Source organism: Protopterus annectens, chromosome 12.part0 (genome assembly GCF_019279795.1).
Source record: "Protopterus annectens isolate FY-2018-M chromosome 12.part0, PAN1.0, whole genome shotgun sequence".
NCBI classification, from domain to species: Eukaryota; Metazoa; Chordata; order Ceratodontiformes; family Protopteridae; genus Protopterus; species Protopterus annectens.
This window is the reverse complement of record NC_056746.1, coordinates 1,026,708,160-1,026,780,248: the sequence shown is the minus strand read 5'-3', so window position 1 is coordinate 1,026,780,248 and position 72,089 is coordinate 1,026,708,160.

The window sequence follows — 72,089 nt, the reverse complement described above, 5'->3', positions numbered from 1 at the left end:
GCTTCCCCGTGGCTCTCTAAAGAAACTAAATCAAAAATCATAGTAAAAAACAAGGCATGGGCAACATGGCGTGCTAGAAAAGACCCTCTATATCATACCAAATTTAGACAACTAAGAAATGAGACAAAACAATCCATTCTGTTAGATAAAAAAACTACTACCTCCATCTCCAACAAGGAAACCAAAATAACCCCCAAAAATTCTGGGCATGGATAAATAAATTACTGCACCCAAGTCAAACCACCACTCCACCTCCCTCAGCCTCTACTGATAAACTACCAGCGGATGTTGCTAACACCTTTAATAATTTCTTTACTGAAACTATCCAAGCCCCTGCTAGCCAATTACCCCTTAACTCCTCTAACCCACTGGATAGCAGTCCCAGCTCCCAGCCCTCCTTTAGCTTCTGATCAGTCTCTACATCTTTCATTCGTTCACTACTTAAAAAATTAAAACCTACTACCCTAGCTGCAGACCTTCTCCCAGCCGAATATTTGCAAAATGCTGCTGATACCATAGCGTACCCTGTTCCCATTCTAATTAATCTGTCTATATCAGAAGCCTCAGTCCCCTCTATCTGGAAAACATCTCTTGTCATACCTCTCCATAAAGGTGGTAACTACTGAATTATTCAATTATAGACCCATAGCCATCTTATCACCTCTGGCAAAAATCATGGAAAAATGCATCCATAAACAACTTCTGTACTTTCTAACCTACTGGATAACTCCTAGCAGGGCTTCAGGCCATATCATAGTACCACCACAGCTCTCCTCACCTTCTCTAATGCAATAAACTATAGCAGGAATAACAACAAGTTATCCTCAGCCCTTTTCTTGGACCTGTCCAAGGCTTTTGATATGGTTAACCACCATCTTCTCATCAACACTCTGGCAACAATGTCTCTAGGCAATCACTCTCTCTGATGGTTTGAATCCTATCTGCACAATAGACAACAATCTGTCTTATGGCAGAACAAACTCTCAAACCTCCTACCCAACAACCGTAGGTGTCCAATAGGGGTCTATCTTGGGACCACTTCTGTTTTCCATTTTTATCAATGACCTCCACACAGTCATCCCTGAAGCCATCTGCATTCAATACGCAGACCTCGCAAACAGAACTGCTAACAATAACTCAGAGTACTTTTAATCTAGTAGAAAACTGACTTGCCGCTCGGTGTCTGATTCTAAATCCTAACAAAACAAAGCTCCTACTTTTTCACCCCATCCAAAGATCCACAGTGCTATCTCTTTCCATTAAGTCTAATAATGGCACCATAATCTCTCCAGATGCCCATACAAAACTCCTAGGAGCTATTATATATAATCTTAAGTTTGATGTGCACATCAACAAAACAATCAAAACCATTACTAGAAAATTATATAGGATAAAGCCATTCCTTAACCCACATGCTAGGACTTCCATTGCCCACTCCCATCTACTCTCTACACTCTACTATGCTTCCCCTTTACTTGCCAACCTAAATAAAACTGATCTTAACAAACTCTCAAGCTGCTATAATAATATAGCTAGATTTCCAACTGGTCTACCCTATAGAAAGCATCATTGTAAAAATCTAAATTATCTCGGATGGCTAGAGCTACCCAGGCAGATTCAGTATAATCAACTCATTGTGGCTCACACAGCACTTAACCAACCAGAAAATACACCTGCACTGAAAAATGTCATCTATGTCCACTCCAACTCCAAATCACTCTGGTCATCTAATAGACTGGCAGTGCAAACCATCAAATCCAACAACTCAGTCGGTGACTCCGTTCGCCAACTCTGCTGGCAAAATTTGGAACTCACTTCCTGCTAGCATTACCCTAGATACCACCCTATCTCAATTCAAAAAAGCTCACAAGGAGTATTTCAAGTCCCAATGGATATGTCCCTGCTCCAAGCCTGACTAAATCTTTATTCCTACTGGTGTACTAATACTATGTCTGTAAATGGAACTCAAATATCTTTTATTTGTTAAGCCAGATTAGAAGTTTGTTAGACTGTATAAATTTAACTGTGACTGTAAATTGTGTTATATTTGTATTACGTTATGATGACTCCTGTTTTATCTGTACATTGTGATGACTGCATATGTAACCACCTTTGGAGCTTTTCTCCCCTGGCCTCTGCTGAAAATGGACATGTGTCCAGTTGGACTATCCCGGTCAACAAATGTAAAGTAAATAAATAAATAAAATGTTAACATTTTGTCTTGATAATTTTTAATTTCTTCATTCACACATTTTTTTCTTTTTTATTTCTCATTATTTCCCAGATGTTTTTTGTATTTGTATTTATATTTAAACATTCTTACTGTTAAATTCTTGTTCTCTTTTTTTAACCCACTTTAATACTCTATATATGCTTAAAGAAGTAGAATACACATCTGCATTTATTAACCCAAATCCCCTTTCATCTTCATTCATATGCACCACATCTCTTTTCACTGGATTTAATATTGGACCCCATATGAAAGAAATCACCAGTTACACAATTAAATATATATATAAATGTATGCGTGTGTGTATGTGTGTGTGTGTGTGTGTGTGTGTGTGTGTGTGTGTGTGTGTGCGTGTGTGTGTGCGTGTGTGTGTGTGTGTGTGTGTGTGTGTGTGTGTGTGTGTGCTATTTTTTTCATTAATACCAAATTCACTAGATAATCATTTTCCCTGAATGCCAATCTATGTGTCCTTTACAGAAAACATATTTCTTTAATTTCTTTTATACTCTTTTCCTATTGTATCATAACTGCATCCTTTTCCCTAAATGTTATTCCTAGCAAAGACACTGCACTCATTGAAAAATACACCATCCCCGATTTTCAACACATAACCCAAACATTACTTTTATCTTTATTCAGGGTCATTTCCATTTCCTTTAAACATCCATTCAGACAAACCAACGTTTCCCTCATCCATATTTCATTTTAATACTATATTGCCTGCAAATGCAAAAATAACCAGTATCACCAGCTCCTATTGCATCACATATCTAGTATCTTTCACTTTTTAAGCTACTTCACTCACTATCATATTCATCACCACTGCAAACAATATTCCACTCGTGGGACACCCTTGTCTTATATCACACTTCATGCATATTTCTTTACTCAATCACCCATTAACTAACACTTTCATCCTATTGTTCTGATATTCTGGCATGCACACTCTCCTACTTCAATTACATATTCCGTACTTTTCCATAACAATCCACAAAGCATCATGCCACACAGTATTAAATGCCTTGCTACTATCTCCTACCATAAGTTTAAAATCCTCCCTTTTACTTATAACATCATCTGCAATTTATCTCACAAGTAATAACAATTCTTGACATTCATTCCCTTTTATACCATATAGACTTTCTTCCATAACATCCTTCATTCTTCCTTCCATTTTTCACTGTATTATTCCCATAAATGTGTTATAATCTATGCTATTGAGCATGATGGGTTTCCAGTTTTTTTATTTTATTCTTTTCATCTTTCTACAATATAAATTTCAATATCTCAATGCATAACCTTTCATAAACAAAACTTTTATTCAACCATTCATTTATTTTATCTACAAAATACCTTCTTTGTCAGTCCATTAATTTCTTATACATTCCACACCCTCCATGGTCTGTATTTGATACTGAATCAATATTCACTTTCTTAAGTCCAATTCACTAATAGTAATGTCTTTTACAAATTCTTCCTTAACTTGTTCTGAAAATGTCTTTACTTTGTATTCTGTCCTATTTTCATCACTAGACTCATAATTTTTTTCTGCATGCTGACTACAATGCTCATAATTTGATCTTGTGTTCTTTTTGCCTCTCCTTTTACATTTTTTATCCTCCTTTACTATTTTACTCAAATATCCAGGCACCTCTTCCCTTATGAATAATATCACTGCCTAAACATCAATGTCTTATTTTTCTCAATTTATTTTATATATTTATTTTTCTATATCATAATATTCTCTTGCACTATTCTCTAAATTCTCTAATACATTTCTATAAATTTCCACATATTATACTTTCTCTTTTTTCTTACATCATCCTGCCACTGCAAAAACAAAACAAACACTTTTTATACTTCTTTTTAAATTCAATTCACCACTCCTTCCAGTTTTTGCAGATGTTCTTTACGATTATATGATCCTTCCATAAGTGCAATAATTCCCAATTTCCAGTTTCACCCTATATTTTTTTCTTTTTATTTCCTTCCCATTTCCTATATAAATATACTCCTTTTCCCCATCACCTCCAACCATATTGCCAAGTAGTCTGAAAAACCTGTCTTAAGCTTATCATTATCTGCTACCCATCAAGCCTACTGATAATACAAACTAATCAGTTTTAGATCCAAGTGTCCACCTTCTACAAGTTCATTGACTTTTGTTCCACACAGATAATGTACCACATTTTATCCCTTCCTGTATTTATTTTTGTAAATCCTGTCCTTTCTTTCTACGTCTTCTCATTAAACCACAAAGTCCCCTGCAATTATAATTTTCATGTTAACCACCTCATAGTCTAAGATTTGATAAAACAGTTTCTCTTTTTCTTTGCTAGTTGCTTATTCATACAATGCTATAATTCAATAAACATGTTCTCTCTATCTCAGTTTCACAACAGTTAATTTTTCCATTCTCACTAGCATTACACTTAGTACTTTTTATGTTGCTTTACACACCACAGCCACTCTAGAACAATTTTCAGTTCCTAGGTTCAATATTACATTTCCACCCCAGAATTTTTCAGTTTGAAGTCATTCTTCACTTGTCAGGAATCTTACATTCTGTACCATAATAAAATCTACATCACATTTAGCATGCCATTCCAGTATCCTATCCTTTATACAGCGTTAATAATTCTGTTCACAATTACTGAAAGTACTTTAAAAATTTTGCTTTCCTTTTTTTTAAGTTTAGGGGATATATTTTTAAATTTTAGTTTGTTTACTTTTACTCTTTCCCCTACTTAAAAACAATTTACAAGCTCCATCTGCCATTCAATAAGTTTCTCTCATATCTAACTTTCACAATCTTATCAATGGTTTCATAGAAGACCAGCATGCATTTTTTTATATGTTCCTCAAGGTCTTTAGTTCTAAACTGTGAAGTAACCTTTTTAACATTTACGTTACCACTAGAAAAAAATAATAGTTCCATAGATAAATGCTCTTCCTTTTGTTACACAGTTCCAGAAATATTATCAGTCCCTCAGATTCAAATGTTAAATCACAAACAGTATATACTCTTATCAATGTAAAAGACAAAATTTCTTGAGTTTATATCTCAGAACAGTTACCAGATTGTCACATAATATCTATTACCATCTCATTTTTTCATTCTTATTCTCAGTTTTACTTACAGTTTATTATTGTTTTCTGTTTTTGCCTACATACATTTTAATTACTGCATTCTCCACTAAAATTTGACTCCTTCTCAGTCTGTTGCTGCTTTTTTTTACTTCTGTCACTGCAGTATAAGTTTTAACTGCTGCATTCTCTGCTGCCACATCCCTTGGCTCCTTCTCCATATCACCGTCCTTGGCACTTCCAAAAAAAGTTCCACTTCATAAAACAGCAGAACTGCCATCTGAATAATCCTGCTTCATTATTTCAAACAGAACACCACCCGCAAGCCCTTCTGAAGCCAGTTCTGTTATCTGTGCCACTCCAATGGACTCACTTCATTTTTCATCGAGACAGCTAAACACTGCTCATTTATATAATTCATCACTCAGGAATCTAAACACTGCTCATTTATATGATTCATAACTCAGGAATCTTTAACTGTATTCTGATTTTCTATATCAAACCTATTTTTCTCCAGATTCTCATTTCCACCTACAGACTCTCCACAGCTTTTCTCCCCTCCTCCATCCTGCTGCTTTTCATAGAATTCTTCCCAGCTGCCGTTGCAGCTTTCTGGTATAGCTGGTCGCTCCAAAAAGAAAAGAGTAAGGGAACTTCCCTTGGACAAACTTCCCCTAGTACTGAAATGCCACTTTGCATGTCCCTTGAGAAGAGGCTACTAGCCTAGTGGGACTAACCTGGTCAGCAAAAGATAAATAAATAAATAAATGTCTGCCAGTTTACACTGATTATTTGACTCAGTCCTCTGAAAACAATGTTTTTTTAAAGGTAAACTCCATACAAAATGAGTTACAGACTGTACCTTTTCAAGTTAAGGATAACATTCAGTTTACTATCAAAATCTAGCAGCACATCTGTGTGAATGATTACTTACCTGAAAAAAAAAACCATTGTAAAATCCAAACATCAAGTGATCAAAACACCAAACATGCTAATGCCAATATATCCAACATTATCAACATTACCCAACTTATCTGGACTTCCGGTGATTTCCTACTAACATTTTGCCGGGGGGCAATCCCCCCTGCACCCCCACACTACCTGCTAATATTATATACAAACTCTGAGATCACACTAATGTGAGAAAAAGGGTAAATTTCCTGATTTTCCATTGTAGTGCAATCTCTATTCAAAATGTTGAATCCACAACAGTGAATGCACACTAGCATTCATTGTAGTGGATTTGAACATTTACGAATCAACGTTACGAAACCTTTGAGCCAAGACATTTGACCATCCAAGGTTTGCATAACTGTTGTACAAGATTGTGATGGTAAACTGTAACATTCCATGGATATTAGAAAGATGGTCTGTTTCTTCTTAGATTGTCTCTTATCCCACTTTTGTAACAATGGTATGAAATGATGGTAGATAAGGAAATTGTTCCTTAAAACTCTATTAAGATAGCTTGAAAAGGTATAGATATTGGAAGAAGTTTGGTAGTTCAGTACTGAAAAATATATCACACCCCCTGACTAGAGAATGCGATTACATTCTTTATTTGGTCTAAGTCTGATGATTCCGGATACAGTGCTATCAAACTACATACAAAGCATAACAGCACTTAATAATATGTAGTTTATATATTGCATGTTAAAAATCTAGTGAACAAACAACTGCAGGAAAAAAGATAATATTCTCCAGTTCTTTTTTAAGTGCAGGCATTTCATTTTTGTTTAGCAGTTATTTGGGAGCAGCCATTTTATGAGTCATGACATTTAGGGCATCATATATCCCCCATAAATAAATATAATAAAGACCAAATGTAGGGAAAGGGGCATTGAGGGGAAGCTGGAAGGAGAGAAAAGGGAATGGAGGAAAGAAGTTAAGACAAGAAGGGAAGAAGAAGAGGAAAAGATATGTTTTTACTAGTGAATTATTATATTTGTTATGCAAAGGAAAAAAGATATCAGTATGCATGAATAAGAAAACCGTAACCATAATTATGGTGTGATTCTCCTCTTGAAATTTCTGTGAAGTTTAAGCTAATGATGGATGTATTAGGCTTTTACAGTTTCTTCTGAGAGTGTGCAATGACTCTATTTAATAGAAATACTTTAACAGGAACTTAACCAGAGTAGTCCAAGCCTGGATTTTATAAGCAGTTTTTACCTCTCATTCATTTTTCTGGAGTAAAGGGTAGGTGATAAAATAAGCATAATGATTTTGTCTCCTAAGACCTCAGGCAGCTAAATAATTACATAGACTTAAACATTTAGGATTTATTAAGTATTCCAAGTGACTCAAAGTATTTTCCAAATAACCTACTCAGTTACTAGTAAAATCCAATACTAGTACAATAAAATCCAATACTTTATGTTTTTGTTTGTACTTACCTGTACTGTTGATCTCTAAGTCTGCTTGCCTGGTTGATGTTTGTCTAGTGTCCAGTTGGTCTGCAGTTGAGATATGTGTGGTGCTCCTGATGTACATTTTCTGCTTTTTTTGTTGAACTGAAACTTCGAAATAGGGTCTTCAGTGGCGAGTTGGCCAGAAGCAGATTCAGAAGTATAGGCCGAAACCTGTCTCTGAAGTGAACATTTTGGATGTACTTTGTTTTTCTAAGGCTGGTGAGACCCAGAATATTTTTTGTGAACTGAGGATGATGTCAGAGACAGAGCTGGTGAAGGAAAATGAAGTGTTGGTGAAGACTGAGGAGAGGATTGTGGCCATTTTGAGTCTGCAGTTGACAGTGGTCAGGAGAACTGCGAGGTCAGAGGTACAGAGTTAACTAAGGATTTTGAATGGGGAGGTTTGTAAGTATATGCCTTCTATGCCTTTAGTTGGACTTGGATGCTTTTGATGCTGGAGAGTGATGCGATGTTTGAAGCTTCTGTGCTTGCAGCTGGTTTGGGACTTGGTTATAGCTATTGCTGTTGTGCGAGTTGTGGAGTTGAAGCTTCTGTGCCTTTGGTGGCTCATTACTGTTCTATTATGTGTATCATTTTTTGCGTTGCTATGTTCGTGTTAATGTTTTATGTTTTATGTTGAGCCTGGAGAAACAAAATTTCATTCAGCTATGCACTTGTGTGTGTGGTTGAATGACAATAAAGTTATTTTTAACTTTTGACTTTTTTTTTTAACTTTTTTAGTAGCTTAGTAATAAACAATATGAAAGAACCATTTCTGCACAAGATTACCCTATTGATTTGCTCTGAGGGGAAGATTTGTTTTTGGGTATAAATATATCATATAAGTTGCTGCATAAAACAATAATTACAATAATTCATAAGATGCCTTGGATTAATACTACTGAAATTGTAGAAACTTTGTTTAATCCATATGAAATAATGAAAAAAAAAACACGTATTTAAAGAAGAAATCATATTGCAGGTTAAAGTTGTAAGGTGTCATCATTTGGTCACTAGCCTGCTTTATTATGCTCTTAGAAACATTTGGAAATGGTTATTCATGATTTAGTTACTAACAGCAAAGAGTGCAAGGAATATGCTGAATCTTATAGATAATGCTTGTTTTGGCAATATCCAGGCCTTTTAAGTTTTATTGTATTGGGGTTCATTTGCCAGGTTTTAAGACACTGATGTGTCTAGGTGGTTAGTAGCTAAGGCATAAGAAGATTATGGATAGGCTATAATTGTACATATGTTCCATTGATAAAAATGGTTTGAATGAAAAGTAAAAGCATATATAAGAATATTAAAGTAATTGATTAATAATAACATAAAAATCAAAAAGTAAAGGGACAAAAATATGAAAAATATAAGATTACTAAACAACTAAAACTACACAAACAATTTGGCTGATACAAAATCAGTGGGAATGACAATTATTTCTTCACAGCATATACACACCACAAAAGTATTTCAAGAAACAAAAATGAGTACCATTCCATAAAAAGAATGGCGTGAACAGATAGCCCTACTTGTGTTACTTTATGTTTTAAAGAGTGTTAACAAGATTTGGACATCTTACTTAACCAGAAATTATTTTTTCTGAGTTATTATAATACTGTTATTGATATATATTACATTGAATGCTTCAATGGTTCCCAATGAAGTTTTAAACCATGGATAAATTAGTAATAATAAACTTAAAAAATAGAACACTGACCAAGTACACAATATACTTATAAACAATAAAATTAATTAACATATTAAGTGCTTTCATCTCTGTAGCTTGCATGAGACTTCATTAGAATCTCTTTAATTAAATCCTATTAGTCACCTTAAATAATAAATATAATGGTCATCTGACCCATTCAAAACAAATAAAATATTCATAAACAATACTGCTATCTTTTATTTGTCCCATTCCAGAACATTAAAATGTAGACTTTTAAAACTGTCTTTATTAATTAAAAAAATATGTTAGTAATATTATAACAATAAAATGCAAAAAAATGAAAAAAAAAATGTTAATAATATCATAATAGTAATACATCAGAGTTGCCTAAAGTTTAGCAGATCTCAATTTAACACACTGGATGTAGAAATATAATCATTTAAACCTGGAAAATGTGTGGTTCATAGTTTTAATTGCACACTGATTACTTATACTCAAGACTGTCTTCCTGTGCTCCTCCTCTAATATTCTTTTCCACTTTTTTGAGGATAAAAATATGAAACTTTTAAAATGATTGTATCTCATACCCCCGGATTCACGAACCCTCCGTGTAAGACTAAATAAGTCTTACTCGGAGGCTGCAGTTGAACGGTATGATGTCAGCGCGCCATGAATATTCATGAGGGCACACTGACCCAATTGCAAGTCTAACACGGACCGTGCAGGAAAGCAGGGGGCATGTCCAACTGCCGAACAGTCTAAATGTCCACGCCCCTGCAAGTGTCCGAAATGCAAAATGTAAACACACAAGAGCGAGTCCGCTCAAATGTCCATGTACCCAACTCCACATTCCCTGACATTGTAAACCCCCAGCACAGTTATAAAAAAGTAAAACATTAATTTTATTTTTTTCTAATTCCCGAAATAGCTGCCCGTATTTGCACGTGTGTGTGCGGGTGTGCCCATTGCTTAGCTGCAGTTAGCAATCCAGGCATGGAAGAGCATAAGAAGGAATGTTTATGCAAACTACGCCAAATAGCAATAGCATAATGGTAGAGTGTTTGCACAAAGAGGAGGCATTCACAGTTCGAGTCCCACCACTCCACTTCCTATTTGTTTCAAATTAGTATATGAAATAATACCCGACATATATGATTCAAATTTTACTAAAAAGCAGTGAAATGGCCTATGTATCAGTGAACAAAATATATATTTATAAAGGATCCTTATATATAATTGCCCGCAGTTAAGCAGCGCTTTACCCAGTGCAATGTAGTTGCCCATAGCTAAATATCGCTTTACCCAGTGCAATGTAGTTGCCCATAGCTAAATAGCACTTTACCCAGTGCAATGTAGTTGCCCATAGCTAAATAGCACAATTGGTTTGCACGGAGGTGCGCATTGTAGGGCAATGCAGAGCAAAGTTGCCTAAACACAGCCACACCCCCGAGCCTGTCTGGACAGTAGGTTTGAACCCAGGACTCTGTGCACCATAATCAAAGTACTGAATCACTAAGCCATGACAGCTTAGGATAAATGGCCACTGTTAACATACATATACTTATAAATGGTAGATTAACCATTACTAAGCAGGTCTGCAGTCAGCTGAGAATTTTCAAAAATGGCCAATCACAAAAAGTGCGGGAAATGCGGCATATTTAAGCCCCATAGGCGGGAATACTCACCATAACTGACTGTAGCTCCCATCTGCAATTAGAATGGCTGGTGCTGGAGAGGGTACATGATTCCGAGTGCAACGTTGGGGCATCGGGGAGTCAAAATACATGGTTTGGCTCCTTGTCCACCATCATGAGTCAAGACTCCTGTAGGGCCAGTTCCAAGGGACGGAGTACAAGGCAGAGGATTGGAACTGGTTAGCTCATGACCTCACCAGTGTCACAGGCATTCCTCGGACTGGTGAGCAGGTCCGTCACCACCATGCAGACCTAAAGAGATGGAAGCAGGACCTACTGAACCAATGGATACAGGAGGCCCGTGGGATGCAAGATGCCCCACAACTGAGTAGGTAGCCATGGAATGCAGTATGTAAGAAATGATAATTGATTCTGTATAATGAATAGGTATGTCTCAATATCCCTTCATTTACTTCACAGCTGCAGGTGACTGTGCTGCGAATCAGCAAGCCTATGCAGATAGGCTGCTAAGGCTGCACCACCAGGCAGGTTAGTGATTATTCTGCATGTATTGTTATATGAAATAGGGGAGAGAGCCTGAAAGAAAGTGTTTTAGTCCAATAATACAGCTATAAAATGCCCTGAATAAGTCCTCTGCATGTACTGTTATATGAAATAAGTCAGAGAGCCAGAAAAAGAGTGTAGTAACCCTTTAAGAAAGGTAAAATATGTCCGGAATAATATCTCTGCAGGTACTGTCATACAAAATAAGTGAACGAGCCTGAAAAAGAGTGTTCTAACCTATTAATAAAGGTATAATATGTCTTGAATATGTCTTCCATATGCACTGTAATATCAAATAAAGGAGCGAGCCTGTGGAAAAGTGTGTAATGTAATTAATAAAGGTATAAAACCTGGAGTGTGTCTGTGTCACTTACTTTGAAATGTTGTTGTACCCTTGCATTATACAAATAGTACTGTTTTAATAAGTGCTGGCAAACCACAGTTGGGCAGTCCCATCTAAAGTGGGTGATGGAAGTGCTAGTAGCTGTGAAGCATATATACAGTCCTCAACAGTCAGTTACTGGCTGGCATGCATAAGTAAATCTGGCACATGAGTAGCTTGTTAATTTGTTCCCCAGAAATGTGAGTGTGCTACAAGAAATGCAGGGTTCTGTACAAATTGAACTGAAAATGTCATGTGAACACATCCACATATGTAGATAAAGAAATATAAATAAAATCAAGAAATATGTAGCAGTAACATCTGCATCTTGGACAATTAGTATGTCAGATATAGGTCGGGTATATAATGAACTAGCTAAACCCATTACACAACCTAATGCATGTTGGCAAGTGTAATAATACATGTAGGGGATATACACGTGCAGTCACTAGGAATGTAACGTAGACTAAAAGTACTTATAAGATGTTAATTGAGGTTTCTTTCTACATCCTACTGTATGTGCATAAACCACACCTCAACGGGTATGTGTAATCTCAAACATTTGTTGGGACATATGTCCTATTGTTCTATAAATATCTGCATTCACTTTGATGCATGTGCCCTGTTCAAACATCATAATCATGGTGGCCTTTTGCTACCAATCATCCCTGCATGCTGTTGGAATGTCCACTGTTGTTCAGTATATACATGTGTTATGCTTGCTATTCAACTGTTGGAACCTTGGTGTGTTGGGTTAATGGGAATATTACTGCATGCTGTTACAACTAATTTGGAATGCTGTTGTTTATGTTGTAATTAAACACACCTAATCACAGAACGTATGTGAAGGCCGGTCCCAGCGGACCCACCTGTCCCTCCTCAACTGGCTAGTGCACCTGGTACGAGCAGGTCCGGTGCCCAGCCCGGGCTCCCCTCCTCTGTTGGTCCTGTGGTGTGCCACCTTCGGGTGGAAGCACTGCAGGGGATGAGGTTCATCACCCCGTGCAAGCGTGGGTGGAGAGGGGCCACCTGTCACCCTTCGAAGGGTCATGTTTGTGGTGCATAGGGAGATCCAGCGTTCAGTCGCTGATCCCCTACGCCAGCTCAAGGTGAAAGTGGCGCATCTCACAGGTGAGCCTGCCTGTCCTACGCAGCCTCCAGCACAGCCACCCTTGGGGCTGTAAAGGTGCAGTGGTGACTGCCCATGGGTGGGGATCTCAGTTTCACTGTTACCATATGTGGGCTCATGGTCTTGCGATTTCCAAACATCCATCCCCATCAATTGTGTTCACCCACCCCATGTGTCATACACTGCCCCTGTATGCGTCTTGTCTGTCTTGTCTGTTTACCTCCCCAACCTACCTCCCCAAATATACCTACTTCCTCAATCTCACTTTCCACTCTCACCTGAAAAAAAAAGGGTAATCTGTACCCACAAAAAAATTACGCCCCATACATAGCTGCCCATTTTGCACACATGTCCGCTGGACATGCAAACTGATAATTATAATTGGCAGTACAACATACTTTGTTGTCCTCACCCCTCTCCCAGGGGTGGAAGGTTTCAAATTTCACTCCAAATTTATTGCATATGCACAGCTATTGCTGGTAAAGAAATGGGCAGCTATGGACCTTCCCTATACCCGTCCTGCACATCCCAAGCTTGTTTTCCTACTGTCTTTCCCTCTTTGTGCCCCCTTTTTCACCACTTTCCTAACTCCCCATTTTCTTTTCTTTCAAAGAAATTAGCGCGTGGGTTAGCGGGAGTAAGCACTTTTAAGCAGTAGTAAGTGTGTTTAAGCAAGTGTGCGCATGTGTCCGCTTAGCTAAGCGTCGCACAAACCCACTTACAACTGCTTAAAAGTGCCTTAGTCACTCTATCTCAGGGCCCTTGTTCTGCTCAGCAGCAAAGGAAAATACCTCTGCTAGTCTCAAACCCCAGACCATTGACACAATAGACTGCATGAATTACCACTAAGCCACAGCAGATATACAGTAGCCTGGTGCTCAAATAAATATATCATGCATTTCAATGACTGAATGTAAAGGAAAAATAGGAAGGCCATAACACAAAGCTTGTTTTGTGGATCTTTACCAGCAATTGTTGTGAAATGCATTACGTGAGTGTGATACGAGAAGCAGCCATTCTAGCAGCAAATAAAGTTACAGAGGCACTTTACAACCCCCACACAGTATCATAGCAGGACAAACAGTGGCAAATCTGATTAGGGCAGAGGCCATACTACCTAACTGTGACTACTTTACAGGGATGTCCCTGATTGTGAAACATATTTAAGCTGCGTCCCTCTGAATCCCTCTGAAAAGTAATGACATCAGTCAGAAAGGTGGGGTATTACACAATGAATACTAACAATAACAGTAGACACCGCTTGTACTTCATAAAAGGAGTACAAATCCATATGCACTGCTTCACACAAGTTTAGACTTTTACTGTCTCTATTATGTGTAAGGTGTACTTCACATTTAACTACCTATCACTGACTCCATGCAAAAATTTATCTGAGTGTTTCATAGGCCTGGCAGAGGCACAAACACACAGGCATATCAGCTATCCTGCTGTTACACACTCTGCAAATAGCTGTGGTAGGACTTCCACAAGCATACCCTTATGTAGGAGTACAACACAGAAATACCAAAGGATGTAGCCATGCACTGGTAGCAACTGACTGTAACAATGCCATTGTACTAGTGATGAAAATACCTGTGGGTTGCACAGACAAAGAATAACAGTGTAACATTTGACTATCATCTGGATAGGTTCACAACTGGGAATTATGCAGACAGACCACCTGCCTTGATAAACCAACAGGTACACACCAATACTTTAAGTCCAGTAATATAACATTCACACAATAATACAAAATGTTCTCTGTATGTCAGCAACCCCCACACACACACACTTTAAATATACTTGTGTGTTTAGGGTCTACCAAGGATGTAGGTAGGCATACACAGTACTGGAATTGTCCAGTTGTCCTGTGAACCCTGTGCTAATGTCAACAATAAAACCACAAACTCTGCAGAAGTGAGTACATTAATATTCACAGTATAACAGTTCACAAACAGTTCATGTGCCAAAAGAATACTTCTCAATAACTACGTTTCTATGGCAGTTAATTATATGAGTAGAAAAGAAACTACATAGTCACATAAATGTTGTGTACGCATTTGTAGGGGTGAGTTAAACTCTACACTGATAGCTCTGTACTGCAAGTGGCAACAGTCAGGCCTGAGTACAACATGTACATCACTGTCTACACCTCTAGCTTCAGATATAAAAAGTATACCAACCTTCTGACTTACATAACAGTGTCCACAGCAAACAAGCATGGGCCCCACTCTGTAAATCTGAAAGGGCTACACCTACATACCTTAGCAATTTATAGCATTGGGTTGCTATGACAGTGAGAACTACAATTACCACACAGCAGGCTGTATGCATTTACCAAATGCTGGGCACCAATTGGTACAGAGGGCATCACATGCACATGCCCAAATACCTATAAAAGCAGATTGTACTTGCTATCCTCACATGCAATCATTACATTGCATGTGTCAGCAACTACTGAAAAACTTTATTACTTAATAAAGAAACCTTATTAAGTAAATATTATATTTACTCCTGTAAAACCAAAATATATTAATTAAGAAAAAAAAAATTAATTAATAACCAATAATAACAAATAAGTAAAAAACTTTACTTAATAAATAAAACAAAACCTTGAAAAGCATACACAGACGGACCTGACAGTGAGTAACAGGTATGTAACAGATTTGTAGTTACAGGCAAGTAGTAGATGCTTATGAATAGTACTGTACATACTCAGAAACATGCATAAGTGGCAGCAGTAGGTATGTATGCAGTGATGCCATGCATAACTACTGCCATGGGCAAATTAGTGTGTAGCTGTGTGCAGTGAGACATAACTGTGACATATGTATCTCAGCATTATATGTCGAACATCTGAACATGTTATCTATGGTCTGTACAGTACTGCATATAATGGCAGTTTTGGGGAGTAGTGCAAACACCTATACAAACTTGGATGTGACAGAGTATGACATGCATGATAGTAACATAATTTGTAGCTTAGCATTGGCAACTGCTGTACCAGGCTAGTATAGTAATGTTAGCATTTGCAGCTCTATATACTCCCTGTACTATTACTGTATGCACACGTGACAACTGTCCATGTTGTAGCAAGGCCCAACAGGTCATCTGTGATGTGTACGAACTTACAACACTGTGGACCCTGTGTGTGTATGGCACACACATATGGAGAGATATGTATGTGTCTGATAAATTAGCATCTGAACATGTGCATAGAGCAAGGAACATACTGCAACTGTTTGTGAAGGGTGGACAATTATATGTTGTTGCAGGTTATGTGCATTTTCATATGTAGGTGGTAGTGTGTGGCAAACAAGACAGCATACAGTGCTGGCGTATGACATGTGGCGTTTAAACGCCATGGGTATGATTCTTCAGGTTTTAGTCTTCCAGATAGGGGGTCCTGCTAAAGGCACATGGGCTGAGAGTACCTTCCATGCATTCTGCACAAGACTGTGCAATATCATTACATAACTGCATCCCCTCTCAACCTTTGCATAATTGATATTCCCACCATAAAAGGTGGACTGTATATGTGCCTATATGTATATCTATGTGTACACCAATGGATGTTCATATGTACGCCTAAGCTCAATGTTGTAAATGTATTTCCATCCCTCTTGTTAAAAACCCTGTACCCATGAACTACCACATAGGTGGTAGTCTACTCAACACCGAAAGTGTGATGAGAGACTACGGGACAAAGGTGGACAGTAGTGTCCCTACTGATAACCACAGTGCCACACTAGTCATGTAAACTGAGTACAGTCCACATGTCATCAGAAAAGGTGTGTCATCCATGGAATACGAGGTCAGTGTTCCACTGTACTCATTAGTCATAACACCCATCATAGAGTACATTGGCCCTGTCAGTATGTACCTCAGAAGACATCCACAGCGACAGTAGACACCAGACACATACCTCACAAAGAGTATTACCAGACTCAAACATATGCCCTATGCAGACTGTCTTACAAAACCACAGCTACACTGTGTCACATACCACCTACCCAGAGGCAACCTCTGCCTAACATACAAAGCTATGCCAAACCCACAGGTGTTGGACATGCTCCATATATACAGATTAAACTCCATACAAGCTACACACTGTACTGATCTAAACCCTGTAATGTGAAAAAGCAGAACATGCTGGAGTGGTACATTATCATCTCAGACACATACCATACTCTGGAACTAACCACCTATCAATAGCAAATGAAGGTCCTCATTAGCAGTTGTCATGAATAATCATGATGAGTGGGTGTGAGATAGGAAACACAACCCGGGAGTCACCACTGTGGCTCTGCATGACAGGGGCACAAGAACCTACATTACATGGGTGTGGAAGGGCAGGGTACCATATGGCTAGGCTTCCATAGGCCCTACAGATAATAGCCTATTAGCTACCTAGGACCCGATACACACACGCATGTACTTGTTGCATTACTTGCTATGTGAGGTTGACTGGGTGTGATGGTGAATGTGTAGGCGAACATGTCAAAGTTGTGTATATGTGCGATAGCCTAGTGGGAAACTGTGTATATCATGGTATGTAGTGTTGTAGCTCAAATCCCAGCAAAGAATACATATGCTATTGCTAGGCAGGAAAAGCAGTAAGGCATACGGTGTGACATAGTCCCATGGTGTTGACCGTAGTGTGCCATTGTAAGCTTAAGCAGTACATGTATGCTTATTGATTGGTAGCACTAGTGAATACAAATCCTGTATGAACAGTAGTACTACCTGAAGCTGTAGGCCTAAACAGCACAGTATGGTTTATATCCACATTGCTTGGACACACTGTTTTGTTTGTTATCTGTAGTCCTCACACATTAAAGACCTCAGGCATGAGGTTTTGTAGGTGCTGACACACAGTACTGTATGTTACACAGATAAAACTGATCTGGGTTGCCATACCTTTGTGTCCTGTAGGTATGTCTGATGTGTGTGTGGGTATGCCTGTAACATGACCTTGGTGGTATGTGTGTCACAGGATATATGTGCATATATAGCAACATGTGTAGTGTATTACAGCAGTATGCCACCTATAGTGATGAATGTTCACATTTGATACTGAGGGGTTTGCTATGAACAAGTAGTGTGGTGTACTGATAGTACTTAAACTGTACTTAACATTCATTTCAATGGATGACAAATGTCTGCATGCATTAGCTTCATACACAACCCCTGTGGCTAAGTGGTGCATTGTGCCATATAGAGTGTGCCATGTACTGTTGTATAGTCTTACATACTGGTTCCACTTTGTTGCTGTGAAGAACATGTTTTGGAATATAGTATGTGCCAGGCACTGTCAGGCAGTTGTGGGCTGAGCAGTCCTATGTGGTATTAAAGGTGTGTATCTACTGACAGCCAATAGGTTGCTATATATGACATTTCATTGATGTTAGCATGGTAAGTGTGCCGCATGACTTGCTCACAATTACTGTTTTATTGTCTTACAGGAATATGTCTCACAACTGGAAGCCTGCCTATTCATCTGAGGAGGAGGAGGTTATCTTTGATGCCCTGGTACAGCATTACAACCTGCTTTTCTACAGATCTAGCCAGGACCAGCATGGAAGCACTGCACTGTGGCATGTTGTCCGTCGGGTGAATGATGTAGGCATGCATAACCGGACTTATGAGCAGGTACGCCATCACTGCAGTGATTTAATCAGACATGTCCTGCAGCATGCCTCCGATGTCCACAGACAACAGCTTGCCACAGGTTGTGATGCATCAACAACCCCCCCATCACCAGAGTGGAAGAGCTGCTCCTCAGCATGGTGGCTCCTGGCCAACCAGTACAACAGACATGTGTCATCATGGAGGCCGGAGTCACCCAGCACATAGATACAGAGCATGCAGGTAACATGGCATATCTGTAGACTACTGTTAGATCAATTGTTAGAACATGCATTTACCAGATGTATACTGTATATTCAGAAGATGTGGAGCCTGGTGTCATGCAATACTGATAATTTGGAACATAATTAGTATGCCTGTGACTGTCACCTCTTGTACTACTGTGGAATTGCAAACACACAGCAGCAATGCCATAGTTGTTGACACTGACAAACTGTCTCATATCCTTGTAGGTCCCTCTGGTGTGATAGCAAGACAGCAGACCCATGCTGGTGAGTGTTCTACATTTCATATAGCATATAACATGTGCATGTCATAGGAGACTTGTAGGCCATATGCACATGTAAAACACCTACACATAATGCATGCTCTGCTTGTTCTCTGTGGGACTATGCACATCCCAGTAACATGAGTATCCACCTCAAACATATGCAATACACAGAGCATCCCAACCAATTGTGGTACACTGTAGTAGACATTGTATAGGCAGAGTCAATACACATGCACACAACATACACCACTTTGTCATATGCAGTTAGTATTAATTTGATACACATGGCGTATGTAGACACCTGCTGTAAGGTCATACTCCAGTATCCCAAATGTCAACAACACAGCACACATACTATACCTGGGGGTAGAGGACTATCATGGGGCAGTGTGACACGCTTAAACACACAACACATTCATGTGAGGCAATGCTCCCTATTGAACACCTTACATACCCATGTAACAACTGGCTGTGAAATGGTTAATGTAGCCAAAGTGGTGCAGGTCAGGTACAGTAAGATAGTTGCCAGTGTGACATACATTAGTGGCCTTGAGTGACCAAATGATGCTGCCTGATTATGGCTCATGGTACTACACTACATCCAGTTACAATAACTACATTACTACACATAGCACTCATTTCTATACACCTGACAGTTGTGTACATCTGACCATGGTATGTATACCTATGAGTGATGGTGCACAGGACATTGGAAAGCGTTCCAGACTTGCACAGCAATGTTGTGTCCATGTACACATTGTGTTCCAGGGTAAGGCCAATCATTGAACAGCACACATGCATCAAAGACATGTATACTGTTATCAACATGGACTCTCCACACTCGCACTGCATACTGTTGAGCAACACACATCCTGCATGCTGACAAATGTGATAGGACACTTTTTCTTGTGATACTGTACTGCACCATCATTGACTAATGGATAATGTCTGTTGGTGTGTGTGTGTGTGTGTGTGTGTGTGCGTGTGTGTGTGAACTTGATTGAGTAGTGTATGTGTGCATGTGTTCATGTGTGTATGTGTGCATGTGTTCATGCGTGCTTGTGTGCATGTGTTCATGTGTTCATGTGTGCATGCGTGCATTTGTACATTTGTACATGTGTGCATATGTGCATGTGTACATGTGTGCATGTGTGCATGTGTGCATGTGTTCATGTGTACATGTGTTCATGTGTACATGTGTTCATGTGTGCATGTGTGCATGTGTTCATGTGTGCATGTGCGCTAACATCCTGTGCAGATTGTGAAGTGTGCTTCCTGTCTTCCTCTCACAGGTGCTGAGGTATTGGATGAGTGCAGCAGGGAACCTGAGGTCACTGCCATAAATAGTGGGCATGATGACACATGTGTAGTGGCACAGGCAGGTTTGTCAGGGTCTGTCGTTGGTCCGCCAATTGACAGTACACAACTGTCCACCCCATCTATGCGCACATTCATACTGCCGATACATCCCTCAACACCAATGGCCTTAGCAGAGGAACAGCATACAGTAGGCATCGACCAGGATAGTGTGGTAGCTATGGCACATGCAACCCCACAGAGCAGCCATACCCAGACACCTGGAATGGTACCACATAGGCATATGACCAGGGGTGCTCATGGGAGCACTGCTGGTTGTAATGCCCCTGGCAGATGTGCCTCCACAGGTCTCACAACCTCGGCTATGTTCCGGTCCATAATGCAGGCACAGGCACTTATGGAATGGTACACCAGGCAGGGACTAAGGGCACAGAGGGCTCACAACACCGCTATCAATGACAGTATCCGTGACCTTGCCGGTGCCATCCTTAATTACACCAAGGTCATTGATAGACGTTGGGGGGAAACACTAGATGTTCTCCGCAATGTAATGTCCATGTGCCAGGATGGCTGAGATGTCAACGTGGATGTATGCCAGCACATCATCAGCTGGCACTCGTCACGGATGACATACAAGTCCCAGCTGCTCCCGTGGTGGCAGTACCAGCCCCAGCAATGTTGGGGCTGGGCTGTCAATAGACCATCCTAGATGACCATGTGCACATGGCTCTGGCCAGTCCCAGCAGGGACATGAGTCCAGTCAACATCCCTGTGCCTCTGACAATAGTACCCAGTCTGGCTTGGTACCCAATACTGTCCATGGCACCCCTGGCAGGCACAGGTTCTGTGTCCGTGGATGAAGACAGTGATCTGTACAGCCTGGCAGGTACAGTCCGTGGCTGTCCCACAATCACCCATATGTGGCAGCCACAAGGTGGAACTGTGTGCATGCAGACACACACACATAACCCAAACACCTAGGGCTAACACATACACACACACATTGCACCAACATTGACCCATACTGTACTGTTGTCCCTCACACACACACACACACACACACACACACACACACACACACACACATATATGTCGATTGGATAGGTCATTGTCGGGCTCTGGCAAACCAATAACACACCCTGTGCATATGATGAAACTGTGCCACCTCCTGTCATCTGTGACAATGATGCAGGAACAGGCTTACATGGTGCTGATGCACAGGGTGACCTAATAGCAGTGTAGCAATGTTAGCATGTTGTCAACAGCAAGGTGTACTGATATCCTTGTAGGTATATCTGAGCAGGCATGATGCATTAAAGCTATGATTATCAATGTAGTATTGATTACACCAGTGTTAATTCCAATACTGTATTGTCCACCCATGTGCCACTTGGCTGATATGTGTGCGGTACTGGCAGCATGTGTTGGTGAGTGGCTGGTACGTGTGTGATGTGTGCAGTACAGATTTGCAAGTGTACATTTGTGAACATGGTGGCGGTGCACCATCTGCATGCATGTGCATAGTGGACACATGGGAAGGGTGACATGTCCTGTATTACACAGTGTTAACACTTCATATTTCCTATTGGTGGCCAGTATGCATTTTACTACACATATGTTACGACTTGGGTACACATGTGTGTATGACATAGTTTGACACTATGCTGTGGGTGATACTGTTTATATTGGTCATTGTTTTACATGCTGGTAGTATACATAACCTCAACAGCCTGACTTTATCCAATCATTAGCTGATGTCTTGACAACTGACACACAGATGTAGGATACACAGTAGCATTTGAGTCCTTCCAGTACTATACTATACCAGTAACCAGTGGTATTGGCTGCCACCCATTCCTGGGACCATTCCTGTTTGGCATGTAGATATCCCAGGTACAAGTAAACACACTAGGGATATCTCCGTCCAGATCTGGTAATGCGTACAGTGGCCTACAATGCATTCTCCAGATGAGACACTTATCCTCCACAAGGGTATCATACAGACAGATACCTGTTGACCAACACATGATGTAAAGCTTAAGCCAGCTATGGCATAGTCATCCACATTTACAATACATAGTATCCTGACAGTACCACATTGTTAGTAGCCCACAACATGTAGCAGGGGTACCAATGTGTACATACAGCCACATGTTATGTCATCTGTCCTTTGGAATTCACATTTCCAAAGGTATGCTGAAGTCCCTCAGTGCATCACATAAGCATGAAGGGGTCTGTATGCATATCCACGGAGGTGTTGTAACCTGTAATGAATGGCCATTATTGACAGAATGTGTTGTGTTTGAAATGTCTGACATATACCCCAGGTATGAACCCTCACTCACACTATTCTATAGAAACTGTCATGGGTGTGTGTGACACAGATGACCTAGGCCACAGATCACTACAGTGGTTGACCTTGACACATACATACATATGTTACCTAAGGTCTGAGAAGCAGCAGCACAGACTGTCAATGGTAACAGATGTATTCGTGTAGAAAGCAGGCTTCACACCTATGAACTCATTGAGGTCACATGTACATATATGTATTTGCCACACAGTCAACAATTGAGCTCATGTGTACATATATGTATGTGCCACACAGATACCGGAAGTGCGCAATGCACATGCTGTTGTTTTACTGATATATCATACAGTTGTAAAAGCAAAACCCACAGCACATTAACCAACAGTGTCACACACAGTCAGCAATTGCAGGATTCAAACCCCTACCTAACTATATTATGATACTAAAGAGATCTGTATTAACATGACGCACTATATGCTTTACTGGAAGTTTTCATTTCCACTGCTGTATTTCTGGGAAACTGACATCATCAGACATGCCAAAGAGGAGATTACCTATTTGAATGTGTTTTCACAGGCTCCAAAAAGGGAACTCTTCTCAAAGGAAATCACACACACTCCCCACCCCCAGGCATGAACCATCACTGACACTATTCTATAGAAACTGTCATGGGTGTGTGTGACACAGATGACCTAGGCCACAGATCACTACAGTGGCTGACCTTGACACATACATACATATGTTACCTAAGGTCTGAGAAGCAGCAGCACAGACTGTCAATTGTAACAGATGAATTTGTGTAGAAAGCAGGCTTCACACCTATGAACTCATTGTGGTCACGTACATATATGTATTTGCCACACAGATAACAACTGAGCTCACGCGTACATATATGTATGTGCCACACAGATACCAGAAGTGTGCAATGCACATGCTGTTGTTTTACTGATATATCATACAGTTGTAAAAGCAAAACCTACAACACATTAACCAACAGTGTCACACGCAGTCAGAAATTTCAGGATTCAAACCTCTACCTAACTACATTATGATACTAGAAAGATCTGCATTAACACAATGCACTATATGCTTTACTGGTAGTTTTTATTTCCACTGCTGTATTTCTGGGATACTGACATCATCAGACATGCCAAAGAGGAGATTACCTCTTTGAAAGTGTTTTCACAGGCTCCAAAAAAGGGCACTCTTTTCAAGGGAAATCACATACACACAGCGATTGTAGGATTCAAACCCTACCTAACTATATTATGATACTACAGAGATACGCATTAGCGCAACAAGCTATATGCTTGATTGGGTGCTTTTTATTTCTTGTAACCAAGATGCAGGTACGGTTACTATAAAAGCTGTCTTCCCCAATATGTTGTTCGTTATAACACTTCCAATGACTCCACTAAATAAACTATCTATTTATTTATTTACACATAATATATTTTCTATGGAGTGATATTTAGAATTATATGCATATTCATATTGTTAAATAGGTATGTCATTAAGGGGATTTATAGTATAAATATGAATATATACAGATATTCTCCTGATGAGGGAGTGAGAACACTTGCCTTGGATGATCATGTGCTTTAATATTTTATAATATTTTATTGTATGCCTCAAATGTTATATTGTTTATTTATTCATTCATTATTTTTTCTTATTTTTTCACGTATATGTGAAAAGTTTTTTTTAGTGCTCGTATAAGCAAGAATAAAATGAGCATGAAAAATGGAAAATTATTTTTATAGATTTTCTTTTATAATTTTTTATGTTATCCATTATGTTGAATGTTAAAGAATGTGTTTTTTTCTAATACCACCTCTGCTATGATATAGCCAGCCTGTTTTTCAGTTATTAGTATAAATTCAGTTTAGATTCACTTGATTGATCAATCAAACAATTGTAATTAATTGACTACAATATATAAGGAACAATAAGAACTAGTTTTATTGATTCTGAGGAGGTCTCCAGTGGGAGACGAAAGTGCTAAATCAGTTTGTGTTTTATGTCTTTTTAGTTGTTTTGAGTTACAATAAAAGTTTCCATTTGTTGGAGCCATTGGTATCGTTTATTGCTGAACGTTCTCATTTTTTAGTGGAGTCATTGGAAGTGTTATAGCGAACAACATATTGGGGAAGATAGCCTTTATAGTAACTGTACCTGTATCTTGGTTACAAGTGACTGTTGATTCGTGACCTATTGTTTTTATTTCTTCTGCTATATTTCGAGGATGCTGACATCATCAGACTCACCAAGGAAGAATCTACCTCTTTTCATGTGTTTTCCTAGTCTCCAAAAAAGGGCACTTCTCTTGCAAAAGATCTCACCCCCCCCCCCCCCCCCACACACACACACACACACACACACACACACTGTAGGATTCAAACCCCTACCTAACTATGTTATGATACTAACACACACACACACACACACACACACACACACACACACACACACACACTTTAGGATTCAAACCCCTACCTAACTATGTTATGATACTACAGAAATACACATTAACACAACACGCTACATGCTTTACTGGGTGTTTTCATTACATGCTTTCCTGGGTGTTTTCATTTCTCCTGCTATATTTCTAGGAAGAATCTACCTCTTTTCATATGTTTTCCTAGTCTCCAAAAAGGGCATTCCTCTTACAAGAAATCACACCCCCCACACACACAGAGCAATTGCAAGATTCAAACCCCTACCTAAGTTATGACACTACACAGGTACGCATTAACACAACACGCTATATGTTTTATTGGGTGTTTTATTTTCTCCTGCTATATTTGTAGGATGCTGACATCATCAGACTGGACATGGTAATGTGTGTGCACTTTGTTTTATGCAATCCCAGGAATGAACCATGTGGGTCAGCAGGTGTTAAAAGCTTGAACATCATCATCATCATCATCCCCCTTTTTCCCATTTACATGGGGTCGGGGTATCGTATTAACTGTCGCCAACTCTCTCGATTCAGTGCCACTCTCCTGCCTTCTTCAACAATCATGCCTGACTGTGGCAGATCTTCTTTCACACAATCCATCCACCTCTTTGCTGGATGCCCTCGCTTCCTTTTACCTTCTTCCTGTTTGTCCCAAGTCTCCCTCACCAGATTGTCTTCTGCTTTTCTACACATGTGCCCATACCATCGTAATCTGTTCTCTTTTATCTTTTCTGCAATTGGAGCTACTTTGGCTTCTGCTCTTATGTCCTCATTTCTTCACCTGTCCCGCAGTGTGCATCCTGCCACCTTTCTCAGGCACTTCATTTCCATCACCTCTAGCTTCTTCAACTGTTCTGCCTTTACTGCCCAGGTTTCTGTACCATACAATAGTACTGGTCACACCACTGTCTTGTACACCTTACTTTTCAGCTTCTTTGGCATTCTTCTGTCATAGACTACACCTGATACTCTATGCCAGTTGGCTGCAGCCCCTCTGATTCTAGCTTTGACCTCTTCATTCAGACAACCCTTCTCCTCAACCAACCCTCCCAGATACTTGAAGTTGTTTACCTATTCAACTATCTTCCCATCTAGCTCTATTCTCAGCTTCTTCTGATTTCCCCAATCTGCTGCCATTACCACTGTCTTATCTGTGCTTAGTTTCATCCCATGTGCCTTCAGATTTGCATTCCATTCTCCTATCCTTTGCTGAAGTTCTGGATCAGAGTCTGACTGTACTGCCACATCATCTGCATACAGCAGCTTTGTTGCTCTGACCCCTCTAACCTGTTTGCTGATGTAGTCCATTACCAGTATGAACAGCAGTGGGCTCAGAGCTGAACCCTGGTGTACACCCACTCCCACTGGGAACCCCTCAGTGAGGCCAAACACTGTTAGTACTTGAGTCACTGGGTCCTTGTACATAGCCTGTACTAATTCTACCAATGTTTCTGGGACTTCAAACCACTGCAGTACTGCCCAGATCAGCTTTCTTGGGACCTTGTCATATGCTTTCTCCAAGTCTAGGAAAGCCCAGTTTGACTCTCTCCTCTTCTCTAGTTTCTTCTCAAGTATCTGTCTCGATGCAAACATCGGGTCAATTGTGCTGCATCCTGATCTGAATCCAAACTGTTCATCTCCCATCTTACATTCTACTATTCTGCGTATCCGTTTATCAATCACCCTCTCCAGAACTTTCATGCAATGTGGTAGGAGTTTGATGCCTCTGTACTGTCCACAGTTGTGGATGTCCCCTTTGTTCTTGTACACTGACATGAGTATGCTTATTCTCCAGTCATCTGGGATATGCTTTTCTCTCCATACTGCAATTAGTACCCTCAGGAGCCATTTCTCCCCTAGCTCACCCAGCATCTTTATCATATCTGCTGTGACCTCATCTGAGCCTGCTGCTTTCCCTGACTTCATTTTCCTTAGTGCTGCTCTTACTTCTTCAAAGCTGGGCTCCTCTTCTACTCTCATTGTAGGCTGTTTCTGGGGCAGTACCACTTCTGTGGGGTTTTCTTCATTCAGAAGCTGCTGGAAATACTCCTTCCATCTGCCTTTGATGTCCTGTGGGCTGGTAAGCAGGTTGTTGCTGGAATCGCTTATGAAGGGTGTCTGACTATCTTCTTTATCTTTCTGTCTTTGCCTTGCAACCTGGTATAGTTTCTTTGTGCCCCTTACTGAGTCACTTTCCAGAAGCGGATAGAGTGCCTCTGATGCCCTATTCTTTGCTATTGCAACTTCTTTCTTAGTTTCTTTGTTAGCCAACCAGTAGTCCTTCCTAACTTGGTCAGTCTTTTCAATCTCCCACTTCTTCCTGCACTCCTTCTTTCTTTTGATTACTTCCTGCACTTCTGCATTCCACCACCAGCTTTCCTTATGTACCTTATTTCCATACCTGGCTCGGCCACATATCTTTTCTGTAGTCCTAACACATGCTGTTTTTAGGCGCTGCCACTCTTCTTCAACTCCACCTATTTCCTCCTCTTCCTGGGGTGCTAGAGCCCTGAGTAATTCCTTGAACTGCTGTACTTTCTCTCCAGTCAACTTCCAGGTCTTCAGCCTGGTCTCTGTTGACCTTACAGCCTTCTCTGACTACTGCTTGCAGCTGATTGTGGCAACTACTGATTTATGCTGTGAACCGACTGTTTCACTGGGGATAACTTTGCAATCATGGATTCTACCCCAGTGCCTTTTCCTTACTAGGAGGAAGTCTACCTGAGTTGCATGCTGGCTACTCCTGTATGTGATCTTGTGACTGTCTCTATTTCTGAACCATGTGTTGGCTACTATCAAGCCATTTGCCAGACAGACGTCTAGAATGGCTTCTCCTTCTTTATTCCTATTGCTCCACCCATGTGGATCCAGGCAGTCCTCATATCCTGTTCTGTCTGTCCCGATATGTGCATTTAAGTCACCCATTATCAACAACAATTCATGTTGTCCTGCTTTATCTAGTAGGTCCTGCACCTTCTGTCTGAATGCACTCTTTTCCTCACTATCACAACCCTGCTGTGGGGCATAGGCTGAGATTATGAATACTGTCCTATCATTACACTGGAGTCTGATTGCCATGAGTCTGTCATTAATTCTGATGATATCCCTCACTGACTTCTGAAGCCTCTGTCTCACCACAATTCCTACACAATTTCTAGTCTGTCCACCACCTGAGTAGTAGAGTCTGGATCTCAAGCCAAGTGGCTTTGTTGCATTGCCCTTCCATCTCGTCTCTTGGATACATAGGATATCCAGCCTCCTCCGTATCATCATGTCATCCACTTCTAAGCTGCGTCCTGTCAGTGAACCTACATTAAGCGTAGCAATTCTCAGTTCATGTTTGGCAGGTTGGTTGGTTTTATGTCCAGCTTTCACTCAACAGAGCTTTCCCAGGTAACCCAGGCTGGGCAACTAGACACCGGCCAGCCAGTAGCCTATTGACCCAGGGCTGCTGGGCTTTTATGGCGGGCACACACTGGCCAATAGGGGCACATATACCCTTCCCACCGTTAGCATGGGTCCCTGGCATGGGTCAGAGAGTAGGCCGGGTCCTCAACCCACTTATCACCGGTAACTACCTATGCTCATTTTTTTGGCAACAGTCAACATGACTGAATCACCTAGAGCCATATTTTACACCATCAAGTGGCTAGCCCTGCCACGGCACGCAGTTTGTGATCCGTGTTCTCCTATCTTGAGGATACTGCACACCACAATATATGCCCAAAGCGGTTGGTCTTTTTTGCAACTCTTCCCCCCATTGGGCACCATGTAGAGTCTGTGTTGCTGCCCACAGCTCCATTCATTGGTGAGTTTGAGATGGAAACACTCAGCATGTTTTTTGGACATGGGAGAAACCCCACGTAGCCACAGAGAGAACATGCAAACTCCAAACAGGCATTAGTCGGAGGTCAGGATCGAACCTTGTACCTTGTGCATTGGAGGCGAAGACCTTAACAGCTTGAACAGGACTCCACAATTCTTAGCTTGTGTGATCTCTCTGTGGACAAATTTCCATTCCTTCATATGACAATACATATTTATGCACAGGTTGTTGAATTTGTGGATACAACGTGTGTCTGTGATGTTCATAAAGGGCTACTCAGTCTATGTGGGACATGTGTAACTCCCTTCAGTGATTTGTGTCCTGGATGGCTGCCTTGCAAACAGTCTAGCAGGTTTGGGAACTATGATCTGCCCATGATCATACCACAGTTGGTAATGCTGTGCATTTGTCTGCTTCCAATAGCTCTGTTCATGACTTCAATCATGATGGACTCAATGGCCTTGCAGATCAGATGTCATAGGCTTATAGGACTATAGTTCCCGTGGTCTGTTGTGCACCAACACTTATGGGGTGTGCCATATGTTGCTATAACACATTCAACAGTTTCAGATCCTGTAGAGAGGGTGTGGCTCAACAGACTGTTCAGGTGCAGGATCTGTTTGTTCTGTAGTTCACTTATGACACATATCAGGAAACAATGTCATCCAACTGATGCCATGTTTTCGGCTTTGGAAGGAGCTGTTTACCCATTCTGCATGTGATATCTCCTGGTATGATGATAGGGACATTTGTCAGTGGGAGTTGGGTATGTATGTATGGGCCTGTCTGACAGGATGTCAGCATTGTTAGTCAGGTACAGTTGGCCCTGACTCAGGACCTATATGTGTGTACAGTGCTGTGTATGACATAGCTGACGGAAGTGTCATGGTTCTTTCTGGACTCCTCCGCAGATAATCTTTCAAAAACACCAACATACCTGAGCACTAAACCCCTGTTATACTCTTTTACACACTTATCACACTTAACACACTACTGATCCCTTTTGATCTGTCATCAGAGAGTATGTCATCATGATATCCTGGTATGTCCAACGGTTGGTTTTGCGTGTACTCTCCAGTCCAGCTGGTGAATATGGGACTTTTGAGGCAATGTTACAACTGCCTTATGTACACAGACAACCCTCACCTCCTCCCAACAAACTCAGATATATGTGGGAGATGCAACTATATAGACAAACGGGAGGCTGAGCTCTCTCGAACCATGATCGGCACAATCTATCAGGTGGTGAAGGTAACCACACACACCACAACTCCGTCACACATAGACCTATAGCGACAGCAAACAAACTACATTACCACACAAATACATACTTGGAGGCTCTACATAATATCTGCCTAAGCAGCAGAGACCTTCTAAGCAGACACCCAGACAACTGCCACCCCACGACATTACCCACATATCACATGGTTCACAAAGTCAGTGTGCCACACAGTCACTGCCCTTAGGGTTAAAAACACACCTAATACACTTGTAATAGATGACTCTATTGTCAGACACACTGACATCACACTCACCAGGCTGAACATGGAGAAGGACACTTTGAGCTGTCTGTCGGGTGGCAGGTTCTGCCACATTAAACATGCACTCAGGTCACTCCAAAGCATGTACAAATATGGCTCCATCATTGTCCATGCTGGTGTGAATTACCTCAGATGTTCCTCCCTGGACTACATGACAAGGGACATAGAGGAGCTCTCTGATCATGTAACCCAGGCCAGTATGACCCTGACCTTGTGTAGCATCTTACCCTCACCAAGAATGATGGCACAGTATACAGACAAGCTGATCAATTGTAACAGTTGGCTAACATAGTGGTGTCATTCAAAGGGGATACAGCATCTGTCAGCGTGGGATGACATGCTCGACATGCCACGTAGCTTCACTATGGACAGCTTGCACCTGTCACCCCTGGACTTTCAAATATAGGCTAAGGCTGTTGCCACCCCCACAGTGACTTTTTTGGGTAAGGCTCAAATGACAAACCCACCTCCATGGACAATACAAGGCAAAAGAAAGTACGGGTAATGTTGCTTGACACCAGATGTCTAGACCCCAGAATGCACACACTCAAGACTCTCCTCAGTATGGTGAATGTCGATATCTGTGCAGTAGCAGACACCTGGTTTTGGCTCCCAAATGCACACCAGTACTACCAGGTTACACTTCATACCATGCTTTTCGGCCACAAGACTCGGACCAAAGAACAAATTTAGGTGAAGTATCCGTATACATCACAGATACATACACCTCCAGGTTAGTAGCACTGCAGGAAGCATCAGAGACCATACATGTGCAACTAACACTGGGCAAAACTGCCTTTCAGTTTGTAGCCTGCTACAGACCACCCTCCCAAACTCAGGAACCCCACTCAGCTTTCCTGGGAACACTGAAGGATATGACAGCCTCTACAAACACCATTATATGGGGTGACTTCAACTACAGAAACATTGACTGTGAATACTACTCAAGCCACAACACCCTCGCCCAACAGTTGCTATAATTTCTAAACACAAATGCTATGTCACAACTGGTCACCACACCCACATGAGGGGAAAACATATTGGACCTGATCATCACCAACATGGGGACTCCATGTTCCACATCAGAGGTATGCCCCTCATTGGTAAGGTCAGACCATACATTTATTTCACTGGACATCCATATCCCATCCCCATCCCCATCCTAGGTTCTCTCAGTGAAGTACTTACCAACAGCAAACATCACACTTCTCTAAACCAAGGTGGTATCCTTCAAAGACCCTGGGACAGAGGTAAGTATGGCTCAGACCGCTGAATCCTTTACAAACACATTCTACTGACACCTACTGGAATGCATGGATCATGCTATCCCAAATAAGAACAAGACTCACTCCTCCAAAGGCAGGGGACCTGTCTGGTGGACCACAGCCATAAATAAGCTACACAACAAAAGGAGGGGGCTACTACGTGATAGAGCACAATCCCAATAAGGGAAGGCATCTCTAATCAGTACTAGCAAGAAGCTACGTTCACTCGTGAATTCATCTAAGACCCACTTCAAAAGGTAAATTGCACCACACACTGAGAACAATCACAAGGCCTTCTTTAGTTATGTCATGAACCTGGGTGCCAACTCCCAGATATGCTGTGTGTTACTGCAAAATGACAATACATACACTAAACCCACAGACATTGCCATCATCCTGGCAAACAGGTTCAGTGCAAATGTCACCCCCCCATCCCCCCTAATGAGCAAATGTCCATCCCAGCAGAGTGTAGCCTCCCTGACATCACAGATGATCAGGTGAGTGTTGCCCTCTCCAAAGCAGACAACACAGCATCAATGGGACTGGACGGTGTCCCAGCCTGCATCTTATACAAGCTTCATGATGAACGTAACCCTTACATGAAGTCACTGTTCAATATCAGACTTACTACAGGATATGTACCCAAGGAATGGCGTACAGCAACAGTGGTCCCGCTCCACAAAGGTGGTGCCACAACAGACCCCAGACACTATCACCCTATAAGCCTATCTAGCCTGGTCTGCAAAGCTATGGAGCATAACATCATGGTACTCATACACACAGACATTGGGAGCCTACAGGCACTGGATCCTACACAATTCAGCTTTGTTGTGGGCAGATCTTGTCTCTTGAACACGGTCGACTTCTTTAAACAGTTACCAGGTCCATAGATGTAGGTAAGGTAGTCCACACAGCCTACCTGGACCTCACAAAAACCTTCACAACAATACCCCACTCAGGCATCATACATAAGCTCACCAGCTTAGATATCGACACATATGTCACAAGATGGATTGCTAAGTGAATCAGGGATAGCACCCACATGGTATGTATTGCAGGTGCCATGTCTGACTCTACACCAGTTACACATGACATCCCACAAGGCTCAGTCCTGGGACCTGTCTTGTTCAGTATATATTCCTCTGACGTACAGGCTAACACAGGAGGAATATGACTGACCATACTCGCAGATGACTGCAAACTGGGTGCCATATTTGACTCTCCAGCTGGCACAAACATCCTCCAAAAGGGTCTCACAGAGATGGATAACTGGTGCCAGAGCCATGGCCTACAGCTGAATGCCATTAAATACATAGTCATCCCCTTTGGGAATCACATAGTGCCCACACATTACCACATAGGTGTTAATACATTAAGTATGGTAGAGGTTGTTAGGGATATGGGGACATGAGTAGTTTGTAATCTTGCCTTTGACAATCGCATTGCCATAGTGGTTAGACAGACATTCTATATAGCCCTCCCTATCCCAACAGGTTTCACATCTAGATCAAGTAAAGTCATTGTGCCCCTATACTCATGAGGCCCATGATTGGATACAATGCCCCATTTGGGATTTACCTTACCCGACACCTGCAGCAACTGTTTTGGCCACAAAAGTGCCTCACCAAGTGGATCTAGGGACTCATACAAATGCCCTGTGCAGTTCGGCTAAAGTAACTCCAGCTCTACTCAGTCACTAACCACCTACTCGGATGCTATCTGTGCCTGTTGTTTACAGCTATGTCCAACTCAGAATTAATGGACATGCTCCACCTCAGGATATCTGGATCCCTTAGAGCTACACGCTCCAGGGACTTACACCTCAGCACAGATATTTATAGGACATGCTGGAGGGACAAATTTCTATCCCAGACGCTCCCCTCACTCTGGAATGGGATCCCAGTCCCGCATAGGCTGAGCCCCTCACTGACCCCCTACAGGAGATATATTGATGAGTGGATGGGTGATCGTAAGTTTACCCCTGGAATCTCTTCTGGACAGAGGCACATTAAAGTAAACGTAAAAGGCCTATCTTGTGTGTCCTACTATTCACAGGCACAGCCTACTAATCTAACAGGGCTGTGAAAGCCAAACACACTCTGGCTAGGCTTATACATGCCCTAGGGCAGATAGGCTAGTATCAACCTATGCACCTATGTTAATGTTTGGGATGCACATTGTTTATTGATGATACTGATTGCAGGTTTTTTTCTCTTCTTTGCTTTCACACTTTCTACGAACAACATAAGTATCTGCATAACATATTTTATTATGACAGGGTTCCAATATATTATATATGTGTCTGTTGTCATATAACTGTGTGCACATGGCAGACTGGTGAATACTGAGAGGTTCCTGTGTTAACACATGCAACTGCCGGATATGTGTGGCCCACTGCTATACTCAGACATGGCCTAAGTGTGTGATCATGCCCAGTCTGTCCTTTCAGTGTTTTGTTGCCTGACATTTGTCTCATTTATTCAAGTGTGTGAGCATGCCCAGTCTGTCCTTTCAGTGTTTTGTTTCCTGAAATTTGTCTCATTTATTCGTGTGTGGGCATGCCCACTGTGACCTTTCAGTATGCTGCTGTCTGAAGTCCAGTACATTTGTTGATGTGTGTGAACATGACCAATATTAACAATTATACTATATGTGTGTTGAAAATCAGGTTCTATTCTTACTGCAGGGCTCACTTTTGTGCCATAACTCGACAGGGATTATGCTGGGTTTCCATGAGACACGTTGCATAGACTTATCAAAATTTCTTCATACAGGTTGACCAGTGCAATACTGGCATGGTTTAGTGGGGCAGTACTATGACTGTAGTGCACAGTATCCTGGGTTTGAGGCCTATCACTTCTTTATATTTTCATACTGAGCAGACCAGACTGCTTAAGGGCCAGTAGAGCAAATATGAGCATGTTGGCTTTTGTTCAGCTATGCACAACGTAGACAAGGCTTGTCCAACATTTCTCAACATTAACCAACATTAAAGAGCATTGCCCAATATTGCTCAACATTGACCACAGTTGTGCTAGTGTTAGTGTGTGCAATTGCTTTACATATACTAAATGGTGGTGAAAGCTGTTTAGCACTGCTTTATATTGCTTAACACATGACAATCATGCCTCAGGTGGTGCTGTAGGGCTGCCTATGTCGGATGCACATACTGCACTCCCTATACATGTTTTTAAACAGGTAGTGTCAAGTTAGGCATCCCTTTTACTATTTGTGCGAGTCAGAGAGAGGTATCATTTCCAGGGTTCCTGCTTTGCCAGTGTATGTGCTATGCATTGCCTCTTTGCCAAGGCCAAAGCATACTGGGCACTGCCTCCTACTGCCTGTGATGGCCTTGGCAATTGTGGGGGACTGTTTGGCCCAGGCCTATGCTGCTCCTGCTGCAGCTGTTTTCACAGGATCATATTATGTAGTATGGCACATACCATGGCAATTTGCGTACATGTATTTGGTGAGTACTGCAGGGCTCCACCAGATGTATCCAGGCACCAGAACCATGACTTGAGCAGGCCAAACACATGCTCGATTATATTTCGTGTTGGTGCGTGTGCCTCATTATGGCGTTCCTGTTCAGGTGTGTGTGCGTTTCTGATGGGTGTCATCAGCCACGGCTCCAGTGCATAGCCAGCATCCCCCACTAGGTGACCATGAGGGATGTCCCCATTGGCAAATGTCTGGTACAGCTGCGTCAAATGCCAGATATGGGAATCATGGTAGCTTCCAGAGCAGCCAGCACACACATTCAGTATTATGCCCTGGGCATCACACATGACCTGGCAGTTGATGGAGGGGAAGCCCTTGCTGTTGAAGTAGACCCTACCCTGCTCACCGGCTGGTGCTTTGATGCATATGTGCGTGCAGTCTATTGCACCCACTACCTCAGGGTATTCCGCTATTTGCTGGAAGAGACGCATATTGCTGGCCAATACCTCACATGCATTGGGGAAATATACATGATCACCGACATGTGCTGACATGGCATCCAGAAACTAGTGCAGTACCCTGGATGCTGATGCCTGTGATATCCCCATCATATCATCAGTTGGTCTTTGGAAGGTACCTGTTGCTAATATTCTTAAGCCTACACATACCTTGGTTTCCACTGGGATGGGTTCCCCTCTGTTATTTCTGCGTGTGAGGTGTGGCCTGCACAGCTCAACAATTTGCTGCAAGAGGTCTCTGTCTACTCTATAGCACTCCACTATCTCCAGCTCATGTAGCCCCTGGTAGGTTACCCTGGGCCTGTACACTCTTCTCCGTCTCCTCACTGTGGGTTGTCCAGCAGCATCCGCATTGTCACCACCCTCAGCATGTTGCATATGTTGCCTTATAACAGAAATGGCAGCCCCTAACATTTCTTTGTCTCAGTAAAGCTTTTTCAGTTTTCACTTCTATTAGCTTGCTGCAGTGTTGCAGTGTCTCTTGAGAGAAACATAGTGGAATGTTGTTTGCAGAGTTTTAAGTGCTGGGCTGGGCTAGTGTACTGCCTGTGTAATTGCCTGATTCTGATTGTTTTCACCTGCTAGCTCTGCTAGTACTCCCTGCTAACTTCCTACTATTTGTTGTGCTTCCTTTTTCCTTTCTGTTTCCTCAGGGGGGCAGCGCAGCGCACACAAGTGCAAACACGTGCACACCAGCTCACACGCATGCACACATACTTACACTGACTAAAACTTGCTTCTTCTTGGTAAAACTCGTGCACACCGGCGCAAGCACGCTTACACAACTTTAAACAGCCTTATACATGCTTACTCCAACTTAAACGCGTGCACACACGCTTACACGCTCGCGCACAGTCTTACTCAGGTTTACAGGTGCACACCCACGCGCATACACACTCAGCAAGAAACTTTAGTGTTATACATAGCATACACATTCAATTTCTTGCCTTTACCTAGCCTACCTGTTGACACACCTCTTCCAATGATGTGTAAATGACAGCTGACACATGCCACTCTGCTCCAATGAGCTTCACTTCTTTCATACATACCCCCCTCATGATGTCACCTATCTTCTACTCTGTTACTCCCCTTATCCTACTCCTACACTCCACTGGTTGTGCTCATTTGCTATGTAAACTTGTGATTCACTATCCTAACCCTCATTTGCATAGGATTGCCTACTAATGCTTGGTTACATCTCTTAGTCTGAGCTTCCCCCCATAGCAACCTCTACTCGTTGGCCATGTTGTCTTCAGCCTGCCATTCCCTTGCATTGTAAATTCAGAATAGCAATAAAATCCACATTTGTGGATCTTAATTATTGATTTTCTGTTTTTTAGAGTGCAGCACGTTTGCACGGCGCTGCGCTACGCTTAAACCCTGGGGATCGGGATGAAAAAAAATTTATTTTATTTTTATTTTGCATCAGTGAACAATGCCAATGGCCATATTTTTGGCCATTGGCATGCTTCCTCAACTGGATGCATCCTTTTTTTAGAGCTGTCACAGCTCCGTTTTGCTATTTGCAGAACCGTACTCAGTTGTCAACTGAGTATATTTCTGCAAATAACACTACTCTTACTCGGACAGGTTCGGGTTTCCTGGATCACAAATTTACCTCATTTGCATAGCTTTCACCTGCAATTGAGGTAATTTGCATATCCAAGCCCTGTCCGTATAGAACTCGTTTTGGGAGGTCTGTTGCATGTCCCTACCGGCTGTTCCTGGATCGCTCGGTGGACATGTTGGCTGCATGGAGTCTTACTCTACTCTTAGACTCCATGCAAGCCTTTGTGAATCCGGCCTACAGTCTTTTTAAATAGATCACTTTCAAGTCCTTTTTCTTTGTATCATAGCAATGCTCATAAATTCTATTACATAATTTACTTCCGATTTTCCCCACATAAAACAATTACATGTTAAGCATTTAGTGAGGTAAACTACTTCACTTGACTCCCATTTATATTGACCTAAGCATCCAATAGAACTATTATAGCTGGAAATAGCAATATAAGGACTGACATTTATATATTTACATTGCTTACAACATCCATGCTTAACCATCGACCTGATCCCACTAATCAACCCTAGGCTTTTCCTTCTCTAAAATTTCTACGTCATTCTTATACCTCTTAAATACTGCAGCATGTTCTTCCCCTAATTTTACTTTAAATAATCACCAAAAGCTGGTTTCTAATTCCTTTTAATCACTATTTTGATGTTATAAGCTACATTTGAATATGGCAGAACTTTGGCTTTTCAATCTATTTGGTCTCAGACTTTTTGCAAGTATTAGATAAAGTAAATTTCCTGTTACATAATATAGGTGAACATTTTGTATATCAAACTCCTGTAATCTTCCATAAATACATTATTTAGCAAATTATTAGGGTATCCCCTGTCTAACAGCATGTCCATAGGTTTCTTTGATTCTGCCTTTCAGGACATGTGTATTAATTGTCCTTTGACAATGCTATATTTCTGAGGAAATAAAAATTAATGATTATTCCTAAACTGAAGGTATGAGTTGGAAAATGTGCCCTTTCAATAAATATTAGATGAAAAGTATATATTATCTTATCTTTAGAAATATGGATGTCAAGAAGATTAATCTCATTAAAATTATACATCATTGTAAATTTCAAACAAGAAGTCTAGGTTAAATTTATTTGTATTTATGGTCATAACTCAATTTTACAGTTTTGACTTTTAGCTCATGTGCCAGTGCAATGTCTTGTTTTTCCTTTAGTTATTGTTAGAAATGGTGATGAAGATGATGATTATGGTTCCTGAAGTTGAAGTAAACTATAACGAGGAAGTCAGCCAAAATGATTAGTGTATACAGCAAGGTTGCCCTGTGTGGTTCTTACAAGCACTGCATGATTATACTGATAACATGGAATCTTTCAATGTGTTCTTTTAGGAGGAGGAAAATAAGAATTTCATTGTTAGCCAACCATATTTGTAGAATCATAAGGGCATGAGGACGTTGGTGGAAGCAGAGTATAACCTGGATCAATTTTCCCACAGGTGGGACTTAAACTTCTGAGAATATAATTTCCCTTGGGTAAAACAGCTGAATCACTAAGTTCACTGAGTTGGATGAAACCTAAAGTTTCAGCTACTCACACTGCTCAGACGTGTACAAATCAATGGTGTGGGATGCTATTCCCAGATACCGCTCTATGCAACATAGCATAGCATAACATATAAAATATAACATAACATATAACATAACATAACATAACATAGCATAGCATAACATGACATGACATAGCATAACATGACATAGCATAGCATAACATGACATGACATGACATAGCATAACATGACATAACATAACATAACATGACATAGCATGACATAACATAGCATAATATAACATGACATAACATAACATAACAAAACATAACATAACATAGCATAGCATAACATGACATAACATGACATGACATAGCATAACATGACATAGCATAACATAACATGACATACCATGACATAACATAACATAACATTACATAACATTACTTAATATAATATGATATTCCCATTTATCTGTCTGTATTATTTAACATAACATATAACATCACATTATACAACATAACAAAACTTAACATAACATGACATAACTTAATATAGGATGATATTCCAAGATACCTTTATGTATTATGTATCGTAGCATAATATAACATAGCATAACTTAATACAGGATGATGTTCAAACATACCTGTCAGTATTATGCAGCATAACATAATATAACATTACCTCTTGTGGGTCGCCATTCCCTTTATACCTCTCTGTGCTACATAGCATAAGCCAGTATAATATAGCATAGCATAGCATAACATAACATAACATAACATAACATAACATAACATGACATGACATGACATGACATGACATAACATAACATAACATAACATAACATTACTTAATATAGGATGATGTTCCTGTTTACTTATCTATACTGTGTAACACTGAATCTATCCTGCTTTTGATACAATTTAACTAAAATCCAGCCATCTTACATTAGGGAGGGAACCATATACCCTAGTGGCAGAAGAGTGTGAATATAGCCTTCTCTGAGATGGGGATTATTGGAGGGAGGATCATTTTGTCAGTTCCTATTAACAGACTAATTTAAAACTCTTTAATTTCACCTGTATATAAGCCTCACTTTTACACACAGGGTTAGAGATGCTCTATATAGATGCAAACTCCTAGAAACTGGTTTTTACATCTATCAGTTGAATCCTCACAAGATTTCCTGCTGTACTGTGGGTATCTCAGCTGTGCACTGTGGCACTGCAGAAAACGTAGCTGAGCACTGTGCAGCATCACCACACTCCTTCATCCCTAATCCTCAACAGAATAAGTCCCCTTTTTAGTTAATTTAATTTAGTCCTAGAGCAAAAGCTGTTCCATCTTGTCCACTCTGCAACTAGTACTTATGGTTTAACCTGCTACAATGGATAGTCGTTTTCTCAACATTTCACCAGCTAGCTTGATTGACGTGGTCATCCTAGGGCAATGTTGTAATTACCTCATGTATACAGACAACCACTTGCTCCTAAAGTAAACAAATGCAATGTGTGAGAGATGTAACTATACCATGATGCTGGAATCAATCCTCTCGTGTAACAATAAACAAGACATCAAGCAGATTGCCAGTGCATGCAGCTCTCCTGTCACACAAGACAAGCTCAAGTCACATAGACCCATCTATGCAGAGGTACTCAGTAAGAGCCTGCCAAAGAACCAGAGACCTTTCAAGGTCAAAAAATCACTCATACTGGAAAACAAACAGACCCCACTACACATAGCAACACACATGCAAGTGTCTCAGCAAATAAGCCCCTAAGGTACAGATTCTTAGTTTTAGCACTTGAATTTGCTTATTCGTGCTCAGCACTTGTTCAGAACTTGTTGTTAGCACTAAATAAGCTACAAATTACTACAATACTCAGCCTTCCTCTTTACCTAGAGGAAAACAGTTTTTGTACTTACTTTCCTCACTTGCTTAGAGAAAAACAGCTCTTATACTTACTTTCCTCACTTGTCTGGAGGAAAGTAGTTTTTTTTTATTCAGGCACGTCCCAGTGTTCTCTCCTGTCTACCTGATGAATCTGGGCATCTTGGGGCAATGAAGCAATTGCCTCATGTGCACAGACAACCCTTGCCTCCTAACACCCAACACCACAAACTGTGAGAGATGCACTTATCTAGCCAAACTGGAGTTAAAGCTCCCTCCAAAACAGACTGAACTTGACAGTCAAGAGGAGAAGGTAAACATTTGCACCACACCACACTCATCACATAGCCCCAGTAAACCTATACCACCATAATCCACACATAGAAACACAAAAACATTCATGGAGGCTGTCAATAATAATCTGCTCAAGCAACAGAGACCTCCAAAGTAAAAACGCAAGCAACCTCCACCCCCAACACAACTCAAATGACACATAGCCCACAGACTCCGTGTGCCAATAAACCACACCCCATAAGGCAAAACAACATACCCAACACCCTAGTCATTGGTGACTCTATAGTTAGACACACTGATGTCCTACTCACCAGGCTAAACAAGGAGAAGGTTACTGTCAGCTGCATGTCGGGTGCCAGGATCCACCATAAACCCACACACTCAGGTCACTCCATAACAAGCACAAACATGACTCTGTCATTGTCCATGTTGGTGTGAATGACCTGAGACATACCTCCGTGGACTACATGAAAAGAGACATGGAAGAGCTCTCCGATCTTGTAGCCCAGGCAGGTATGACCCTAGCCCTGAGTATCATCCTACCATCGCACAGAATGATACCGCAGTACAGGACAAAATGATTGACTTCAACAATTGGCTAAGCTTCTGGTGTCATTCTAAGAGGATCCAGTATCTGTCTGCCTGGGCCGACATGGTCGGCAGACCACAATGCTTTGCCAGAGATGGTCTGTATCTGTCATCCCTGGGATTCTGGGTACTGGCTAAGGGTCTTACCGCCCCTATAGTGCCTTTTCTAGGCAAGGTTCAAATGAAAAATTCAACATTGTGACAGGAACAAGCAAGCAAAAGCTGAGGGCAATCCTACTCAATGCTAGAAGTCTAAATCTCAAAATGCACTCACTTAAGGCACTCTTTAAAATTGAGAACATTGATATCTGTGCTGTGACTGAGATCTGGTTCAAGGCTCTAGAGAGCACCCTTGCATTACCAGGCTATAACTCATACCACACTTTTTGGCCATCTAACCTGGACCAGAACACCAAAGGTGGAGGTGTGTTCATATTCATTAAGGATATCCACACCTCCAGGCTAGTTGCGCAGCATAATGCATCCAAGGTTATCCAAGAGCAACTAACTCTGGGCAAAACTGCAATCCAAATTGCAGCTTGCTACAGATCCCCCACCATGCCCTAGGATTCCCACTCCTCTTTTCTTGATATAGTGGAAAATATTAGGGTTCAACCAAACACCCTAATAATGGGCGATTTCAACTACCCAGCCATTAACTGGGAAAACTACTCATGTACCAACTCCTTCGCTCAACGCTCTCTGGAATTCATAAATTCCAATGCCCTAGATCAACTTATCCACACCCCCGCCAGGGGCAACAATATCTTAGACATAGTCATCACCAACATGAGTGAGAGGTGTTCCACACCTGAATTTAACTCTTCATTGGTCAGATCCGATCATAAGCTAATCACCCTAGATATCTGCATCCCGCCTCCACCCACTGTTATGGAAACCACGGTAAAAAATTTCTCCAAAGCCAACTTCATGCTTCTTAAGACAGAAGTGGTGAATGTCATGACACCCATGCAGATGGACAATAAAGTTATGACTGCTGAATCCTACACAAATGCACTCTATAAGCACTTACACGAATGCATGGATCGTGCTATCCCAAATAGAACCAAGACGCTATCCTCCAAAAAAAGGAAGCAAATCTGGTGGTCCCCTGCCATAAATAAACTCTACAACAGAAGGAAGAAACTGTTGCAAAAGATAGCAAAATCTAATAAGTGGAGGAGCTCCCTTGTCAGCTTCAGTAAGAAGCTGTGATCCCTTACAAGATCCTCCAAAGCTAGCTATGAAAACAAAATTGCCACTGATTCTAAGGGCAGCCACAAAGCATTCTATAGCTATGTCAAGAATCTCAATGGTAACACCCAGCACAATGGCATGAAAATTACAGAACCAACTGATATTGCCAACATTCCTGACAGATAGGTTCAGTGCTAACTTTACCCCCCTCTCACCCCCTAAAGGGCCCATATCTATACAGGAAGAATGCAGAGTCCCTGTAATCACATCTATGCAGGTAAAAGCTGCACTCTCTAAAACCAAAATCACAGCATCCATGGGACCAGACAACATCCAAGGCTGCATTTTACACGAACTTCAGAACAAGCTGGCTCCCCACCTAAGCAACATGTTCAATAATAGTCTCACGTCAGGCTTTTTTCCCACTGAATGGTGCACAGCAGCAGTTGTCCCACTCCACAAAGGGGGAGCCACCACTGATCCTAGGAACTATCGCCCTATTAGCTTGACGATTCTGGTCTGCAAGGCCATGGAACATATCATCATGGAACTCATAAACAAAGACATTGGTAACCTCCAAACTCTGGACCCCACCCAGTTCGGGTTTGTGAAAGGCAGATCATGCCTTCTGAACCAGATTGACTTCTTTGAGGCAGTCACAAATGTAGACGAGGGTAAGGTGGTTCACACAGCCTATCTTGACCCTGCCAAGGCTTTCGACACCATCTCCCATTCTGGAATTATAGCTAAACTCATTAAACTATTTATAAATCCCTACATCACAAGATGGGTTGCCAACTGGCTCACTGACAGAACCCACACTGTAAAAGTTGCAGACTCTAAATATGACTTCAAACCAGTGACAAGTGGAGTACCATAGGGTTAAGTCCTGGGACCTCTCCTGTTTGGTATCTACTTTTCTGAAGTACAGGCTAACACAGAAGGCCTCTGGCTAATGAAGTTCACAGATTACTGCAAACTAGGAGCCATAGTCAAGTCGCCAAATGATGTGGACATCCTACAGAAGAGCCTTACTGAGACAGATGCCTGGTGTCAGAGGAATGGCCTCAAGCTCAACTCCAAAAAGTGCATTGTTATCCTCTTTGCTAAAAACTCTGTACCCATGAACTACCACACAAATGGCAGTCTACTTAATGCCGAATGTGTGATAAGTGACCTTGGGACCCAGGTGGACAGTAGTCTCTCCTTTGATATTCACATCGCCAAAGTAGTCAGGAAATCCTTCTATGTGGCGCACCTCATCACAAAAGGGTTATCATCCAGGAAAAAAGTGGTCATTGTTCCCCTCTACTCGGCACTCATTAGATCCATTATAGAGTACAACATGCCCTTTGGAATGTACCTCACAAGACATTTGTAGCAGCTGGAAAGGCCACAGAAGTACCTCGCAAAGAGGATTAATAGCCTCAAACAAATGGCCTACACTGACTGTCTTAAAAAGCTCCAGTTTTACTCTGTAGCATATTGCCTACTCTGAGGAGATCTCTGCCTAACATATAAAGCTATGTTAAACCCAGAGCTGTTGTACATGCTGCACCTAAAGAAATTCCAATCCCTCTGAGCTACATGCTCTATGAACCTAAAACTTGTCACCACAATAAACCGGACATGCTGGAGGGATAGATTCCTATCCCAGAGACTTCCTATATTCTGGAACAAGCTACCCATCTATGTCAAGCAAAGTTCCTCATTAGCATTGTTCAAGGAAAGCCTTGATGAGTGGATGGGAAATAGGAAATACATCTCGGGGATCTCTTCTGTGGCTCTGCCCAACAGGGGCACAGGAAATTCTTGGGTGGCGTAAGCCAGGGAACTTTGTTGGCTAGGCTTACTTAGGCCCTTGGGCTGATAGCCTAGTACCTACATATGAACCTATGAACATAAGACAAAACACCTCAAAACCTAATGTCCTGGTTACAGGTGATTCCATAGTGAGACAAACAGATTTCCCCCTCACCAGGCTGGACAAGGAGAAAGTCATGGTTAGCTGCCTGTCCGGTGCAAGGATCCATCAAAATACATATATCATAGTACACATTGGAGTGAGTGACTTGAGACATACCTCTCTGGACTATATGAAGAGAGACATAACTGAACTCTCAAATTATGTGTCCCAAGCAAGTATGTCCCTTCATCCAGGATGATGCCAAATTACATGCAAAAATTATTGACTTAAATTGGCTTAGCTTCAGGTGCCAATCCAGGGGGATCCAGTTTATGTCAGCTTGGGAAGACATAGTCAACAGACTATGCTGCTTTGCCAGAGATGGTCTTCACCTGCCTACTCAAGGCTTTCGGATATAGGAAAAGATGCTTGCCTCTCCCATAGCACCTTTTTTAGGCAATGCCAAATCAACAAAATTCCAGACTTAAAGAAGTCCACTTGAGAGAAACCCAAGGTTATGCTGCTTAATGCTAGAAACCTAAACAGAAAACTGCACTTCCTGGAAACACTCCTCACCTTTGAAGATGCTGACATCTGTGCAGTCACTGAGACTTGGTTCAAGACTGCAAAGATCACCCTGGCTGTACAAGGCTATAATGCCTTCCACATATTCAGACCCCAAAACGAATGTGAAAAAAACAAAAGTGGAGGTGTATCCATCTTCATTAAATCCATATACACCTCAAGACTGGTTAAACAGTATGACTCTCGAGCTACTCCAGGTACAAAAAAATATAGGTAAAACACCCTACCACATCATCTCCATCTACAGGTCCCCCACCATGAACCAAGAGAAACACACGACTACCTGTACTTGCTAGAATCACTCCCCATACAACCAAACACTTTGGTCATGGGAGATTTCCACTATCCTTCCATAGACTGGACAACATAAATGAGAATAAGCATGATGAGGTTCTTGCACTTTGTTAATTCAAATGTCTGGTAGAGTTAGTCTACACCCTTATAAGGGGCTTGAATCTCCTGGACCTAGTACTCACCAACATGGGGCGGGGTCACTGCACAACCTTGTGTGTGTGTGTTGCCCTCCCTGGTAAGCTCAGACCATAAATCTGTCTCATTTGAAGTAAAGATCAGACCTGACACCCCCACAGGAGCAAAAAACTTACAAATTTCTCCAAAGTAAACTTTATTCTATTAAGCAAGGGTATAAAAAGTTTCAAACCTCCTGCTAACACAACCAACAATGACTTCTATGCAGAGGAGTACACAAATGCCCTATATAGACATTTAAACAACTGTATAGACTCAGTTGTACCTAGCAGGATCAAAACCAGGTATTCCTGAAGAAACAGGCCTCCCTGGTGGACCACAGGTATAACTAGGTTATATTACAAAAGGAAGAAACTGTTATCCAAGAACAAGTGGGAACTTATTCAACAGAGGAAGAATATCCTCCACAGCTTGAACAAGCAAATCAAATATCTTGTCAATCCCCTAAAATTAATTATGAGGCTATATTAGCATCTCTAGCTAAAGACAACCATAAGGCTTTCTTTAGCTATGGCCAAAATCTTAAAGGGAATGCCCAGCTATGTGCTGAACAGATTGTGCACAGTACCACTCACACTGAACCTGAAGAAATTGCCAACTTGTTGGTTGACAGATTTGGGACAAACCTCATCCTGTTCCCCACCAGGCATACCCCAAAGCATCTCTGTCACCAGTCCACTACCTAGCATCTCCAATGAGCAAGTTATATCCGCCCTCACCAAGACCAAAAACATGGCCTCCATAGGACCAGACTGTCACTCGCCTGGTCAGGATAAAACAGACGAATAGCTGTGGGTTCAGTTCAAGCAGTTTTATTATATACAAACACATCAGGACTGAGGCTTAGTAACTTAAGCTTAAATAAACATATAAACAGACTGACTACTGTACTCATACATGTTAACATTCTGTCTGATCTCGCAAAATGGCACTGCTGTCTGCACATGCTCTCTATTTATATGCAAGTGCCCTCACTTTGAAATGCTTCTTAAAGTTACAACACGCACTCTGTTTTACATCTTCCCTCTTTGAGAAATAAGTCATGCAGTGAAAATGACAACATTCATTGACATGCAGTTGTGCAGAAATGATCCTTTGACTTGTAATTATACAGAACTAATTCTTTGACATGCAGTCACACAGAACTAAATGCAAATAAAACAGTCATGTCTAGGTTGCTGTGCATTTTACGCTAGGTCTAGAAATATGACCTGATCATGTGACATAAAAAAGAACTGGGTTTAGCAATAGGGACTGTCTTTAATGAATGTTCGACTTCAGAGACATCTGGGACATCATTAGGAATGGAAACAGGTACTGAGACATGTCCTTCAACAGCAACAGGATTGCTCTGAGATTTATAAAGTCTGTACAAGAGGTACAATGCTGCGATATTGAGTCAGACACTGGAAGAAGATGCCTGCAATTTCTTCTGCATTCTGTACCCTCAGATTCCACTAAGTAGGATCTCAGCTTAGTAGATATACCTTCTGAAATAGCTGACTGGTAAACTGGGCACCGTTGTCAGAAATAACTTTGTGTGGACTACCATGGACAGAGAAGTGACGTTTCCACTAAGTAATAACAGTACTGGATGTTAGGTTGGGTAGCAGATCAATTTCAAACCAGTTTGAAATAAAGTCTAACAACACTTAGTAATGTTGACTGTTCCACTCAAATATGTCAGTGGCTAGTGTTGACCAAGGTAGTTCAGGAATCTGGTTTGGCTGAAGCGTCTCTTTTTGCAAATGAGGTATAGTACTATTGCAGACTGAACAAGATGAAAGCCTTTTATCAATGTCTTTCGACAGAGAAGGCCAAAATACTAGTTCTTTTGCCCTTCTTTTGGTAGCTTTGGAACCTGGGTGTTCACAATGCCAAATCTGGATGTACTCATGCTGTAAGGAAGTAGAAACAATAACTTCAGGACCTTTGAAAATGATACCATCTTCCATCAATACTTCATCTCTCTAAGGAAAGTAAGGTTGCACTTCTGTTGGTACGCAAGACTGCTTTGATGGCCATCCAACATTGATGAAGTTGTTGAGTTTTTGCAAAACTGGATCAGTCTTTGTATGATTTCTTAGCTCATCAAAATTACACACCTCCATGTCAAAGTCAAAATTCTCTGCATCAAGCTTTTCTATGGTATTTCTGGGTGATCTGGATAAGGTACCCGCGAGATAAAGAAGTTTGCCTTTCGTATAGATCATTTTGAAGTTGTACTTTTGTAATCTGAGCATCATTCTTTGTAGTCTTGCTGGAGCTGTATGCATAGGCTTCTTTAAAATAGTGACTAGGGGGCTGATGATCAGTTTCAGTCTGGATAGCTCGGCTATAAATATAATCATGGAACTTCGAACATGCAAACACAATTGCCAAACGTTCCTTCCCAATCTGAGCATACTGCATCTCAGTTTGGGTTAGAGTTCTAGATGCATAGGCTAGTGGTCTACCCTCTTGAAGAATAACTGCACCAAGACTGAACTTTGAATCATTACAGGAAAGAATTATTGGTTTGTGGATATCATAGTATCTTAACGTAGGTGGACTGGAAATTTGCTGTTTCAAGTCATTAAATGCTTTCTGGTGATTTTCCAACCATGACCAGGCAACATTTTTGAGTGTCAGCTCTCTTAAAGGTGCTGATAATTCACTGAAGTCTGATATAAACTTGCCCAAATAGTTAAGCATGCCAAAAAAAAAACACTGTAAGGCTTGGATATTGTCTGCAGATGGCATCTGAAGAATGGCTTTTAATTTGGAAGCATCTGATCGTAAGCCTGTACTGGTAAATAAATGACTGACATAAGTAACTTCTGGTAGCCTGAATTTACATTTAAAAGAATTGAGCTTTAGATTCATTTCATGTGCTCTGTCCAGAACTTTCTTGAGGTTTCTGTCATGCTCTGCTTCACCATTGCCTCCAACTAGTAAATCATCTACTATTATAGCACACGGATAACCGGAAAAAATTTGCTCCATTGCACACTGAAAGACTTCACTGGCAGAATTTGTTCCAAAAGGCATTCTGAGAAATCTGTATCTACCAAATGGGGTACTGAATGTAGGCAGTAGTGAAGATTTGCGATCAAGCATTACCTGCCAAAATTAACTGTTTGCATCTAAGACAGAAAAAACAGTGGCATTTGGCATGAGGGTAGCAACCTCCTCGACTGTACACATAGGATGGTGAGGCCTTTTTAATGCTTTGTTTAAGTCTCTTAGGTCAAAACATATTCCTGAGCCTTCAATTTGAATCTCTTCACCTTCATAAGCAACAAGCTTTGCTCAATTGGCTAAATTAAGTTGTTCACTAGCTCTTATTCTAGCAAATGTTTCTACTGACATAACATTGCACTTTGAACCAGTGTCTACTTTGAGATCCATGGGTTTACCATTGATCAGGAAAGTGCAAAACACTTCGCTCTTTGCCAACAAATCTACAGCATTAACATTTTCACCAACCACTGATACACCATCTACATAGAAAGTTGAGTTGCAGCTTTCTATATGATCAGCTTGCTTTTTTAAGTGACCTTTCTTAATAAATGAATGAGGCTTGCTTGATTTTTAAAACATTTGAAAGTGGTTCCATTTTGTACACTTTTGGCATTGCTGACCAAATGCTAAACATTTTTCTTTTTTGGATTCATGACTGGCACCACAATTATGACAGTTAACGATGAGTCTTCATTTCTGTTTTGCTGACTCACCCTTATGCTGCACTGAGCATGTCTGTTTTACTGATCTGGTCTTAGAACTTGCTGGAAAGGTACGGGCACTCTCTGGGAATCCTGCAGGGGCTGCGCTGCCATGTGCTTAGGCCTGTTTCTGTTAGCCATATGCTGCATGCTGTCTGTGCTTGCTCTATAAGCTGCTGAAACTATGCTCTTATCACATGCAAGCATATTTGCGTGCCTTTCTGTAAACTCATGTATTTGTCAAATCTCTATGGCTTTGCTCAACATTAAATCACTGTCACAAAGCAAAATCTTTCTCACTACAGCATTATTAACACCACATACAAGCCTGTCTTTTATCAACTCATCTTTCAAATTACCAAACCTGCATACTTTAGCTTTGTTTCTCAAGCTGGTAATATAAGTTGCAAAGGTTTCTCCTGACTTTTTGTCTCTTGTATAAAATAAGTGCCTCTCCAATGTAACATTTGTCTGGGGGTTACAAATTTCTCTAAATTTATGTTTCAAGCACTCAGAGTTCTCCCTTAATTCAGTATATACAACAATATGGCAGTTTTACCCTTCTTCTGCATATTCTGCTGGTGCATATACTGATGAATTCTCTCTCTCAATGGCTTCTAACCCTGCTAAGTTAAGCAAAATAAATGCCCTCATACATGCATCTTCATCAGAAAAAGCTGCTTGCATGAAAATATTGTATTCCTGCTCAAATACTCTCTAATTCTCTGAAATATCATGACCAAACACAAGTGGACTGGGTCTGCAAAATGCCTCTGCCATATCAACACATAGTAATAAACACCCTTGGAATTACATACAAACATACACACATATATATGAGAAATTTATGACAAAACTTGTAATTATGCCCAATAGCACAACAAACTCTTCAAAATTTATTTAACATTTGTTGACCAGGAAAGTCTGACTAGGTTCCACAGAGCCTGTTTTCAGCGGAGGCCTGGGGAGAAATGCTCCAGATGCATGTTTTTGGAATATGGGAGGAAAGCCATGTGAACATGCAAACTCCACACAAAATGAACCCCAGCCAAAAATCGAACTGGATAACCTCTTGCTGTGAAGTGACAACGTTAACCACTGCGCCACCCTTAATATAAATGACTTCACTTTGTGAAATAAGCCTCCATAGCACAAGAACACTTTGAAACCAATATACTATGTGAAACCAGTCCTTATCAGCATAAGAAACACTTTGAAATGACTGCACTGTGCGAATAAATTGTACACAGCAGAAGAAACTTCTCGAAATTACTGTATTCTGACTGTACTATGCAAGATAACTGTACTGTGCACACAGTAAACTCTTCAAAATAATTGTATTGTAATAAAGCACACACTGCAAACACTTTTCACACTGAAATACTTTGAACAACTCTAGTTATACTTTGAATGGCTTCGGTCAATGTGAAATAGTAGCTCATGTCAAAATATGGGGCAGGATTCACGAAGCCTCTGTGTAAGAGTTACAAGGCTTACACAGAGGCTGCAGTTAAACGGTGTGATGTCAACATGTCATGCATATGCATGAGGGCATGAGGGCATGCTGAATCACACCTAAGGCTAACACGGTCCGTGGAAGACAGTAGGGGGCGTGTCCGTAGGCCGAGCCCTGCAAACGGACATGCCCCCAGAAGAGTAAAAGTCCCGAAAGTAAACCCCCACGACAGAGCCCGTGTAAATGTGAATAAACGCAACACAACACATGCCCCCACAGACTACGAACATAAACTGTAGAAATGAGCATCTTATAATTTTTTTTAAATTGTAAAGATGTTTGCCCATGAATGTGCTCGTTTGCGCGGGCATGCCCGTAGCTTAGCCACAGTTAGCAGTCAGTGGAAAAGCATATAAGAACTAAATATGCAAAGCAAGCCAAGAAGCAATAGTGTAGCAGTAAAGACATCGGCTGAAGAGCAGGCAGTCATGGTTCAAGCCCCCACAACATCAATTTTTATTTTTAGTGAAATAAGCACAAAACAAGTCCCTGACATATATGTACACATATAAAATTATATTTTATGTAAAATGTAATGAAATGGGCCATGTATTTTGAAGAAATGTGAGATAATAAAAAAAAAAAAAATGTCAGATGTGCCTATAGCTGAGCTACAGTCTAACAAGTTGAGTACATCTGCCTGTAGGTGAGCAGTGTTTTTACAGGTATAAAATGAGTGCCTGTAGGTGAGCAGTGGTTTAACAGGTGTAAAATGAGTGCCCGGGGTTGAACAGCATTTTAACACACTGGAACTGTGTGCCCATAGCTGAGCTGAGCGTAATAAGCATGCTGACAGCCAAATGACACATAAACCAGCGTAACGCATTTGCGTGAAGCTGCGCGCCGCTCCAAGAAGCTAACCGACGGGCAACGTTGAGCAAGCTGTATCAAAACTGCCTTTACACAGACACACCTCCTAGCCTGTGTAGAATGTCATAAAATATAAAAAGCAATGGCCAGGTTTGAACCCAGGATACCATAGTCTAGGTACTGAACCACTAAGCCATGACAGTTGCACTTAGAAATGCAGTAATAGCATATATATAGGAACGAATAGAAAGAGGAGCATGACAAAGCAGGTTTTGTGAAGCTGATACAATTCCAAAATGGCCAATCACAGATAAGTGCGGGAAAAACAGCATATATAAGCCCCATAGGCGGGAATACACAGCATAACCGATTGTAGAACCAACTTGCAGCCAGAATGTCAGGTGTAGGTGAGGGTAGTTGCTTCCGAGCACAGAGGTGGGGTGTTGAGGAGTCCAAATATATGGTTTGTCTCCTTGTCCACAATCATGAGGCCCAGCTCATGCAGGGCCAGGTCCTGTGGGGAGCATATAGGGCTGAGGCATGGGACCGGTTGGCTCATGATCTCACCAGTGCCACAGGGATGCCAAGGACTGGTGAGCAGGTCTGTCACCACCATGCAGACCTGAAGAGATGGAAGCAGGACCAACTGAACCGTTGGATCCAGGAGGCCCGGCAAATGCCCAACGCCCCACTACTGAGTAAGTTACATGTAATTATTTATGTAAGAAATTAACCTAGCTGATATTATGGAGATGTGTATTCCAATATTACTTTATTTATATTACAGCTGCAGGTGTCCGTTCTGCAAACCGTAGAGCCTATGGTGATAGGCTGGCATGGTTGCGCCACCAGGCAGGTCAGTAATTCTCTCCCTGTAACTGTAAATAAATATATAAGTATTACAGTTAGCAAAAGAGTGCAGTGTAGCCACTAATTAATAAAATGTGCAAGTAACAGTGTAAGAGGGTTTGCAAGTATTGCTTGATTACAAAAGTGTGATGCAGCCTGTAATCCAAACATAAAAATTAAACAAGTCTGAAATAAAGATGTCCCACCTGTAATATAATAGTACATAACCTGCAGCAGGCTAAAAAGTACAGCTGCAGAAGCTGAGTAAAACACATGCGTGAAATATATCCCTGTTGAAATACAGAAACATGACAGAAGTGAGACTGTTGGAAAGGACTGTTATAACTACAGGTAAAACATGTCAATAAAGCCTAGAATTAAGTACCATCCTGAATTGTAAAAATAAAACAAGTGAGAGAGTGTGAGAAAGAGTTATGAATCCACCAATAAAGTAGTAATAACTTCTGAATAAAGTATACTGCAGTCAGTACAGAATGAAATGAATGTGACAGGCAGAACCAAACACTAACATGTGTTGAAAATGGTACTGCAGCTGGAATGTTTGTCCCAAAATCTGGATATGTTGCTCTCAGTCTGCAATATGCAGATAGTATGGTTATCTGAAATACCAAACATCCACAGATGTCTATAGCTATATAAAGCAAATGTAGCAGAATGATGTAGCTGAACAGAGCCAGATATGAATGTGTATGAATAAAAATGAAAATGTATATTGATGTAGCAGTAACATTCCTATCACCAACCTGAAGTAGTTATCACATAGGAAACTGTAGGCAGAACTGTAGTGTGTATATATCTGCAGCTATTAGAAATATACAGCATATGTATTGTTATTTGAAGTTGTTAATTAAATTTTCTTCACCCTACCCTATAACCACATATAATCCATTCCACGTGAAATTGGTATGTGCAATCACAATTAACACCCCTGGACATTTGTCCTGTTGGTTCATACATATTTGCATGTACATTGATGCATCTGCCCTGTTCATACATCCAAACCTGATGGCCTGTTGCCATCAATCAACCCTGCATGTTGTTGGATTGTGTATTGCTTTTCAAATTATGCATGTTTTATGCTTGCTGTTCAATGGTTTGAATATATGGGTGTTTGGTTAATGGGAATACTAATGCATGCTGTTACAACTAACTGTGAATGGTATTGTACGTTACCAACCCAAACTGTCATAACATAATGCAAAACATAGGATGACAGGGAAGGTGGGTTCCAGTGGATCCACCTCTCCCTCCTCTGCTGGCAGGTGCACCTGGCAGTAGTGCCCAGGCCGGACCCTCCTCCGGTGGCCCTGTGCCACCTGTGGGTGGAAGCACTGCAGGGGATGGGGCTCGTCCCCCCTCTGCAAGTGTGGCCGGAGGAGAACATCCACTCACCCTCCATAATGTCTGGACTGTGGTGCGTAGGGAGATCCGGGATGCTGTTCTTGGGCCCCTACGCCAGCTTGAGACACGGGTGGCACAACTAACAGGCGTGCCTGCTGCCTGGCCTACACAGCCCCCAGCACAGCCCCATCCTGGGCAGTGAAGGCACAGTGGCAACTGCACATGGGTGGGGATCTCAGTTCCACTGTTGCCATCTGTGGGCTCATGGGCTCGAGATATCCAAACATCCGTCCCCATCAATTGTGTAACCCCCCACATGTGTCATACACCACCCCTGTATGCATCTTGTTTGTCTTGTCTGTTAACCTACCCAACCTACCTCCCCAGCTATACCGACTTCCTGTACCTGACATACCACTTTCACCTGAAAAAAAAAGGGGGGGGGCACTCTGTACCCACAAACAAATTACGCCCCATACATAGCTGCCCATTTCGCACACATGTCTGCTGGACATGGAAACTGTCAATTAAAATTGGCTGTACAACAAGTATTATTGTTGTCTTACACCTCTCTCAGGGGTGGAAGGTTTCAAATGTCACACCAAATTACAAACATATGCACAGCTGTTGCTGATGAAGAAATGGGCAGCTATGGGCCTTACCTACATCCATCTTGCAAAACCCGAGCTTGTTTCCTTACTGTCTTACCCTCTTTGTGACCCCTTTTTCACCACTTTCCTGTATCCCCATTTTCATTTCTTTCAAAGAAATTAGCACGGGTGTGCGCAAGAGTAAGCACTTTTAAGCAGTTGTAAGCAGGTGTGCGCGGAGCTGAACGCCAGTGCACATGCGTGAGCTCCGCGCAAACCAGCGCTAACCCGGTTACAACTGCTTAAGAGTGTCTTAGTCACTCTGAATGACAAGGCCTGTAGTCTGCTCAAAAGCAAAATTAAATTCAACTGTCAGTCCCAAACCCAGGACCTTGGAAACAGTAGTCTACATGATTTACCACTAAGCCATGACTGTTATATGAGAGCATTGTGCTACAATAAATATATAATGAAATAGTAGGAATGAATGTAAAGGGAATATAGGATGTGTAGTACACAAATCATGTCATGTATATTTACTGGCAAATGTAGTGGATTTCTATAATAGTAGTGTGTGGACAGAAACAGCCATGCTAGTTGGTAGCTATTAGGTAATGCAAGCCACACACATACTCACAGCAGGATAATCACTGCCTATACCCCACAACCTCTTACAGCAACACATCTGGACTAAGTAATAAAAAATGTGGAGCAAAGGCCCAAAAACAGGGACACATTCCAAATATTGCTCCAACAAACTTAGACAGTTGAGAGAGTAACAGGTTTTCCATTATGTTGGATGTTTGGAAGGGTATGAAGTCTGAAACTGAAATGTTTGTCACTATAGTCTGACTTGAGCCCTGAGTGATTTGCCAGAAAAAGCTGTTTATGAGATATGGACCAAAATATGAGGCAAAAATGTGGACATCCTGCAAATATCTGTACACTTGAGAGGACTGACACTGCCATATTTGAATAGTTAAAAGCCTAGACATAGCAACAGTGACTGCGTTACAGGGATGCCCCACAGACTCCCTGTGAAATGTACAAACAGTAGGCAGAAAGGTGTTACAACACATGCAATGGTAACTATGAAGTACTGAAAGTATGCACCACTTGCACGTCGGAAATAGTGTAGTAATACATATGCTCATGCTAACCCACAGTCACAACTGCAGAATACCAGACAATTTAATGGATGTACCCAACTGATATGTACCATTCCATGAGGCAGATAAAAGATGCACCTGAGAGTCTCTGGGGCCTGCTCAGCAGCATAATCAAATACCCTAATAGATGTCAAGGACCACACCATGGCCAGACCACACTGCATGCAGTAACACCCTAGCAGATATAGCAAGCATTCCAAGGTGTGAATGTACATGGAAAATAGGAAAGCCACACCAACACACTACAGTCAAGACACCTAGCAGGCATACAAGTAGTGAATGTAAAGGGCAAATATTGAAGCCATAGCAACAAAGTGCAAGAGCCACTGCTATATACCAGTTACACTACATGTCCCACAGGAAAGCACACACACCCACATTAACAATAGTAGTAGTCTTAGGTGTCAGTGTACATGCACACTTAGTACAGGAAACTGGAGAAATGAATGGAGAAATGTTAATCTACAACACAGCCAGAAATATGAGAGAGATACTAACCTTTACACTCACAGAACAGTGTCCACAGCATACCAGCATGGTCCCTACCCTTAAACTCTGAAATGGCTATGCCTATCTCACATACCTTTTTATAGCACTGTCCTGGAATCACAGTGAGAACTGCAATCAGTACACAACTGGCTGCATGCAATTAGCAAATGCTGGCTAAAAATTGGTGCAGAGGCCATCACATGGACATATGCATATACCTACAAAAGCATGCGGTACTCCCAGTCCACACATGCAATACTTTCTTTGCAACTTCTGGAGGTAGGGAGAGAGAGAGAGAGAGAGAGAGAGAGAGAGAAACATACACAAACAAAAACACTCAAGAAAACCTACTAGAAAGCTGACATCTGTCAACTGGAGCAGCAGCAGGACACCAATCCAAAAGGCAACGCAAGCAGCTGTGACAAACACAGGTAATGTAAAGTAATACTTTAAAAGTCTACATACTGTGAACCCTCCATATGTGTCATTGGTCTGTATCTATATGTATATGAAGATGTGCATAGGGCAGGGGACATACAGCAACTATCAGTGAAGGCTGTACATACATATGTATGTGAGGGCATCTATGTGCACATATCAATGAAGCTTGTAGTGCAATGTACAAAGTAGATTTCACAGTTATGTATGTTTAGCAGTATGTTAGTGTGTGTATACTGTTTTGTAAACAAACATGTTGATATACCTATCTATCATATGGATACGTATGTATGTCAATATATGTATGTATGTATATATATATATATATATATATATATATATATATATATATATATATATATATATATATATATATATATATATATATGTGTGTGTGTATATATAAAATATGCATATATGTATACATAGATAGAGAGGGATGTAGGAATACATAGACAGATGTAGATAGATAGAATATGTACAAACATATATCTGTAATACACACATACAGATATAGATATATGTAGATACATATACATAGACAGACAGATCTGACTATCTACAGATATGACTGTATATGACGATCTCACACTCCCCCTGTCCCACCCCCTCTTTCACTCTCACCCCTCTCTGCCACACCCCCCCCTCTCCATATCTATAGCAATATATGTACATCGATATATATATATATATATATATATATATATATATATATATATATATGTGTGTGTGTATATATATATATATATGTGTGTATATATATATATATATATATATATATATATATATATATATATATATATATATATACATACATACATATACACACATATATATATGGATATATATATATATATATATATATATATACATATATATATATAGAGAGAGATTTATATATATACTGAGTGAGGCACATGTGTACAGATGTATTGCAACAGGTGCCTGGTGACAAAGGCATGGAGTGAACACCAGTGTTGAAACTGGAATACCATACCCCATTTCAAATCACCTACACCAGTAACCACCAGATATGTGATTGGCTGCCCACCACTGCATGTGTCAGGGGTGAACAGGGTCATAAATGTGTACAATAGTCCCCCCAATGATAGTCACAGTGGCACACTATTCCTGGAATACCTGTACATGGTATGTGTCAGCAGACATAGTGTGTCAGCTATGGACATGTAGGTCAGTGTACCCCTCCACACCACACAATGGCTGCCACGGTATGTACCTCACATGACAGCTACAGATATGGAGAAGGACACAGTGACATGTACGACACTGTGACAATGCACTCAAACACATTACCAATGCACAGTGACTGACAACACCACAGAGTGCACACATACTACCCACATAGAGGTTACCACTCCTGGATTTATATACTTAAGTCACACCCATGACAGATGTCCAACAACCATAGTAACACCTCACACCATCCACAACCTAAATGACCACTGTGTGTCATCCTTAACACTGCAGTAGAGAGCACATGGCGGAGGTACAGGTTCCTACCCACAGATAAGACATACCCTGCAATAAACCACACAGCGTTAAGAAGCAAGACTCCCCATGAGTACATGTCACACATACCCCTGCTGAATGTTAGTCAGATAGGTAATATGCCATATGAGTCACCCTGTGTAACTGTTTGACAGGAGCAGGTACCATCACATCACATGTGTCACAATGGTCAGGGTAGCAGAACAGTATGCTGCTGTAGTCCCAGGGGCAATAGCATATTGTATTGTATTGTATTGTATTGTGTTGTGTTGTATTGTATTGGTATGTAGAGGTGCCTCCTTTGTGGAGTGGAACCACTGCTGCTGTACGCCAGTGTACAGGTACATATCCTGTAGTCAGGCTAGTGTTACATAGCACTTCTATATGTGTGTTTAGCTCCTCTTGGAGTTCATGTAGCATGCAACCGGGGATACCATCAGGTCCCATTGATGCTGTGTTTTTTGCTTTTCTGAGGGCGGCTCTCACCTGGACATCTGTGATGACAGGGAGGTTACATTCAGCTGGGATAAGTATGTCTTGGTTTGGGGAGAGGGAGGAAAATTGCACTGAACCTGTCTGCCACAATGTTGCCAATATCTGTTGGTTCAGTGAATTATTTGTTGTTGTGTACTAACTATGAGCATATTGGAGGGTTTCTGACCAGGTTTCTAACATAACTGAAGAAGGCCTTGTGGTTATCTGTAGTATCCCTGGTGATTTCCCTCTCAAAGTCGCCCATGGATGTTTGTATGAGAAAACATAGCTCTTTACTAGTGCTGATCAGACATGCCTTCCCTTTATGGAATTATGCTCTGTCTTGCAGTAGCTTCCATCTTTTGTTATACAATCTGTCTATGGCTGGGGTCCACCAGACAGGATGCTTTCCCTTTGTGGAGAGTGTCTTATATGGGATTGCATGATCCATGCATTCTCAGAGATGTCTGTAGAAATCATTTGTGAAGGAGTCAGCATTTGTGGGTTGTGGCTTCCACTGGCCCAGTGGGCTTAAAGGATACCATCTCAGTCTTACGAAGTGTAAAGTTTGCATTTGAAATGTTATTCACTGTAGTCATTTGTGCTGGTGGTGGAGGTGGGATATGTATATCCAGGGCAATTAGTTTGTGGTCAGATCACAGTTGTTGATGATGTACCCCATACAGTACCTCGATACAAACCCCCAGAGTGAGGATGTGCTTTGGACCTGAATCATTGTTCTGACTGCTGGGGTTTGGTAGTATGTCATATGGAGTGTGCCAGGTACTGTTGCACAGTTGTTGGCTGAGCACTGATACCTGACCATTTACATGTGTATCCACCAGTAGACAGACAGATGCTATATATGTGAGATATGTTGTATCACAACAGTCGAGTAGCATGTGTAGTATGTGTGCCAAATTCTGCTGACATATTTTGCTGATATCATTTTCTTTCTTTTTCAGGACCATGGCTCACCAGCGCAATCCAGCATACTCTGCAGCTGAGGATGAGGAAATACACCAGAGCCTGGTGCGGGATTATGCAATACTCTTTTCCCGCACCAGCCAGAATCAGCAGGAGAGGGCTGCACTGTGGCAAGACCTGGTCCGTCGGGTAAATGACATAGGCATGCATAATAGGACATATGAGCAGGTACGACATCACTGCAGTGATTTAATCAGAAATGTCCATCAGCATGCGTCGGATATCCACAGGCAACAGGTTGCCACAGGTGGTGGGGTGGCTACACATCCTCCACTCACCAGACTGGAGGGACTACTCATAAGTGTTGTGGCTCCAGCCCACCAACAACAACAACAGCAGCAGACATGCATTATGATGGAGGCTGGAGCCACACGGCACCATGACTACGAGCGTGCAGGTAATATGCCATATGTATAGTTGATTGTTGTGTACACTGGTAGTTAATGCATGTGTGAGGTATGTCCTTGGTTTGTAGCTGTCATCATAGTATTTAATGTGCAAGTGTGATATTCTCAATATCAGCAGCTGACCTGTGAAAGGCAACTGTTGTACTACTGACCTGTATCATACTCAGTAACAATGGCACAGTTGTGCCCACTGACATTAATTTCCTCACTTCTGCAGGTCCCTCCGGTGTAACAGCAATGCAGCCTATCCATGCTGGTGAGTGTGTATTAACAATACCTTTAATAGTCTTGATAGTAATAGTAATATTAGGCTCACTTAGTAGTGCTCTGTGTATGCATGCAGGTGTGTCTGTGTCTGTGTGTTGATATCTCGCATATTGAGTAGTGTGCAAGTGTGCAACTGTGTGCAAGTGTGCATCTGTGTGCAAGTGTGCAACTGTGCACGTGTGCATGTGTGCATGTGTGCATGTGTGCATATGTGCACCTGTGCACGTGTGCATGTGCATGTGTGCATGTGTGCATCACTGGTATCATTTTGTAGACATTATAAACTGTGTTTCCTGTTTCCCTCCCACATGTTCTGGTGCTGCTCTTGTGTCATGCAGCAGGGAACCTGACTCAGGTGTCCTGGGTACTGATAATGATGACATCTGTGTAATGGCACAGGAAGGTGTGCCAGGGTCCGTCATTGGTCAGCCAATTGACAGTACACAGCTGTCAACCCCATCAATGCGCACAGTCATCCTGCCAATACATCCTTTGTCACCAATGTCCCTAGGTGATTGACAGGATACAGTGGGCATTGACCAGGGTAATGTGGTATCTGTGGCACATGCTTCCCCACACAGCAGCCATGGGCATGGCCCTGAGATGGTACCACACAGACAGATGTCCAGGGGTTCTCGTGGGAGCATCCATGGGCGTACTGCCCCCGTCAGATGTGCCCACAGAAGTCTTACAACCTCAGCTATGTTTCGGGCTGTCATGCAGGCATAGTCACGTATGGAATGGTACACCAGACAGGGTCTGAGGGAGCTGACAGCATGTCGCACAGCCATGACTGACAGTATGCGTAACATTCCGGCTGCCATCGGTAATTTCACCGATGTCATAGACAGACTTTGTGGGGACATATTAGATAAGTTCCACAACTACATGTCCATGAGCCAGTGCAATGGTGGACTGTTGAGGCATCGATGTGAGCGTATGCCAGCAACGGCAGCAGCTGGCAGTCATCGCAGATGACAACAGGGCCACAGCTGCCCCCATAGTGCCAGCAGCAGCCCCAGCAATGCTGGGTCTGTGCTGTCATCAGACTGCCCCAGGAGACCACATGCACGTGGTTCTGGACAGGCCCAACAGGGATCTGTGTCCAGTCAACAAACACCTGCTTCTGATGACAGTACCCAGTCTGGATTGGTACCAGATACGGTCCGTAGCACCCCTGCAAGGCACAGGTACCGTGTCCATGGCCAGAGACACTGATCTGTATGACCTGGCAGGTACAGTCTGTGGCTGTCCACAAACACCAGTATATGGCAGCCTTGAGGTGGAACTGTGTGCATCCATACACCCATGCGAATTGACAACACCTAGGGCTACCGCATACATGCACACACTGCATCAACATTGCCCCACCTTGTACTGCTGTCCCTCACCAACACACATACACATACATGTCAATTGGTGGTATCAGTGGCAGACTCAATCATACCAAGTTCACACCCTGTGCATATGATGAAACTGTGCCACCTCCTGCAATCTGTAACATCAGTGCAGGTACAGGTTAACATGTTGCTGATGCACAGGGTGACTACATAGATGTGTAGTAATAGTATCATGTTGTTAACAGTACTGTGTGCTGATATAATTGTGGGTATATTCCAGCATGTCTGATGCAGTAAGGGTATGATTGTCTTGTACTGTTGTCTACACCCATGGTAAGTACCAGAGTGTATCATCTGCACATGTTTGCATACTGGTGGTAAGGATGTCAACAGAAGGCCACATACATAGGTAGCACAGGGGATAAGGTAATGAAAGTATTGATACGCAATGATGGACATGCAAACTGAAAGTGGCATGTTGCCCACACTGGACTCTGCAATGCGGATGTTTGAGGATGTTGATATGTGTGCAGTACTACACGACTGGTACAGGACACACAGGAGCACCCTAGTACTGCAAGCTCACATCTCATACCATGCTAGACAGCCCCAACACACAAAATTAACTTTCACAGGAGGGAGAGTCCCCATAAATGTCAGGGATACTGTGGTGGCAGGACAGGTAGCATACATCCTAAAAGTATGGAACCACTGAGTGAAGGCTCAGTGTCTGTTATTTGACATGTGTATTACTTCAAGTGTGAGCACCTGGGTTTCCATCCGGTTATTGTACATCCTGACGGTACATGGTCTGTACACTTGTGTGTGCTGAGACTGGACCCTGGCCATCTGGCCTGTGTATTTCCATGTACATGTGTATAGTACCTGCATATTTGCACTGTTACCTAATGAAAGTGGTACAGCTTGTTTGTTGTACAATGAACTACATGCAGCCCTGCTTATTGTAGCTTTGTTTGCATGCATGTTTGCTTGCAGTTAGCCTGGAACACTGATTCCACCTGCAATGCAGATTTACAGAGCTTCTGTGGATTCCTAGTGACATCTGCATAGCTTAGAATATGTATGTCCATGTCTCACTTGGCAGAACGTCACTGTTTGTCCTGTCCGCATGTACATTGCCTGTGACACATTGCATATGACTTACCTGGCATTTCACCACATGAGCAGTCATATATGCCAGTGCTAACTAATCAAAGGCACTACACCCTCACATACTCACCTTCTGTACCTTGTTCCCCATTGGCCCTATGTACTGTTAATTACCATGGCAATCACAATACTATGGTAGCATGTGCAAAGGTCACTTGTCAGTCACCTCTATGGTACAGTTGTGGAATATGTGAGTCATGTGGCAATGTCACAGCTGCCAAATGTACACAGTCAACCCTCTCCCCTACACATGGACGTACAACACATGTGCGAGAAGCAACCACATAGCCAAACTGGGGACTAAGCACTCTGAACCCAGTACTGGCATAACCTATCAGGTGGCATGAAATACTACAGTGACTACAGTACCAGTCTGATGTAGACCTACCCTGACAGCAATCCAAACACTTGAACACACTGGGGCATTCATGGATCCTCAGAATAGCATCCTGCCTGAGCAGCAGACACCTCTGCAGCTGGCACACAGGCATAAGTTAAGCCGGAACACAGCATGTGCAACACATAACACACAAATCCTGTGTGCCAAACAGTCACAGCCTGTATGGCTAGACAACACACCTGCTACAGTTGTGTTAGGTACCTTTATTGTCCGGTACAGTGAGATCCCGCTCAACAGGCTGGACAAGGTGAAGGTCACAGTGATATGCCCGTGGGGCACTATGGTCCACCACATAACACAAGCATACAGGTCAGTCAGAGGCATGGACACATACGACTCAGTCATTGTCCATGCCACTATGGCTGACCTGTTGTGTACCTCCCTGGACTACATGATAGGGAACATAGAAGTGCTCTCTGAGCATGTGGCACAGGCTGGTATGATGCTGACCTTGGTTGGCATCATACCCTCACCAAGACTGCTGAAGTCACTGCATTGCTATGGAACAACTTGTTACCACTCCCACAACAGGTAAAAACATGCAGCATCTGTTCATCAACAACATGTAGACTATATGCCCCAGACCAAATGTGTATCCCTCGCCGCTAGGATGATACCATATACAACTCACACTGTATATACACATACCACATGCAGCACCCGCACAGAAAACCACAGTCATAATGTTATCCAGTGCAAATACCATGTATTCACATGTGGCAGTCATCAGACATGGGAACTGTTGAAGGTCACAAGTATATATGTGTATTTGGTACACACATACATCATCTGTGTGCATTGCCATTACTGGTTTAATCAATGTCATGCATTATTGTGAACAACCACCCACACACATGGGCATTCTGTGTGACAAAAACACACGTGGCATTTGTGGAATTCAAAGCCATAACTAACTGTGCTATGACAGTAGTGAGAGATGCAGTAGCAGAGCGTGCTATTTGCATTACTGGGAGATTTTCCCTCTTCTGCTGTACTTGTAGGGTGCTGACATCATCTCTGTGTAGAGATTGGAATATGCAGCAGCTGGTGTGTTGTGCTGGTTGCCAAAAGGGTCAGTTCTTTCACACATGTAATTGCACACACCCTACATCCACAACTTGTTACCACTCCCACAACAGGTGAAAACATGCAGCACCTGTTCATCAACAACATGTAGACTATATGCCCAAGACCAGATGTGTATCCCTCGTTGCTAGGATGATACCATATACAACTCATACTGTATATACACATACCACATGCATCACCTGCACAGAAAACCACAGTCATAATGTTATCCAGTGCAAATACCATGTATTCACATGTGGCAGGCGTCAGACATGGGAACTGTTGAAGGTCACAGGTATATATGTGTATTTGGCACACACATACATCATCTTCGTTCATTGCCATTACTGGTTTAATCGATGTCATGCATTATTGTGAACAACCACCCACACACATGGGAATTCTGCGTGACAAAAACACACGTGGCATTTGTGGAATTCAAAGCCAAAACTAACTGTGCTATGACAGTTGTGAGAGATGCAGTAGCAGAGCGTGCTATTTGCATTACTTGGAGATTTGCCCTCTTCTGCTGTACTTGTAGGGTGCTGACATCATCTCTGTGTAGAAATTGGAATATGCAGCAGCTGGTGTGTTGTACTGGTTGCCAAAAGGGTCAGTTCTTTCACACATGTAATTGCACACACCCTACTTCCACCCCCCCCCGGAACAACTTGTTACCACTCCCACAACAGGTGAAAACATGCAGCACCTGTTCATCAACAACATGTAGACTATATGCCCCAGACCAGATGAGTATCCCTTGCCGCTAGGATAATACCATATACAACTCACACTGTATATACACATACCACATGCAGCACCACACAGAAAACCACAGTCATACTGTTATCCAGTGCAAACACCATGTATTCACATGTGGCAGGCGTCAGACATGGGAACTCTTGAAGGTCACAGGTATATATGTGTATTTGGCACACACATACATCATCTGTGTGCATTGCCATTACAGGTTTAATCGATGTCATGCATTATTGTGAATAACCACCCACACACATGGGCATTCTGTGTGACAAAATCACACGTGGCATTTGTGGAATTCAAAGGCATAACTAACTGTGCTATGACAGTAGTGAAAGATGCAGTAGCAGAGCGTGCTATTTGCATTACTTGGAGATTTGCCCTCTTCTGCTGTACTTGTAGGTTGCTGACATCATCTCTGTGTAGAGATTGGAATATGCAGCAGCTGGTGTGTTGTACTGGTTGCCAAAAGGGTCAGTTCTTTCACACATGTAATTGCACACACCCTACTTCCACCCCCCCGGAACAACTTGTTACCACTCCCACAACAGGTGAAAACATGCAGCACCTGTTCATCAACAACATGTAGACTATATGCCCCAGACCAGATGTGTATCCCTCGCCGCTAGGATGATACCATATACAACTCACACTGTATATACACATACCACATGCAGCACCCACACAGAAAACCACAGTCATACTGTTATCCAGTGCAAACACCATGTATTCACATGTGGCAGGCATCAGACATGGGAACTGTTGAAGGTCACAGGTATATATGTGTATTTGGCACACACATACATCATCTGTGTGCATTGCCATTACTGGTTTAATCGATGTCATGCATTATCGTGAACAACCACCCACACACATGGGCATTCTGTGTGGCAAAAACACATGTGGCATTTGTGGAATTCAAAGCCATAACTAACTGTGCTATGACAGTAGTGAGAGATGCATTAGCAGAGCGTGCTATTTGCATTACTGGGAGATTTGCCCTCTTCTGCTGTACTTGTAGGGTGCTGACATCATCTCTGTGTAGAGATTGGAATATGCAGCAGCTGGTGTGTTGTACTGGTTGCCAAAAGGGTCAGTTCTTTCACACATGTAATTGCACACACCCTACTTCCACCCCCCCGGAACAACTTGTTACCACTCCCACAACAGGTGAAAACATGCAGCACCTGTTCATCAACAACATGTAGACTATATGCTCCAGACCAGATGTGTATCCCGCACCGCTAGGATGATACCATATACAACTCACACTGTATATACACATACCACATGCAGCACCCGCACACATAACCACAGTCATAATGTTATCCAGTGCAAATGCCATGTATTCACATGTGGCAGGCATCAGACATGGGAACTGTTGAAGGTCACAGGTATATATGTGTATTTGGCACACACATACATCTGTGCGCATTGCCATTACTGGTTTAATCGATGTCATGCATTATTGTGAACAACCACCCACACACATGGGCATTCTGTGTGACAAAAACACACGTGGCATTTGTGGAATTCAAAGCCATAACTAACTGTGCTATGACAGTAGTGAGAGATGCAGTAGCAGAGCGTGCTATTTGCATTACTGGGAGATTTGTCCTCTTCTGCTGCACTTGTAGATTGCTGACATCATCTCTGTGTAGATATTGGAATATGCAGCAGCTGGTGTGTTGTACTGGTTGCCAAAAGGGTCAGTTCTTTCACACATGTAATTGCACACACCCTACTTCCACCCCCCCCCCCACACACGTGGCATTTGTGGAATTCAAAGCCATAACTAACTGTGCTGTGACAATAGTGAGAGATGAAGTAGCAGAGTGTGCTATTTGCATTACTGGGAGATTTTCCCTCTTCTGCTGTACTTGTGGGGTGCTGACGTCATCTCTGTTTAGAGATTGGAATATGCAGCAGCTGGTGTGTTGTACTGGTTGCCAAAAGGGTCAGTTCTTTCACACATGTAATTGCACACACCCTACTTCCACCCCCCACACACACGTGGCATTTGTGTATTTCAAAGCCATAACTAACTGTGCTATGACAGTAGTGAGAGATGAAGTAGCAGAGTGTGCTATTTGAATTACTGGGAGATTTGCCCTCTTCTGCTGTACCTGTAGGGTGCTGACATCATCTCTGTGTAGAGATTGGAATATGCAGCAGCTGGTGTGTTGTACTGGTTGCCAAACGGGTCAGTTCTTTCACACATGTAATTGCACACACCCTACTTTTACCCCCCCTCATTGTAGTCAATTGTGATGCTTTTGAAGGATGACTGCAGGGCCACAATGACCTCCCCTGATCTAGATCTGACAACCTTCATGATTAGGTGGGTATATGGTATGTTTCTGTAACCACTACAGCCACATGCTTGTCCAATGCAGGATATCTATCAACTTGTGTCCCCAGTTCTCTTATTACATGTTAAGTACTTAATGGGTTAACACCTATGTGGTAATTGGTGGGCACTTACTGTATATCCACAGGGGTTGACTATACACTTTTCTGCAATTAGCTTGCTGGCATGGCTATGGCACCAGTTTTCCGTTTCTATGTGGTCCTTTTGTGGGATGCTTGTGTCAGCTGCAGGGTCAGATATGGTGGCCAGTTTGTAGTCCTCTGCAAACTTGTTCAGACACAGTCCTTCCATGTTGGCCTGTACCTATGGGACATATATACCAAACAAGGGAGGTCCCAGGACCAAGCCTTGTGGGATTCCAGTTATATCTGGTTTTTAGTCTGACATGGCTGCAGCATTTCTGACCATGTCAGTTCTGTCCTTGGTCTGGTTTGCAACCCCTCTACTGACATGGGGATTTATATTTAAGCTGGTGAGCTTATGTATAATGAACACGTGGGGTATTGTATGGAAGCCTTTTGCAAGGTCCAGCTAGGCTGTGTGGACCACATTCCCCTCATCAATGACCTTAATGACTGTTTCAAATGAGTCAAACATGTTTAAGGGGCAGGATCTGCACTTAAGAAAGCCACACTGGATAGGGTCCAGTGTCAGTAGGTCCCCAATATCTTTATGTCTGAGGTACATGCTGATCCTTTCCATAGCTTTGCAGACCAAGCTTGTCAGAATTCTGGGGTGGTAGTTTGCAGTATCCATTCAGGCAACACCTTTGTGGAGAAGGACCACTGTTGTTGTACACTGCTCTTTGGGTACATATCCTGTGGTAAGGCTGACATTGAGCAGTAGTGTTATTTGGCATTCCATTCTTCTTGGAGTCCATGTTGGACTCAGCCCAGGACACCATCTCATACCATTGATGCTGTGTGTTTTGCTTTGTAGATGCTGGCTGTTACCTCAGCATCTGCAATGTCAGGGGGCCAGCACTCTGCTGGGATAGATATTTTGCATTTTGGGGGGGGGGGCGGGGTTTGCACTGCACCTGTCAGGTTGAATGTTCGCAATATGTGTGTGTGCTTGGTATGTTGTTTGTAATATTTGAGTGATTCAGAGCATATCTGTGAATTCCCAACAAGGTTCCTACCATCAGTTAAGAAAGCCTTGTGATTATCCTTAGTGTCCTATACAATTTGTATCTTCATAGGTTCATAGGTTCATACTAGGCTATCCACCTTAGGGCATTTATAATTCTAGCCAGAGTGTGTGTGGCTTTCGCCACCCGTTGCTATGTGAATATTATGGCCATTTATGATTTACTTTACTGTGCCTCTGTCTGGACGTGACACAGTGAAGACCCCCAGTGTACATCTATGATCATTCATCCACTTGGCAAGATTCCTGTTGAAGAGAGTCAGTGAGGGGCTCTGCCTAACATGGAGTGGGATTCCGTTCCAGGGTGTAGGGAGCCTCTGGGTTATGTATCTGTCCCTCCAGCACATCCTATTTCATTATGTGTTGAGGTTGACATCTGTCACTCTCACAGCTCAGATGGATTTGGGTTTTCTGGGGTGGAGCATGTCCATTACTCCTGTGTTGGACATGGCCTTGTACAACAGCAACACCTCTGCGTAGGCAGTATGTGACTGCATACAGCTGGGGTGTCTACAGCCAGGCAGCATATGACATATATTTGAGACACTTTATCCTCTTGATGAGGTACCTTTGAGATCTTTCTAACTGCTGCAGGTGTCAGGTAAGGTACATCCCAAATGAGGCATTGCACTAGATTATAGGTCTGATAAGAGAACAGTATAGGGGCACAATGACCTCTGTTGACGTAGATGTGAGTCCTTTCATGATACGGTGTCAAATATAGACAGTCTTCCTAGCCATATTGGCAATGTGAGTGTCACATGACAGGTTACTGTCCACTTGTGTCCCTAGGTCCCTGATTACTCCTTCCATATATAATGGATTACCACCTATGTGGTAATTTGTGAGTACCTTGTTTGGTATTTGGTGAGACATTCATACTGTCCAGTGTCTTCAGGATGGCTGAGTGGGGTTCATGTGTGTAAGAGTGTGGTCTGTATCATTCTACAGACTATACAGCAGTTTTGCCTAAGGTTAGTTGCACATGGGTGGTCTCCGATGCTTTGTGCATTTTCAGTTACCTGGATGTGTGGGTGTCTGTGCTGAATATGGATACTCCCCCTCCTTTTATGTTTTGGTCCATATTTTGGAGCCATAACGCATGATATGAGGTATAACCTGTTAGTGCTGGTGTGCTGTCAGGAGCCTTGCTGCAGGTTTCTGTCACTGCATGGACATCAATGTTCTCCATACTGGGGAGGGCCTCGGGAGCATGCATGTTGAGGTTTACACATCTGGTATTGGGCAGCATTACCCTTATGTTTCTTTCCACTTATGTTTTCTAGGGAGGTGGGTTAGTCTTTTCAGCCTTGCCTACGAAAGGCTCTATGGAGATGGCAAGAGCCTTATCCAATATCCAGACACCCAGAGGTAACAGGTGCAAGCCATCCCTGGCACAGCAGCGTGGTTTGTCAAGCATGACATCCCAAGCAGACAGACATTGGATCCCCTTGGAATGACACCAGTAATTGTGCCACTTGTTAAAGCTGATCATTCTGTGTTTGTACTGTGGCATCATTCTTGGTGAGGGTAGGATGCTGCACACGGTCAGTGTCATACCGGCCTGGACTACATAATCGGAGAGTTCATCTATGTCTCTTTTCATGTAGTCCAGGGAGGTACATCTCAGGTCATTCACACCAGCATGGACAATGACTGCATCATATTTCTACTTGCTTTGGGGTGACCTGCGTACTTGTGTTATGTGGCGTATTGTAGCAGCCTACAGGCAGCTTACTGTACCCTTTCCCTTGTTCAGTCTGGTGAGTGGGACAGCAGTGTGCCTGACTATGGAGTCACCTATTACAACTGTATCTGGCATGTTGTTTCTCCTTCTGGCCTGTGACTGTTTGGCACACCAGCTTTGTGTACTATGTGTTGCATGCACTATGTTTGGAGGTAGTGGTTGCTTGGGTGTCTGCTTTGGAGGCCTCTGTTGATGTGGTGTGTTTGTAATTAGAGCCTCCAGGAAGGTTTTTCTGTGTTTATGTCTTTGGTTTGCAGTTGTGATAGGTCTATGTGAGACTGGGTTTGTGGTGTGTGTGGTTACCTTCTCCTCCTGACTAGTTTTGACAGTACTGAGTTGAGAGAGCTCAGCCTCCGGTTTGGATAAATGGTTGCATCTCTCACATATATTTGTATTTCTTGGGGGGAGGTGAGAGTTGTCTGTGTACATGGGGCAGGTGTAACATTGCCTCAAGATTCGCAGATTCAACTTGTTGTAGCTGGCTTTAGTGGATTGTATGAATGGACATATTTTATTGCCATACTACTGATCAGAGATTACTTCCCTTTTTATGTTTGCTCTATCATGTAATAGCTTCCTCATTCTCTTGCATGGTTTGGTAATGGCTGGAGTCCACCATGCCAGATGCCTGCGTGTATGGCATTGTGTTTTGGTTTTATTTGGGATTGCATAATACATGCATTCCTGGCAGTGTTCATGGAATGCCTGTATAACAGGTTCTGAGGTGTGGCCTATATTTTGCACCTGCACAGGGCCTTTAATGGATTCCACATCAGTTTGGAGGAGTGCAACTTTTGCTTTACACATGTTTTTCACTGTGGGTTTCTGGCCAGAGACTGTGGTCAGGATGTGTATATCTGGTGTGATTACTCTATGGTCTGGTCTTACCAGTGAGGGATACACTTCTCATCTTGCCATCCAGTACCCATGTTGCTGATTACCACATCCAGTATGCTTACCTCTCTTGTGGGAGTGGTACATTGTTCCTGGGCATTTTGATTTATGGATTCTAGGAACCTTTGTCCAACAGTGTTGGAGCTAGAATAATGCTCCCAGTCTATGTTTGGGTATTTTCAGTCACCCAATATAATGTGGTTTGGAGGGCTTGATATATTCATGTATTCCAACATAGGCCAAGTGCAGTTCCTGGTGTTAGGATGGTAGTCTGTACCAGGCTATAAACTGGGAGACAGTTTTAGCCACTGTTACTTGACCATGGCTAGTCCATGCTGCTTCTTGTTCTGGTACCAACATGGGGGTGTGGTTATCCTTGACAATTATTGCTAGTCACCCTCCTTTTGTAGCTTGTTCCATGTTTTGAGGCTGTAAAGCACAGTATGAGGTATAACCTGGTAGTGTTAGGGTGCTGTTATGAGCCTTGACCCAGTTTTCTGTTACAGGACAGATATCAACATTCTCGATACTGGGGGAGTTTAGACTGCATGCATCTTGCTGTTTAGACTTCTGGCATTGGGTAGCATTACATCTAGCTTCCTATCCCTTGTGATACCTATGGAGGTGGGTTTGTGTTTTGAGCCTTACTTATTCAAGGCAC